The following is a 72089-nucleotide window of genomic DNA, read 5'->3' on the forward strand; positions in this document are numbered from 1 at the left end:
AAAATGAGTTAGGAATATTTAATATACGTTTTCATTACCCCCCTCTGCTTACTCTGACATAATAGTTATCATGCTCAGCTTTAAATTTTTTGTGCAGTTTGTTCTTTGAAATCAGGAATTGTGTCATTTTCAAAGATAAATTCCTGACCAAAAAAAAAAAGAAAGCAAAGACCAAAATACAACCCTATGACTGACAAGCAGTAGGTTCATTCATATAATAAATTACATCTAGTATGTGCTCAAAAAATATTCCTTAATGTTGTTGAATTACCAAAATGCACAGGTAATAGGAAGTATTATGATTTCATAAAAATAGAACAATTTAAAAGGAATGTTGGAGAGGATCTAAGATGGCAGCATAGAGAAAAGTGGAAGCTAAGTAGTTCCCCTGGAACAACAAAAAGAAAACCAGAAACAACTAGTAAATAATCCAGAATAACTGTGGGGGGACAAATGTAACCATCCACTCATCGTACACCAACCTGAATCAGGAGGAATGCCCCGGATCAAAGCATAAAATCTGTAAGTAAAAACTGCAGATCAAAGTCGGGAGCCCCCTCCCCCCACAACCGGAGCTGCAAAGCCTCATGGTGCCAGAGAGATGCTCTCTCCCAGCAAGCGAATATAGCTCAGCTGAACTCCAACTGGGGCTTTAATTAGCAAGTGTGAAGCGCTCTCTACAAGCTATGAATCCCCAACAAGCAGACAGAAGCTTTGGGTGACGACTGACCTTGGAGAGCTGGAGGGTCGCCTCGGACTAGTTCTGAAGGGGACTTTCTGTTCCTCTTTTGGCTCAGTGGAGAAAGCCTCAGCCATTTTCAGTTCCCAGTGCTGTGATTCAGCTGAGGGTGGAGATAGCACAGACAGAGAGAGACCATTGAAATGCTAATGACCTCCACATAGGGGGTCTATCTTCCCTAAGAGGAAAGGGGTGGGGTCCAACTCTACTACCTGGCTTTCATTCAGAACCAGACCCCAGAGCCTGGGGGAAAACAGCCATGCCAGTCAAGAACTACAGGCTAACAGGCGCCACCTGCTGGGCAGAAAAGCACAGTGACCTGAGACATCACAGGGTGTACCAATTTTCTAAGAGACACCCTCAGGGAAACCAGATACTGAATATTTCTTTCTTCTGGGACCTGAGCCCATTCTGGTCTGGGAAAACTTGATTGCGGTAACCAAGGAAACCATGCCTAGACAACAGAAAACTATAATCTACACTAAGAAAAGTAAAGTTATGGCCCAGTCAAAGGAACAAACTTACACTTCAACTGTGATACAGGAATTGAAACAACTAATAATAATTCAATTCAAAAAGTTTAGGGAAGATATGGCAAAAGAGCTGTATTATATAATGAACACAGGATGTATATAAGGTAGAAATTGGAAGCTCAAAAAACCAACTGGCAGAATCTATGGAAATGAAAGGTATGACACAAGAGATGAAAGACACAATGGAAGCATATAACAGCAGATCTCAAGAGGCAGAAGAAAACACTCAGGAACTGGAGAACAAGGCACCTGAAAGCCTACACACAAAAGAACAGATAGAGAAAAGAATGGAAAAATATGAGCAATGTCTCCAGGAACTTAAAGACAAAATGAAAAACAAGAATGTACGTGTCATTGGTATCCCAGAAGGAGAAGAGAAGGGAAAAGAGGCAGAAGCAATAATAGAGGAAATAATCAATGAAAATTTCCCATCTCTTCTGAAAGACATAAAATTATGGATCCAAGAAGTGCAGAGTACCCCAAACAGAATAGATCTGAATAGGCCGACGCCAAGACACTTAATAATCAGATTATCAGACATCAAAGATAAAGAGAGAATCCTGAAAGCAGCAAGAGAGAAATGATGTATCACATACAAAGGAAGCTTGATAAGACTATGTGTGGATTTCTCAATAGAAACCATGGAGACAAGGAAGTGGGGTGATATATTTAAGATACTGAAGGAGAAAAACCACCAACCGAGAATCCTATATCCGGCAAAACTATCCTTCAAATATGAGGGAGAGCTTAAAATATTCTCTGACAAACAGACAATGACAGAGTTTGTGGACAAGTTACCTGCTCTACAGGAAACACTAAAGGAAGCACTGCAGACAGAAAGAAAAAGACAGGAGTGAGAAGTTTGGAAAACAGTATTGGGAGATGGTGGCACAGCAATGCAAGTACACTGAACAAAAATGACTGTGAGTATGGTTGAAAGAGGAAGGCTGGGCCCAGGTCAGACACCAGAACAAAAGACAAACAACAAAGATTGGGACTGTGTAATTCAGGGTAACCTAGGTTGCTCAACGATTGTAACAAAAGGTACAAATATGTTTTTACATGAGATAGAACAAATGAATGTCAACATTACAAGGTGTTAAAAATAGGGTAGGATTGGGGGGAAAATATAATCAATGCAAACTAGAGACTAGAATTAGTGGGGACATTGTATTATGCTTCCTTAATGTAGCAATGGCAATATAGCAAAGCTAAATGCATATAGCGGGGTGAGGAATAGGGGAAGGGTATGGGACTCCAGGCATTGGTGATGTTGTCTGACTCTTTATTATACTTTAGGTTAATGCTATCTTTCCTTTTGTCGCTTTCTAGCTGTCAAGTTTTTTGTTTGTTTGTTTGTTGTTCTTTCTCTTTTCTTTTTCTTTTGCCTCTCTGCCTTCTTTGACTCCTCCTCCATCTTTGAGGAGGAAATGGAGATGCCCTTATATAGAGAGTGGCAATGGTGGTCAATACATAAATATGTGACTATACAGAAAACCAATGGTTGTTTACTTAGGATGGAATGTATAGTGTGTGAACGCTTTCATCCTCAAAGAAATGGGTCGATGAAGAAACCTTGAGGGCAATATATTGAGTGAAATAAGACAGATATATAAAGGCAAATATTGCAGGGTCTCACTGATATGAACTAATTATAATATATAAACTCATAGACATGAAATACAAGTTACCAGGATATAGAAATGAGGCTAAAGAATGGGGAGCAGTTGCTTATTATGAACAGAATGTTCAACTAGGGTGAACTTAAATGTTTGGAAATAGACAGGAGTGATGGTAGCATGTTATGAGAATAACTAACAGTGCTGAAAGGTATGTGAGGGTGGTGGAAAGGGTAAGTTCAGAGTCATGCATGCCACCAGAAGGAAAGTTGGAGGTTAAAAGATGGGAATGTATAAAACAGTGAATCTTGTGGTTGACAATGTCTATGATTAGCTATATAAATATTAGAAATCTTTCTCATGAACTAGAACAAATGTATGTCACTATAACTAGAAGTTAATAATAGAGAGGCATATAGGGGAAAAATATATACCATTGCACACTATATACTACAGTTAGTAGTATTTTAACATTCTTTCATCAATAGTAACAAATGCACTATACCAAAACTATGAATCAATAATGGAGAGGGGCGTGGTTAGGGTTATGGGAGGATCTGAGTTTCCTTTTTTTTTTTTTTTTTTTTTTTATTTATTTCTTTTCTGGAGTAGTGAAAATGTTCTAAAACTTGAAAAAAATTGTGTTGATGGATGCACAGCTGTATGGTGATGCCATGGGCAATCGATTGTACATTTCAGATCTTTGGATAGTTGTATGGTATCTGAACAATCTCAATTAAAAAAAAAGGAATGTAAGGGAAGAAATCATCTCTACTTTGTAGCCATATCTCTTTAACTATTTTTATTATTTACTTTGAACTCCACATTTTCAACAAACTTGACACCAGTTGACATTTGGAGCTCTCCAAACTCAAATCCACACAAATAAGATCAGAAATTTTTTCACTTTTTCACTAGTCCAAAGATAGTACCTTGACTACCAAATTCAAAAATAATATGTTTATAGATTACAATTTATTAGGAAAAATTTCATCACTGGTGTTTTCTGGTTTCTTATGTATGGTATATAAAGGCACCTGTGGATTTTTTTCAGAGAATCAATAAAGAAGGCAAAAATTTCTAATTGATTTCTAATGCAGAGATCCCCAAATGCTCAATTGTGAAGTACTACTGAGAGCTATGTCAAATCTTTAAATTCAACAATGAAATGCTTGAAAGAGGTAGTGATCAGGTAACACAATAAATTTAATAAATTCATATGTACTTTAATATATTCATACAATCAATCAACACATACATATTGAGCACTTACTATGTGCGAAGTACCATTTGAACACAAAGAGGAGGAAAAAACAAAGATATGGTCCAGTCCTGATGAAGCTCAAGCTCACAGTCTATCCAGTGGGGAGAGACGGATGCTAATCACACTATTACAAACATGATTGTGAGGTTACAGTGTAGTTTATATTACACAAAGACATGTGCTAAGAAAGCAGACTTTGTCAAGGTCAGAGAAGATTTTTCTAAAAAACTCAAAGTGTAACCTAAATCTGAAGAATAAAGAGTAACAAGTTGGGTCAGGGGGAGATGCAGAGGAAGCAGCATATACAAATGACCCGTTAGAGGAAGGCCCTGAGAGCATGTGAGGGACTGAAAAGCCAATGATGTAGTGATTCAGAAAACAAATAATGTCCTGCAGATGTGCTAGTGAGATAAAAGTGAGCCAGCCCATGCCAAGCCTTACAGATCTCCACTGCAGTTTTTCTATTTATGCAAAGAGCAATGAGAAGCCATTGAACTTTTCCAAGCAGAGTGAAAACAAGTTATGTACCTTAAGCCAATCACTGACTGCAGAGTGGAGAATGGATTGGAGTAGGGGTGGTACATGACTGTGAGGAGACCATTTAGGAGGCTTTTAGAGCGCTCCAGCAAGAAACTGTGGCACTTTGAAGTATAGTGACTAGAAAGGAAAGAGGAGAAAGCCACTTAAGTGTAAATTTCTATAGGACTCAATGATGGATTGAATTTACATATGTTGAGTGAGTGAGTAAGTGAGAACAAAGATTTATGGATAAGTTCTAGCTTCATCTTACTCCTTGTGCCTTAGAGATTGTTGCGTTTCCTAGGCTGCTCAAGTGAATACCATGAAAGGGGTCAGGTTAAACAATGGGAATTTATTCAGTCATGGTTTGAGGCTGGGAACAAGTCCAGATCAAGTTGATACTTTCTTCCTGAAGACTGGCATTCTGGGATTAGCTGCTGATGATCCTTGGTCCTTTGTCACATGGCAAGGCATGTGGCAGCATCTTCCAGTCTTTCCCTTCTCTTCCAGTTTCCATTGATGTTCAGCTCCTTGCTTCCTGTGGCTTTCTCTATGTCTTAATTTCACTCTGAGTATAAAGGACTCCAGTAATAGGACTAAGACCCATCCTGATTGAGGTGGGACACAACTTAACCGATGTAACATCATCAAAAGATCCTACTAACAATGAGCTCATACCCACAGGAACTGATTAAATTTAAGAACATGTTTTTCTGGGGGTACATACGACTCCAGTCCACCAGAGAAATAGAGATTTTGTTCTTTTTTTTTGGTGGAAAGCTTCATTTTTCAGCCCGTTACTCCCAGCATGGAACCCTCCCTGTTATAACACTCCCAGGACATCTAGACATCTGGTGAGCTCCCTCCCTCTCTCTCTCTCTCTCTCTCTCTCTCTCTCTCTCTCTCTCTCTCTCTCTCTCTCTCTCACACACACACACACATCTAACGGATTCTATGTAAAAAACAAAATGCATGGTATTTAGTCAAATTAATCAAAATATGATATCAAAATAATCAAGGATTCTTGGCAGATGAACACAAGATCTGACAAAGCAAAAATGTTGTGTCCCTTGCCCTCCTTTCCAGCTATGGTTGCTGCTGCCTGAATCCTGGAGGCAGAGCACAGCAGCTTCTCAGAACCAGGCAATGAGGTGCCAGCGGAGCAGAGGCCAGTGCACAAGGACTGAAAGAAATCCGAGGTCACAGGGGTGGTTGTTGAGCCTCTGATCAACTCTGGGGCCATCCACCTTGAGATCACTTATTATGTGAAATAATTAAATATTATTATTTTTACAGCAATTGTTAACTTCCAGCAGACAAGGCACAAGTCATCACCTGAGACTGAGTGCAAGGAATATGTGATTCAAATCATGCAAATGAAAAGAAAACGCCCCTATTGGAAATGGCTCCTGTTGTATGACGCATCTGAAATTCTAGATTATAAGTGTTGGGAGTGCTCAGTTAAAATTTTTCAAAGGCTTATCTCACATTTTTATGAAAATGAGCACAGAATATGATTTCCATATATAATCAGCTCTCCTGGAAGTTTCTGGAATGTCTTTGCTAATATTGTAAAGAAAACACCTGAAAGCTATAGGATCTTTGTGAAACCTTCCTTGACGCTTTTAAGAAGACATAAGCAGCTTTCTTTTGTTTAGAGACCGTTTCTTAGGACACATTTCCATTATTGCACTTTGCAGTTATGTGTACGCCAATTCTATTAAACTATAAGTTCCTTAAAAGGATAAGAGTGTTATTCCTTTTTGTTTTTTTTTTTTGAAACCGCTTTCCAACACTATTAGAAATTATTGATTGAATGAGAAAACAAAGCACAGTGGAAACACCATTACATTAGGATCCCAGATATCTGGATTCTGAAATTTGTTGACCACGAAGCAGGTCTTGAGCCAAGCACATAGCTTTACTAGAGCCAAGTTTCCTCGTCTGAAATAGACGGGGCTTGTTAGCAACAGAATCCATTTACATATCACAAAATCCCCCAACATTTCTCTAGTCTAGCAGAAGTGAGAGGCCCAGAGATGTATTTGCTTAACTTCACCCTCATTCCTACCACCCCTTCATTAGTCATCCCTAAACCTCATCCTCTGAGGAAAAAAGGAGAATCATTGAATGTGACCATCTTTAATGCACCTTCCAGATTTTTAAACGAAAATAGAAACAAGGAGGGTGCATATCTCCAATTAGATTCATTTTGAGATTATAGACCATCCAAAAAAAACAAGGTAAACTATTAATTTCCTTATGTCACGTGGAAACTTTGTGATTATTAGACCACTACTGTTCTCCACCTTTACACTCCAGGAGAACACAAATATAAGTTACTTCCTAGGTTTCAAGATAAGAAACACAGACCTCTCTGCATTTAGAGAAGTTCTAATCCGTGAATGAATCTAGAATAACAGATTTTATAGGTATCAGAGACATGAGCACCAAGAAAAGCATACAAAAATAATAAAATTCTTGTCTGATTTAGATATTTGAATAAGCCTAAATAGCCAAATATACCTCTGAGATACAGTGGGAAAGGTAGAAAAAATAATTTGCAGACATGTGCAAATACCATTTTTGTTTCCAACTCTTAAAATTTGGTCTGAATGTCATTGCTAATTACGATTCTGCTCAAATAGAGTAATATGAGTGTCAGAGGCCTTGGTGAAATGCCCCTGAAATGCATCATTCCAAGCAATTGTAATTACTCTGGTTAATCCTCACTTCAGCAAAATTACTTGGTAGTCACTGTTCCATTTACTTGGAAATATTCACCACAGGAACCTAAACCTTTCAGATAGTGCCAGAAAGCCTCAGAGGCGTAAAGAGTTAAGCATTCCAGCTACAGCACACACAAAAGAAAATGATAAACAAATGAAAAGATAAATGTTACAAGTAACTTTTTAAAACTGTATTCCAAATCTGTAAGTGATATGCTATATTATGCTGCCAAAGATGAATATTTCTTTCAAAGACTTTTTTTTTTTTGCCTGCTGAAGTGTCATCAGCAACATTTTTCTCAGGCAAGCAGAATAGCTCCAAAGTCATTGCTTAGTTACCTGGATTTTGTACACTCCATTGAACAACTTATACAACCTTTACTGTGGTTTTAAGGCTGTTGCCCATTCACTAGGTTGACAAACTTGTCAAAAGCCTCCAGGACTATGTCAGTTATGTCAGAAACACTTACAGGAGTCACAATACATGTCAGGGCTCAGCCAAGTCCTGTCAACCATTGCCAAAATGACACGAGACCCTTCAGGGGACAAAGGGCTGTAGAGACAGGAATCCTCCCACTCATATTCCGTGGACTCTCACCAACTCAGTTACACTCATTCAGTTCGGGGCAATTCTGTTTCTGCTTCTTGAATGCCTTCGTCTTTCTGGATGCATTTTATGGTGCATTTTAAGAATTTCAAATTCTTCTGAACGCTTTGGCAGTCAAGAAGAAAGTTGATTGACCGTAGTTTTTGATGTAAGAGCTAAGTACGTAAACCAATATTTTGACACAGGGCAACAGAAAACAAACGTGTATTTACGCAAATCTGGAAACAAAAACAAAAACCAAATCCAAATATATAAAACCAGTAAAATGTTCAGATATAAGAATTAAATTATTTCTACCCCTCCAAGTAAACTTGGAATTTAGGTGGATAAAAATAATGGAAAGGTATTTTAAATATTTTCCTTCATCAAAAAACTTTAACTTAAGGACTGGTGAAAGCCATATAACTGGCAATAAAATCATCTAAAATACCTCTAGTTAGAAATGTTATTATATAAGTCAAGTGTTTTAAAATTACAATATTTGCATCACATAAAAAAATGGAGGAACAAAATGGCTCTGATTAATAGAAAGGCTGAGGATACAAATATATGCAGTAAAGTGTGTTTTTCTATATTCTTCTCCGGATTAATGGGAGCAGACATCTGAAAACTGCACTTCCCAGAATCCCTTGCCAGCCATGTTCCAGCTAAGTTTTGCCAATGGTAGTTGCTTGCATGAGTTTAGAAGAAGGGAAAAAGGAAGGCAATAAAACCATCAATGAGTGGAAAAATCTTGGATTCTACTAAAACCAGTGATACCAGCAATATTGGTGTTGAGAGAGATTCATAAGGTTTTGGGTAATGCTATTTACCCCTTTTGCTTCTCCAGTCTATCCAACATTTTGGTAACCAAGTCCCCATAATAAATCCCAATGGAATGGTTTCTATTTGCCTGATTAAAAATAGTTGATAAGATCCTAAATTTTGTCTCATTTGTTTACCACCAAATAGAGAATGCGGGGAAATAAACCCCTGTCATTCTACTAACTCAGAGTGGATTATTATAAAATTTTCTCATACTCATTGTATTATATAATTAGAGCAAATTTCTCCAGGCACTGTAATTCAGTTTCTTTGGTACTAAACTTTAAGAGATTGATCATGTTGAAATAGGATTTATTTAATTGGTGAAATAATCTACTCTACCCTAGATATATAGGGTGGTTACTATCACTATTGTCTCATACCGCAAATTTAAATATACAAATAATTGCCTTTGGTGACCTGAAAAAGGTAAAGTGGGCACAGGACACTCTGATATTTGGTTTAAAGACAAACTAAAAATCAATTTGCAGCAATGCAATACATTTGAAGACACCTGGGAAATAACATGACTGCAGAAACTTGCTGGAGAACTACTACTGAACATGACTGGATCAGTTTATCCCTAAAGCTAAAAGAAAGCTGAAAATAAATGGAAGCTCAGATTGTCTACAGAAAAGCAAACTTTACATGAAATTCATGATGGAAAATAATTAATTTTACTGGTTATAGTTTTCCATTTAGGAGAGTTCACATATGTTTGTTTGTTTATGGTTTATTTTTATTTTTAGGGCCTGTGTGTTTTCAAAAGGAAATTAAGGTGACTTACAAAGGGGTACATAACACAGCAAAATAAAAATAATTGAGAGTAATTTAGAATTACACAGAGGAAAATGAGGGTAGGAAAATAAGATGGAAGCAGAATAAAATGTATATGGTAATATATTTACCAGCTAGATGCCTCGAGTTTGACATAAGGCGTTCCAGCAGCCAATAAGAAGATGCAAATGTGATTCATTACATGTTTTAGATTCTTCGTAAAATAGAAAAATGTAAAAACAGATGCACCTATCCCTAATTCTAAAACAAGAAGTAATAATAGTAGTAGAATCACTTATCAAATGTTTGTCTATGCTGTGCTGTCCTAAATAGTTTACATAAATTTATGCATTTAATCTTCACCATAATTTTAAATAATTGGTACTATTGCTATATTCATTTTACAGATGAGCAAACTGAATCACGGCAAGATTAAATGCAGTGCCACAGGCGATTCACCTAGGAAAGGAAGGAATTGGGATTGGATTCCAGGAAGTCTGGCTCCAGAGCCCATCCTCTTAGCCACTATATTCATAAATGTCCAATAATGAACAAAATAATACTAGGGTAAAGTTGGAGAAGAATTCTATAGGGCCATTTCCTTTTGTCACAGGCCTATGACATTGGGCCAAAGCACAAATCCAGACTATGAATTCCAAAGAGCAAAATTATGTGGCCCAGGTACTCATTTCTTTGTTCTTTTGGCTTAGAGTTCGGCTGTTACCCAGAGGTTGTAAATACCAGTGTCCGCAGAGAGTGGACAGCTAATCTAGACCAGTGAAGTGAGCCAGGGGAAGGCACAAGGGACAAAAAAGCAATCCAGATGGTGATCAAAGAGAAAACTGTTTCTCACTTCCGGGCATTTGCTTATCATGCAGGGATATATAACTAGCATTGTCAGATTTTTAATTTTTTCCAGGAAAATACAGATTTTATGTAAATTTTATGCTCCTTATTTAAATGTATACATGCACGTATACATACATATATTTACACACATACATGTACAAACAAACATATACTAGGCAGAAATAATGTCCAGAGACTGGATTTGGCCACAGGATACCCAGTTTGTCACCCCTGCTTTAGCATATCTCAAGCAAGTGGTTCTCAAATTTTATCCACATCCAAATTTGAGTGAGCAGTGGATATCAGTAACTTGAGTTACTAGAAATGGTCCTCACCTTGGGAACCAGGCTGTCCTAGAGAGAAACATCTGACTTCCCTCTTTCTTCCTTCTCACTTCTTCTGCCACTTCACCACATTCCATTGAGAATCACAGATTCACAGAAATGAATTTACTGCTTTTCCCTCAAGAAACCCTCCATATGCATTTGTTTGTCTCTGCCAAGCTTTTGAAAATTATTGAGAGGCTGGGAGTTTGGCATTATACTCCCTGTTGAGTACCTAAAATGCAGCTATTTTAGGTTGCCATGTAAACGCAGATCCAATCTGAGTTAAGTAAGCATCTCTTCATATACTCTAGTGAAAAGTGAGTTGCCTAACCAACTTCTCTTTGCTCAGAGGCAAACCAAGGGGTTATAAACTCATTGGCAAAGCCAAGATTTTCTATAGAATGTAATTCCAGGTCCATTAAAACAGCGATGAATGTGTAAGAGGGAGAGAGATGAAAGAGAGAGAGACAGAGAATATGAGAATCTGTGATTTTATGTCAAAAGTCTGAAAATATTTCCTCCTTAAAGTCCCTCCATGTTACTTTTCTAGGCCACTATTTTTCCTACACTGTGTGGTCATTAGACTCCAGGGAAACTGTAATAAAATTAAAAGCAATGGAAGGAATTGGGGGGAGGGAGCATAATTTTTACCACATACAGAAAATCCAGACAAACACTGAAGGAACCAGAAAGTTGTCATGATAAGAATTTGCTTAAAATATGTTTCAGATATATTCTTAGTGCTATCAGTTAACACCCCAGTTTCCAATCATAAATAAGTGGCAAAGGTTTATTCATTTAGTGTTCAAGAGACCATGTCAAAGATGTTTCTAAGTACCAGGACAACATCTCGCATCACATTGCTTTATACTGCAGGCCCAACATGGTATATTTCAAGGAAAACAATCTGGTGAACATCAGAGGGCAGTGAGATTTGGTAAATTCAAGCAGAAAACTCAAGTCTTCACTAGGAAAGCTCTGTTATTCCAACCAAGCAATGGATTCCAGAAATTAAAATTTTACTTCTAGAATCAGGGTGTGGGTCTATAAGGGACAAAAATATCCCCCTTCCTGATCCTGGGCATCACAACACCATGCAGTCAAACTGCACTAGCTGTTTTACCAGATAATAATCCTTGCAAGAAATAAGGACAGTAATACATATTGAAGCAAAATGGAAAATGCACTTTCTCTTTCCGTGGTTTCTTTACATGTTGTCTGCTTTGCAAAAAAAAAAAAACAGTTTTCATTATAGCATTCTTTATAATGTTAAAAACCTAGAAATGATATGCAAACAATAGGGCAAGGATGAAATAAATTATATTACAGCAAACATTATGCAGCCTTTTAAATATTATGCTTCCAAAGGGTTTTAAATGATGTGAAGGAAATGTTTATGCCACAGCAGTAGGTAAAAGTGACAAAAGATAAAACTGATAACACAGACAGAAAGATCTCAAATATGTCACCCTGGATGTAGATAAAATGTTAACAGCAATTGCCACCAGTTGATGGAGTAAAAGGTGTATTTTTTCTTCTTCTTACTTTTTTTCTATTTATTCCAAATGCTTTACAGTAAACACACAACTACTTTTAAAATTTGAATCCCAAAACTCAAACTTCTTAAAGAGTAATTGGCCTTGAAAATATGGATGACGAATGGACTGAGGTTCTTCCTACCAAGAAATTCTCCCTTCTACTGTTCAAAGGATAATAACGTCAAACTCCTCAGGCTCTGCCCACACTGGTCTGATTAAGTCACACATAGCGCTGTCTATAAAGGCCCAGCCCAGCAGCACCAAAACCCCATAACCCACAAATATCATGAAGGGGTAGCCTTCATTTCCACTGGCTGGATTTTCTCACTTCACTATCAGACAAGAATATCACCTTCTCAACTCATCAAAATGATTTCGTGATAATTAACCTCAAAAGCTTAAAGTCATTAGCATTTTTTAAGAAATATAATAAATGTAAGTCAGACATTTTTCTACTCTGAGCCAAATCAAGATCATGCTTGAAGTATAAAGGGGATATGACAAAATTCACAAGAGAATTGTGTTTCTTTTGAATCGACGCTGCAAGAAATGAATTGCAACACTTTGTCTCTTTTTCTCTATAATATTAAAAAGAGAAAAATCTAATACTGAAAAAAAAAAACTTAGGTTGGCAATCCACACTTATTAGTCATTGATTTTGTGCAAGCACTGGCTATGCAGAATGCTGCTGTGGAGATAAGATATATTTAAATATCGGGACTGAAGTTGGCTAAACCTACACTTCTCTGATTAGATAATACATCAATTTCATCCATGCTTTCTAGTCCCTGCAACCAGGAGGCGTTGTTCACTAAAGCCACAATGGTACTGAAAATATTCTTTTTAAGTCATCTAAGAGAAAAATAATAGACCAATTTATGGTTAAGGCTAGCTTTAATGTGAAGTGCTTCCTATGATGAGCTATAGAATAACAGCTGCCAGCTTTCTGTGCTTGACCCATTTAAGTTGGCACCATTGGACTCATTTCACAGAACAGGGAACTGTGGCTCATAGGTTTAAGTAACTTGTTCAAGATCGCACAGGTAGCAAGTGATGCAAGCCATCAACAGTGGCAACCCTGCACTGAAATCCAAAGAACTTTAGAAAGTGAAGAATTAGACATTTTTTAAAACTTATTTTCTAATTACGTCTTCACAGCTCTCTCTATCACTTATCTCTAGTCACTCTTGTCTATGTGTGTTGGCTTCATTCTCTCCCATCACAGACTATTTTCCTGTACATGGCCCTTACATCTCCAAGTGTCTGCCACTTTAAAAAAAGAAAAATCTTTCTTTTTAAAAAAAGGTAAACATATTGCAGTAAAGGTGCTGTTTGGCTCCTACTAAATATGATATTCCAGGTAGATCAATCAAATGGAGTCAGTGGGTGAGGTCTCATAAGAGAATGGGAGCTACATTTGAATCCATATTGCTGGAGTGGAGAAAGAAATTGTCCTCAGAGGAGGGAAGGTGTTCCCAGTAACAAAGCAATGGGGGTCCATAAAGTGTACTACACAATAATATAAGAACATAGTAATGTTTGCAATTTAAACAATGATTTTTTTTGTAATTCCTTTATCCTTACCTTCTCTTTTACACTTCACAGCACAGGCTTTCTACCATTGTATGGATAGGAATAATAAAGAAGGAACAAGAGATGAATTTTTGGATTTTGACAAAGTAAGTAGATTTTGGCAAATACATAACAGAGATTACAGTCTTGACACCATGGTTTTTGATTGCAAGAGCTACAGTAGTGAAGAAGAAAAAAATGGTTTCTTCTTATTTTTTTATTTTTTTTAATTCCAAAGGCTTGGCTTTAAATATCAAGAGCCAAAGCTCAGAGGAAACAGATCACAAAGATAATGCCATAAGACAAAATATGGAAGAATAATGACAATCTCCTTACAGACACACATGCCCACAAAGACTAACAGTGGGGAGGTATGAAAGGAGAGACTTCAGTAGACTCACTGAGGATCAGAAGCTGGAGGTCCCCAGTGCCTACCATTGGGAGGGGGAACAGGATCACAGAAATCTTGACAGAATACGTCAGGGGTAGTAATCCCTGAACAGAAGGAACTGTTGTTTGGCTTTCCTGGGTTGAATCCAGGGACAGCAAAGCTTTTAGGGAAGCCTGGCATCTAATATAACCGACTCTTCACTGTTACAGCATCAGTGCCTGATGGATGTGTCTCGGTGGATGCTGGCAAATGCAGCAGCCACGGGGAGCCTCTTCCACCACAGGGTAGAGATAGCTGAGCCTGCTGAGGTAGACGGAGAAGGCTGGTAAACTAGGAGACACCTCTGAAGAGAGGACAGAAGTTTCATGGAGCTGACAGCTGGAGGATAAGGTGTGTGCAACAACCTTCATAGCAGACGTAGCTGGGATACAAAAGTTATGTCCCAAAGCATGAGAAACCAGTCACAGGCTCTGCCAGTAAGGACCAAAAGCCATCATGGTGCAGAGATGAATCTTTCACCCCGCCCTCAACACTAAGAATTTAGGGACACCTCCCCAAATTCAGCTGCTACCAAGGAAAAAATTGAGAAAATGGGTAGTGGTGGGGTAAATGCTGACTTGAAAGGGTAGTTATCCTGAAATGATTGAATTTAAAATCAGATGTGTTGGGGTTACCTTTAAACAGCTAGAATAAGGCTTCTAAAATCAAGCAGAAATGAAATCCTATGAGTTGAGCTTGATTTTAAAGAAATAAGCACATTACATTTTTATACACCCCAGATTGTGCAAAATTAATAACCAATATAAATGTATAAGTTATTCATACGCTTGCCTACATATATTTTATTTGCATTTATGTGCATATATAAATATTGAATGTGGGGTGTTTGACTTAGAAGTCTAAATTAATATAATTTTAATTATGAAAATACTTGAATGGATTGAATTGTTTCTTTCTTAAACTAAGCATTGCCTATCCATGACATTTTTTAAAAATTATGTGGTAATTAGCTGAATAATCTCCTTTACTTTTGCTGAACAAAGATGGGATTCGGCATGTTACTGAGATAATGGATGTAGGACTATGTAAAACGGAGAGCACAGCAACAGTCAAATGAAAAAGAAAAGTATTTTGGCAAATTGGTGATACCAGTTATTTGGTCAGACTGAATTTTTAACTGCATTTGCCAGTAGTTTTAGTACCATCTAGACAACTCTTTTGTGGGTTCTCTCTGGACTGTTTTTAAAACCATTTACTTTTTTCTTCCCAATTTTTTGACTGCCTCTCCCACTGCCTGCCATCACCATTCAAGGAGCTCCCTCAGACACAGTGATCCTTGCGGTCCCTGTAGGTGGACGATACGATAATGTGTACATTATATTGTTTCTTTTACAAGCAAACCAAATTCACAGTTCATACAGATTTCATGTGTTCTTCAATTGACTGATTATTAATAATAATATAATAGATTACATTTACACAACACATTATATACTTGTAAAACTCCACTCATATAATTGGAAATATATAATTGGAAATGTATGGCATTCTTATTTTTCTATGTATGATTTAGGCAAACACAGCTAGTAACATACTGATAGAACACAAACAAGAGTAAAAGAGCTATTAGTACATAATATATACCAACACCCAGGCACTTCAAAAATTAAAAAAAATATGTCAAAATGTCAGGGGGAACTGCCTTGCTGATTTTATAAGATATATGACCTTGATTCCTTTGTAATATGAAACACAATTTGTCATTATATGATAAATTGATTAAAACAATTATACTATAGACACTAATCATATTTATAATATCAGCTATTACAACAATATTATGACAAAAATCTGTATGATGTAAAAAATAAAACTCAATTGAGCACTTGCTTTTTTAAAACAGTGATTAATACAGCAAAAGGTCAGAACCTTAAAAAAAATGGAAAAAACCACCCATGCTCATTAATTTTAATAACTTCTCTGCTGTATATATTTTTTTCTGTGTTCAAGCTGCCATATTCAGGGAATAAAGAAGAGAGAGAAAGAGAAAGCAAGCCATCAGGAAAGAAAAGTGGATATATTTATACAGGAGTTTGAATCCTTTCATTTAGAGCCTGTAATGTCCTTCTTTATCCCCTACAGATGGACTTACATCCAAAATAGTAGTGAGGACATCCCTGTAGCTTTGTCCTGCTGTCCAGTGATAAAGAAATCATTCCAGAGAAACTTCCCTTCCAACTGATCCATGCAATTTATATACCCAGTCGCATCATCAACAGATAACCAGAAATATGGTCATTTCAAAACACACCCTACAGGGAATACAAGCCATGCTGCTTGCTTAAATAAAAGTTACACTTAGAATTTTGGTTGGGTTTTGTCCTATTACCATGCAAACAGAGTCAGACTTTAAATAGGACTTTATTTTCACAAGTTAATTCCTTATAAAGAGCCCCACCATATTACTTTATTTCTCTTCAAAGCTGAAACTTCTGAACAATGAATTAGAGGCACTAGGCACTTTACAGAAATGGGTAATTGAAGAACGGAGTGCATCATTAAAAGCAGAGTATACTACATAACGTCCCCCTTTCCCTTAAGGACCACTGCAATTCCTACCTACTCTAAATTTCTATGATTCTATGATCTTCAGTAAGTAGAAACAGTTAATATTTTAGGAGAATGGAATGAATTTGTATTTATTTGCCACTCAATGTTTTAAATACTTCCTTTTACAGATATGATCTTCTCTAATCCTCATAATAACAAATAAGATAGACACTATTAAGATCTCATTTAAAAGGTGAGGAAACTGAGGCTCAGAGTGGTTAAGTGTCTTGCTCAAGGACACACAGCTAATAGGAGCCATAGGTAGTGTTTACACCTGTGCAGTCTGAATCCAGAGTCTGTGCCCTTAGACATTGTGCCATGCAGCCATGGAAATGTGGACACTTCCACTCTCCTCTGACAGAGCTGCCCTTCAATTAAAACTTGTACTCTTTAAAATGCACTCATGGTTTCCAGAAGAATTTTTTTAAGGGTCATAGCTAGCTAGAAAAATTAGTGAAAGGAGTTGTAAATATATTTTTTCCAGATATTTCCAGAATAATGCATTCTATTTTCCTACAACCTTAGTAATTGCCCCTGCCCCCAAAAAAGAGTAAAGGAAAATGAATTCCTATGCAAAAAGACATGCTATATACTTGACCCTTTATATGACAGTCTGATACCCACAAGAAAATATTTTATTGCTCTAAAATTACTTTGCAAGTCATGTCTTCATACATTTCAGACATGTGTCTCGGGGTGAAGTATCTCAGAAAAAAGTTTTGTATATTTCCACAGCAAAGTGCTTTTGATATAGAGATTTTCAAAGGACTTACAGCATGTTTCTGTCTGAGGGAGTGTGGCTTACATGCATCACACTGACTTACATTATTGACAACACTGTCAATAGCAAGAGCCGTAATTTGGAAAGGAACTCATGGACTTCCCCATGTGTTAACTGGACTCAAAATTTTGTATTCCTTTGGAGGCTAAAAATGTTTCCTGTTTCTGCTATGATGATTCATTCTGTTTTGTTTCCTGTTCTCCATGTCACACATCAGCTGCAGTAAACTGCAGACCTTAGAGATGGTGCTTTGTTTGCTTTGAATGGAAGGAGCACTATATTTGGAGTCATGAAGGAGCACTGTATTTGGAGTCAGAGACACTGGAATTGGATCCTGATTCCATCACAGAGTGCCTTTGAGGTCTTGGGACAATTGCTCACCAGTTCTTGACCCCCAGGGACCTCATCTATGAGAAGGGAGGGTTTCTAACATCTCACTCACAGGACTGTTCAGATAATTACATGAGCTCTTGTATGAAGGAGGGAAATTTAAAATTAATTGTTAGAATTTAATATTAATTTTAAGAGCAACTAGAAGAAACATGACCAACAGCTAAAAACTGAAAGATCTGAAATTTAAAACCTAGTTGCCCAATATGGGAATAGATAAGGATTTATTGAAAATCGGAATATACAAATAAGCTCTGTGTTTATGATATGTGCTGTTACCAGTGGCTTTCTACCAACACTATTTTCTTCAAAGGAATCTAAGCAAAGACCTTTGGATATTCCAAAAGATTTAGACAACTAGTTCACAGAATGCTATAAAAAAGGCTTTTCTTACGATCTTTTGAGACTGTTACACTCAAGAAATATGTAGTGGAAATGTCATGATTACCAACCCAATTTCTTTAGCTCAGAGATTTAGGGGAGCAACTAAACAGAATACTTTCTGAAAATTCATACTGTATTAGATACATTTGAGGATCACATTCATAAGACCAAATTGTGCTCTTCCACAATGCAAGGGAAGAATTTAGCCTTCATGAACTTTCCATAAACCTGAGAGAAGAGAAATAAATTGTCACATTTTTAGGCAATACAGACATGTTACTTACACAAGCAGGTCAAGAAGTTCTGTTCAAATGAACTTAGCTGAAAACAGACTTACAGAAATGAAGACCCTTTGATATGCAGTTTGGAAAGTCTGTTTATAGCACTTCCACATGAAAAAGCACAGTGTCAAACGTGTCTCCCCAGACAAGCTTTTGGTCATATACAAAGTGGAGAAGCAGGCGAACTTCTTTCTAATGATCCCTAGCTCCACTTTCTGGGGACTTTGCCCACTCTTTAAGAAATCTTCCCACCCCTATCCAGCCACACTATCCTCTTAGCTCTCTTGCTCTCTGCCCTGTTAATGAGGATTCATTTCTGATAAATTGATTTCTAAAAAGGTATAGACAGTGACAATATTTTGCCCCCTCCAGGGTATTTACATTTAAATAATGGAGGCAGCACCTATTTCAGAGTAAGATAGTTTTAACATAAGACACTGTTCTTTTTACCAAATTAAGTTCCCTAGCAATATCTCAAAAACATGTAAGAACAGATCACATTTAAATATCCCTTCTTTTCCCTAATAAATGATTGCTGGGGGAAAATATTTAGTTCCTTGTCAAATTACATGGTTATTGGGCCCGGATTTTAGAGAATTTTTTTTTTTTTATTTCACTTAAAGGTTGTTTGGTTTGATATTGAGGCAGAATATGATTAATAATGCATAACTAAATTTTCCTGGGTATATTCATAAGCAACCCCCACCGGCATATCTAAATACCTTGCTTTTAACATTGAATGAGATACTTTTAAAAATTGACAGTTTTCAGGGGATTTTTTTTTTCCCTTATCCTCTGTATTGCAATTAGATGTTTGAGAATTGCATTTCTTCCCAAATGTCACTGAGACATTCTAGTAAGAAGTCTTATTGTAAGAAAAGCATCCTCTCCTAGGGGGAAAAAATAAAAGTTGAAATGAACCAATTACACCACACAAGAATCTAAAATCCTTCACCTTCTATTGAATTTTACCCAATAGCTATTTCATCCACTATTCCCTTTGTCCTTATTTGCTTTATTATTGTTGTAGTTGAAAACAATTTAATTTGATTTGATCATTAATATATGATTGGATAAATGTAGCTAAGGAATATATAGATGTATATGTTTTATGTTCACAAATATACATTTTAAAAACAAAGTCCAATATCATCTAAAAACCCCCTTTTCTTAAATGAGAATGAATTTCTGTGCAAAGAAGCATGGTAATTTGTAGAAAGCTCTCATACAAAAAGGAACATCCATTGCAAATGCCATGTTAAACAAATGAAATACAGTAAATTAAATGAAACTACTTGCTGAAACACTTTATGCCTCTATCTGTTAATTTTGAAGGAGGCACCATAGTGAGGCTCATTTCAGTACAGTCATATTATGCAGATGTACTACATTTATTTATTTTTCTTTATGAAAAAAAATATATAAACTTTTATAGCCTGCACCAGTTCCACATTAGGAATAGCATGAAAAGCCTTTCCACATCTTCACCAACCCTCTAAAACTCTTCACATTTCCTCCCCCTCATTCTACCCAGTGATTCAAATCTGTCTCCAAGTGCTACAAACAAGGGTCAGGGGAGGAAATGCTCTTTCTTTTGCCTTCCCATGTACTTTTGACCCATCTCCTCCAACATCCTCTAAGATATTACTCCCTCAATTTTACCCTCTCATATCTTCAGGGCTATTTCTCCTGAGCCTTTATACACAAACAAAATGACGATAAATCTCTTTTCTCTCTTAAGAAAAAAAGCAACTTCTCTAATCTTTTTCTTCCCTGGTAACTGATCTCTGCATTTCTCTCTCGCCACTGATTTCCTCAAAGTGTTGCCTTCCTTAAGGTGTCCCACTCACTACCTCTACTCCCTCCCCTTCTATTCAATTCACTCCTCACCCTTTGCCCTGGCTTTTCTGCCACTACCACTCTGCTAACACTGCACAGAACAAGCTTCTATAGGCCAGACTCAGGGCGCCTTTCATCCTTGCATAACCTGACCCCTCACAGCCTGATGTATTACAGACCAAACTACCCTTTTCTTTTCACAACTGTCTTTTCCTGGCTCCTGAAACATGTTCTTCAGACTCTCCTTCGAAATTTCTAACCACTGCTTACAGATCTCCTGCTGGACTCCTATCCATGCCCGCCCCTGCAAATGCTGCTGCTCCTTACGGTTCTGTGCTTGGTCCTTTTTTACTTTCCAGAGATTCTCTTTCTCACTCTGTCTGTTCCATTTCCATTTCTGTCTTATTCACTCTTCTTATACCCACCTTGGAAAAAAAAAATCTGTTGCTTCTCAGGATTCCTTCCATGAACTTCTTTGTTTCCTCATCCATAAAATGGGATTGCCAATAGCAGCTACTAACAGAGTTCTAATATAATTACATGTAAGGCACTTAGCATGGTGCATGGTACAATATCAATAATTATTGGCTATTTTTATAATCCTGTAATATACACTTACCTCTATATAATCCCATCTGCAATAAATAAATATTCCTGTAAATCCCAAATCTCTCCAATAGGGTCTGAGATCCCTCTATTCACTGCGGAGCTAAGAGCTATTATGCCTTCATTGACCCAGCAAACCTCCTTTATCAATAGCATGCTGGGTGTGAAGCACTCTGTTTAGAACAGACAATGCAAAGTTAGATAAGGTTTAAAAAAGTCTTTGAGATTAACTTATTCACAGTCTTTTGGGGAAGTAGTCTAGAAAATAGTTATTAAGTAATGTGGCAAATGGGAGTGTGTATAGGTGCAAGATCAAGGCATAGCCATTCTTTACCTCAAGCTAAAAACCTAGGCCTCATCCTCTAGTCTTCCCTATCATGGATTTAAGAAAAGAAGTCAGTGAACAGAACAGAAGAGAAATCAAGTCCTGAGAATCTACTTCTTCAATAGCTCTTGAAATCTATCCACTCCTTGCCATTGTCTCTTTTATTGTTTTATGCCAGTAACCCTTCTTCTTCACTATTAGCACTTGATGCCATCTTTCTAACATATAAACCTGATCCATTTTCTTCCTTACTTCAAGTCTTTCAGTGGTTCCCTACGACCCATGTAAAAAAAAATGATAATAAATCTATAGATGGTGGAGAGGATGAATTTTATGTTTCCAGTCTCATCTGACCCTCACATGCTCGTTGCTCCAGATGAAAGGCCTTGCAGTCCCAGAAACCAATGATTCATCGCTTCTCTGTGCCTTTGCTTAGACCTTTTCTTCTGCCTATGAATCTCTCTCATCCCAGGGAGATCAGAGACCTCCTGGCCTTGATACCAGCCAACTAGTTACTGGCAGGGATTAGGTATTTAAGGAATCAAAGGAGGACCTCATGAGAACAGCAAGCCAGGATGGTGTCCACATCGGCAGCATTGAGTCCAAACCACAAAGTCAGGGTCAAGGCCCCACAGCCAAGATATTGTATCCAGCAGTGATAAGGTTCAGAAGTGGAGATGGAGTCCAGGGTAACCACCAAAATCCTCAAAGGTGTTTAGAACCCATTTTTGTAAAGTTAGCTAGTATCTAGCATGTGGCTGTTTGGTGGTCCTATAAAAATAGAGACAAAGCATTCAGTTACACACCTCTTCTGTCCAAGGAAGCATTGCTCATCTTTAAAATATCTTCTCATCCCCCACCCCTTTTTTGTGAATGCTTCCCTAAATCCTCCCCATTCTCCTGGGCAGGTAAACACTTTAATCTCAAATCCATAAGTTCTTTTAGTTCTTAACAAATTGTATGATTTGATAGTTTCCTGTCCATCTTCGCAACTTGACTGTAGGTCCCAAGAGTCAGACTCCATTTTGTTCAAAATAGGAATCCCAGACATCTTTGCTGAAGGGATAAGTAAGTAATAAATGCCTTCCTCCTCCCTTGAAAAGAGTTAATATTAAGCAGATTGTTGAGATAGGTCTTCTCCCAAGAAAATCTCCTCTGCAATTGAAAGAACTGAGATAAGTGCCTCTTTTAGGGGATTGAATTGTACCTCCATCATTTGTGTTACCCACTTTATCTCTAGAGTGCATGTGTTCCTTTTCAGGGTGCCCACAAAGGTAAAGGATATTTGAGGTGTGCCATTCTCTTGGTTAAAAATGAAAAACATCTATATTTCATCATCCTGAATAAAAATATAAAGAAAATATAGGTTCAAGTGCAGTCGAAGGTAAAATGCCCAATATTAACTAACTCTTGTCTGCAGACCTGAAGATTTTGATTTTTTGGTTGTGTGTGGTTTTTTGTTTTTGTTTTTTTTTTTGTTTTTTGTTTTTTTGGTGGGGGGACAGTGTATATGTTTTCTTTTCCTCTTCTCTCAAATTTGTGAACCTCCAAAGAATAGTCAGTTCTAGGTTGCAAAACTGCAATCATTTCTCATCCTTTCACACATGCTTTGGGTACTCATTTACTGATCCTGACCATATCATGTGAAACAACTGTGCTAACTTAGACTCAACTCTTCCAAAAGAACTTGGGGAATTGTTATGCATCTGCATAATATGAGTTGGGACTGAACTGGGCCATCCTGTGGTAACTTTTCTAAAATTAAAAACAACAGGAACAAACTGTTAGGAAGATGTCCTCTCTATTCCCTCAACTGTGCATTTAGCAGATTTCCACTATATGGCTTTATGTTCGGTAACATTCATGCCATTGTTTGTAACCTCATTTGTTTCATTGTTTGCTTTGGATTTGCCTTGCTGAAATATTTGTCTTTATTCTTTTTCTTCAGGAGCTTTGTTCCTTTTGGTTTCAGCAGAATATTCTAGAAGGATAATTACTAAAAACTTATTGATAGACACAGTTTACAGGTAACTCTTTTTTAAAAAGAATTACACACATTTAACTGATCAGGGAAATTTGTGAAAGATATGTCTATTGAATATAATGCCTTCCCCAATCTCCCAGTTTTGTTTCAAAGGTGGAGAAACAATAGTCAATATCTACATTTTCTAATGAATTGTTACTTTCCTAATGAAAAGCCTTCTCTCTGGGTCTAACTATATAATCTTAGTGATATTTCATTAGGATGTAGGCTTTAAGTTGGTTTATATTTTGTCTATTAAAGATGATAGGTTTGCACAGAAATATCCACACTTTCTTATTTGGTTCCTCTTGTGATTAAATTGGAGAAATTGTTGAGAGCTCACACATACTGGATTTGGGGATGCAATACAAAAGTGTGGTTGTCTTTGAGCAAATTTGGCTGACCCATATAAGTACATAATTAATGTTCTTGGTTTCACCAATTGTAATGTTCTAAACAGATGAATTAAGATACTACGTAGTATATAGACCTTCTAAGGCATTTTTATTCTATTTTGATATTTTGTCTTTATCTTTATAATCTATACACATTGCCTAACATGTAGTAGATGCACAATTATTTTGGTTTAAAGGGCAAAGAAAAAAAGGAAGAAAGGAACTTAAATGAAGTTAGAAAAGGAAGAACGAAAGAATATCTGGTTTCCTTTCCAAACTATGTCCTAACTATTCCTGAAAGTTCCTGAGGAATGCTTCACAATTACCTCCAATAAAAAAATCCCAAATTTCTTTAAGGCTTTCCCACATTATGACAAATGAAGAAACCTTGCCATGACCATAGCTTCCAGGATCCTGTGGCTCTTGGTGCTTCCTGTTAATAGTTGAAAATTTACAGAGTCAGAGCCACTCTAACTGAAATGGGTGTGATGATGGGGAAGGATCTATTCCCTTATGTTCTAGTTTGCTAATTGTTCTAGTTTGCTAATGCTGCCAGAAATGGATTGGCTTTTATAAAAGGGAGTTTATTTGGTTACACAGCTACAGCCTTAAGGCCATAAAGTGTCCAAGGTAATGCATCAACAATTGGGTACCTTCACTGGAGGGTGGCTGATGGCGTCCAGAAAACCTCTGTTAGCTGGGAAGGCACGTGGCTGGTGTCTGCTCTGGAGTTCTGGTTTCAAAATGGCTTTCTCCCAGGACGTTCCTCTCTAGGCTTCAGCTTCTCTCCAAAATGTCACTCTCAGTTGCTCTTGGGGCATTTATGCTCTCTTAGCTTCTCCAGAGCAAAAGTTTGCTTTCAAAGGCCATCTCCAAAATGTCTCTGTAAGCTGAAGCTCCTCTCTCAGCTTCTGTGCATTCTTCGAAGTGTCCCTCTAGGCTGTAGCAAGCTTGCTCCTTCTGTCTGAGCTTATATAGTGCTCCAGTAAACCAGTCAAGGCCCATGCTGAATGGGCAGGGCCACTCCTTCACAGAAAGTATCCAATGAAAAATCTCACCCACAGTTGAGTGATCACATCTCTACAGAAACATCCAATCAAAAGTCTCCAACCCAATCAACACCAATATGTTTCCTGCCCACACAAGACTACATCAAAGATAATGGCATTTTGGGGGACATAATACATCCAAACCAGCACACTAATGCTGCCAGAATGCAAAACACCAGAAATGGATTGGCTTTTATAAAAGGGGGTTTATTTGGTTACACAGTTACAGTCTTAAGGCCATAAAGTGTCCATCAACAAAGGGTACCTTCACTGAAGAAAGGCCATTGGCATCTGGAAAACCTGTTAGCTGGGAAGGCACCTGACTGGCATCTGCTTACTCCCATGTGGTATTTCAAAATGGCATTCTCCAAAATGTCTGCATCAGCTTCCAACAGCAGTCTTCAAAGTGTTTATCTCAGCTCCAGCTAGCTATGAGCTCCTTCTGTCTGAGCTTATATAGTGCTCCAGTAAACTAAACAAGGCCCACGCTGAATGGGTGGGGCCACACCTCCATGGAAATTATCCAATCAGAGTTATCACCTACAGTTGAGTGGGTCACATCTCCATGGACACTGAACCAATAGGTTCCCACCCAATCATGCTAATACATCTGCCCCCACAAGAATGCATTAAAGAATATGGTTTTTTCTGGGGGACGTAACTATACAAACTGGCACACCTTATATCATGGTTTTTCAGCAGGAGACCAAAGAATTCTTTGTTGGGATGGAGGGGTGGTAAGGAGAGCAGTTCTGTGCATTGTCAGAAGTTTAGCAGCATTCCTAGCCTCTACGCACTAGACACTAGTAGCACACTCCCTCTCCCCTAGTCATGGCAATGGAAAACATCTCCAGACATTGCCAAATGTCCTAGGGATAATAATTGCCACCAGCTGAGAAACAGCCAGAATAGCTCAAAGACTTTCTGGTGGGCTAGAGCACCACTCTTTAGATTTCTCCCTAAGGGTCAAATGAGAGATCTCTGTGGGCTTGCTGAGGGATCAAACTCAAGACAGATTCTGTAATGTAGCCCAATTCCCCAAATCCCTCCACATATATAACTCTGGGCTGCTCTCTCATCTTCTGGTGATCCATCTCCTACATAGAAAATGCTAATCAACCCATCCCATACATAGTATGAATTTAATTTTGAAAGTGTCTATATATGGGTAAAGCACATTAGTCAGGTATGTACTACTTCCCTGATAATAGAGTTATATTCCAGACCTTATCATGGATGATTTTGCTTGAGTAAGTTCATAGGCTAACTGGCTTTCAAAAGGTTATAATGAAATTTCCATGTGCCAGCAAAGCAGTTTATATTGACGTTGAGTTTGGAATGCTGATTCTGCAATTGATCAGCTCTCCATAACTTTGGGCAAGTAAGTTGTCATCTGTGACATGGAATAATAATAGTATCTATTTCTTGGAACTGTTATGAAACTTAAATAAGAGACTACCTAGAAAATCATTTAGAAGAGTGTTTAATAGATGTCAGCTATTTTTCTTGTATTGATGATAATAGCATATAACAGTACCCCCATACATATATATACACACAACCCAACATGGATGCACACACACACAAAAGACAACCAAAACTGTCAACATATGTTAACATAGTCATTAAGTTTGTTATTAAACAGAATGCCATATTCCATATTGTTTCATCATGTCATACCACACTAGCATGCTTGATTTGCTTTTATTTCCATGTTAATTAATAAATGTTTACACAACATGCTAATTTGCCTTTCAAATCTGTGCTAAAGAAGAAAATATTTAATTATTTATTGATCTACAGGACTGTGAACTGACTTTAAACTGTGTTATCAATGGTCAATTCAATGCTACTCAATAGCCTCTCCCCCACTGACAACACATCTCTTCATATTCATTCAAGGAGTTTGATAAGAAGGTGTATGAACAAGGACAGATATAATTAATATGAGAGAGAATAAACCAATAGTTATGGATGATTTGTAGATTATGCTGGGGAAGATGAAGACGACGAGAGAAAGAAGTGATGGGAAGAATTTCATGATAACTCCAAGTTTCCATTGCATATAAACAGTAGGGTCTATGAAACAGAAAACTCAGAAGAAGGAATTATTTTTGGAGGAAAGTTGGTAAGTTCATCTTAAACTTGTTGACAGTAAGATGGAAAAGAGGAGTTGAGTAGGAACCCAGCACTATCTTGAAGTTGGCTGAAGGTAAAATTTAAGAGCATTCACTATATAATCATTGGAGTAGATTTTCAAGACAATCTGCAAAGAAATCAAAGCTTAACTAAAAATTTTGGAAGCCCCAAGAAAATATTTGGATAGCTTGGTTACAGTACAGTAAGTTCTTTTTAACAGTCTGAATATCCTAGAGTACATAGCTAATTTACCTCAGTGCCATTTAAATTTTAAAAATTAAGGGCATTATTGCCCATGCAAAACTAAAAGTTGTCATCACCCTTTTAATTATTTTCATTTCTAAATATCACCAACGTATCTACACAAATCAATAAGACAAGTGGCACATATGGATTTTAAAGGCAGAAGAGCTATTAGTAATTTGTATTTTAATAGATGAGGAAACCAAATCTCAATACTGTATCTAAGGAGTGTGACCCATAAATGGTAAAGAAGGACCTAAAACCTAGGTTTAAAAAGTCTACTTCAATATCCACCTATATTATTTCCTCTCCATTCATTTTGTGTAGATATTTAATAAATATCTGTGTAATAAATAGAGAAATAAACCTCTTTGCCCATTACCTGAAAGCAGATATAATCTCAAGGGGCAGCCTGCTATACTCAGAAAAGTGTTAAAATACTGCTTTTATCAAAAGCTTTTGTAATAGGATGTTTGACACAACCACAGCAGGAATTCTTGTCCATCAAAATCACAACACTCCATTTAGTCAAGAACAGCAGATAATATTGCAAGTAGTCTAATATAAGGTCAAAAGAGAAAAGAAAAGAAAAGAAAAGAAAAGAAAAGGAAGCACACAGCTATGCCTCTCATCCTTATGGACAATAGCTGTTTTGAGTTTTTATTATATCACTAGGTAGGTAGCAAGTATAAATGGCATTATTCTTGTTTTACAGAAAAGAAAACAAAAATCAGAAAAAGATAAAGAGAGTCCTTTAGGGAACAAATAGAGCTTAATTGTTTTTGGCTATCTTTTCCAATAGATTATGCTATCACCTATTATATAAAAGTGAACAATTAAATTGTAGAGTGGCTCAAAAGCAAATGAAATCTCCTTTAATTTTCTGCTCTGCCTATAAAATGAACCTACGTTGGAGCTTCGTTATAATGTGACTCACTGTAGAGCAGAATTTAATATACTGTGTTCGTCTTGACAATTAACTTCAGGAGCTTGTTCACTACAATTCTTGAAGAAGCTGCTCATAATATACCATGGGCAGGGCAAAACCAGTTTGTGGGATTGTCCTCTGTTCCTGTAACCTTTTCTTCTGAGCTTGTTTTACAGACGGCCAAGCTTAACTGCAGGTCATATAAACTGATCATGCACAGAAATACAGACTCCTGTCCTTTAGATGACTTTTGAGACACCAGGAACAAAGGTCACCTTCCTCGCAACCAAGATTACAAGGACAAGGAGACATCAGGAACAAATCAAATCAAATCAGAGAGGTCCTTCAAAAAGGAAGATCCACTCTACCACATATGGAGAACTATAATTAACCAATTGGATTAGGTCAAGTCAAACCTCCTCACTTCTGTCCCCACCTTGTTCCTCTCATTCCCATAAAATATCCCTTAACTATCAGATCAGAAAGAGAGATTTGAGCCTTGCTTATTTTCGCTTTGCCAATCAACCTTGCAATAAAACTCTTTCTTTTCTCAAAATCCCAATATCGTGATATTGGCCTCTGTGTGCATTGGACAGTGAGCCCTTCCTCAGTAACAATATGAATTTTCCTCACCATTGAAGTTAAGCAAGAAAAAAACAAAACAAAACAAAATATAGAATTAACAACTCTTTAAAGAGGCTAGTAATCAACAGGTTACTTCCTCTACTATTTTTCTAAACCTGTATACAAAACTCAAAATTTTCCCTTGGCCAACTGAATGATATCTAGTCACATCTGTAAAATAGGATTAAAATAGTATTCTGCTTCATACGTTTGTTAGAAGAATTAAATGAGTTAATATTTTTAAAGTACTTAAAATATACACTTCTTAAATTAAAAAAATAAATAGTTCTCTTCTTACATGTTGTGCTTTTATTGTATCTAATTACAGAATTTGCTTTTTATCTTACCTAGGCTTTATTTAATGACTGAAAGACGAAGGAATATATAGAAAAACTATTTTATGACAAAAGTCAATTAAGGAACTAATTATATGAAAAAGGAAATCTTTGCTTCTGGAGCATTCAGGGGTTGTTTTTGTTTGTTTGTTTGTTTGTTTGTTTTGGAGGTGGAGGGGGAGCTAGTGTTTTAGTTTCCAAGGCTGCTGAAAGCATATGCCAGAAAACTGGTTGGCTTAAATAATGAGGATTTATTAGCTTACAGTTTGAGGCTGAGAAAATGTCCAAATCAAGTCATCATCAAGGAGTGCTTTCTTCCTGAAGACTGGCTGCTGGTGATCCTGGGCTCCTCTGTCACATGGCAAGGCACATGGTGGCATCTGCTTATCTCTCCCTCCTCTTCCAGGTTTCATTGATTTCAGCAACTTGCTTCTGTGGCTTTCTCTCTCTCTCTCAGTATACATTCCATTTATAAAGGATTCCAGTAAAAGGACTAAGACTCACCCTAAATGAGGTGGGTCACACCTTAACTGAAGTAACCTCATCAAAAGATCCAACTTATGATGGTTTCATACCCACAGGAATGGATTTGACTTAAGAATATGATTTTCTGGGTTACATACAGCTTCAACCCATCACAGGGGTATAACAAAGGAAGAACAAAGAGTTTTCTCTATAAATTTCAACAAATACAAAGGGTCAAAATGAGTAATTAACTGGAATTCCTAATTAAATGTATTCAGAGCAGCAGACACTTTTTGTTTTACCTTATCATCCACTAACATTTTCAAGAAGTGACATAGTCTTACGTGAGGATCTAAAATGCAAATTGGTTGTAATTCTGATGGCCTTGAATCTGAGCAGAAAGGGACCTGAAAATGTGACATTTCCTTGACTGTCCCTGAGGGTTTAAGGGTATAGAAGTATTGAATGTGTATAAATAGTGCACAGAGGTTGCTGCATCCCATTTTCCTTATTAGAAATTGGACAAACCCAAGAAATAGCCCTTGGTGCTAGTTGATATTCAAGGCATGTGGTGAGGTAAAGAGACATGACTCAGAGCTAAAAAATTGCTAGATATACTGAATGCATTCAGACAAAAAAATAAGAATAAAAAGCAGGCTTCCCCACTTGAAAACTTGGAAATCGCGGTCTAAAGTAAAACTATTTATAAAGTGTGGTACCAAGCTTCATTTGATTACTAAATGGCTGAACCAGGCTACATAAAGATTGTCCTAAATATAAAGGGCTGTTGCCTCACAATTACTCTACTTTGTGAACAGGAAAAAGAGTAGTATAAGGAAAAGAACATAACAATCAAGACTAAGTTACCTGAACTAAAAAGCAAGAAGACATTTCAGTATATAGTTTTGTTTCATTTCTACAACCCACAGTTATATTCATCAAGTTACCAGATCTGAAAAAGCAACTGTAAAGTTACAAATTAAAAATTGCAATTTGTATCAAAGTCCTATTGTACCTGTGATCCTCAAAGTTTTAGTATTAAGAGGTCTTGATTAATAGGAAAATGCTGAAGATGCAGCTGAAGCCCATTGCCTACTGATTTAAGAAACTCAACAGGAGAGAGTAAGATATTGCCTGACAAACATTAGAATGTTGTGGTTTGGAAAAGTTCAGATTTTGAATTCACATTGAACTGGATTCAAACACTCTCATTTAGTTGCTTGCCACTCTGGGAATATCTTTGAAGTTTAGTCACAGCTTCCTCACCTGTAAAATGTGTGTAACATCATCAGTTACATAACTTTCTGAAGCATAATTTAGAAAATGTATATGACCTAAAAAGGAAAAAATCCAGTTTCCGTTACTCATAATTACTTTCTTATCATAATGTATAAGAAATGATTAAAGCATTTCACAGATTCTGCTAAAATTAAATAAAAGTGTTTCTTCTCTTTAATTAAAGGGAGAAGATACAAAGCCCAAGATTAGGGACTGCTACCTCCAGGATGAGTGTTAATACCAGTGATGCCACTAGTAGGAATTTTTTCTGTTCCCTCCTCTGCAGAATATATTACACAGCAGTGACTATACTGGAGATTAAAAGCCCTTTTGAATTGCCTTTTTCTTACCATTTTTCTCACGTGGTATTTTGCTTCTTACTTGAGTACAAGTTTAAATTGTTTAAATTCAGAAAGCAATAATTTACCTTTAACCTTTCATCACATGTGCTGTCTAGCTAAGTTCAGGTTATCCATCCTTCCAAAACGATCATTAGAGTGGGGATGGTAGAGATCTTCCCTTTGATTAAAGTTTATTAGTCTCAGTTTATAGATTCAAATACCACCCCCCCATGGGGGAAATCACCATATATACCCAATGGCACAGAGACTCAAAGTTCACCTGGCACAATTAAGCAGCCCTTGTTTTGTTTTGTTTTGCTGTTTTTGAGGTGCGTAGGTATACTGCAGGCTTTTCTATTGGAAATTGAATTAGAGACCTAATTTCTGTGTATGATACTGGCTTAATAAGAGCACCATCCATAACAGTCTGCCATATAGAGTCAACTGAAATCGCTTCTAAAACACAACTCCACAATTTCTTCAAGTAAATGTTGAAGCTTGAATAAACTTTAAGATGCATATAATTTGTGTGACCTAACTTTTTTATTGTTATAGTCAAATTCCCCATGAATTTAGCTCTCCAAATTTCCATATATGCTAAATGTGTTGCAAATGGACAGAAAACTAAACAAGGGGCAACACATTAAAAAGTATTGTCCTTGTACCTCTGTATTTCTTTCTAATTAAAAAAGATGTTAATTGAAATTAGAGAGGCACAGAACCCTGTGCAGAAATCTCCTGAGTGTTGTAATTGGTTTGTGGAGCAGTTGCCTCAGGGTCATTCATTGGAGTGATTCCTCTCTGAGTTGGGAGTGACTGAAAATCTTTACCAAAAAGCAACCTCTAGCTTATGAAAGAGGCTTGCTAGTGGATAAGCAAATACATCCAAATCTAAATTAGATTATCTTTAAACATTTGCAAAGAAGAGTATTTGAGGGCTGAGGCTTTTACTAATCAGTTCACCTCAGTGATTCCTTCCCCATGCAATTTTCCTTTACTCAGTGTAAAGATTCACCTTCACTCTTATCTAGACCTTTCCATGGCTTCATATAGCCTGCACGGCAATGCAGAATTCTTCAAGAACCTTTGTCATCAGGCACCAAACTACCTTCCAACTCATTTCTCTTATTCTTCCCCTTGCATCCATATTACATTCCAACCAGACTAAATTCCATATATCCACACGCCCCTGTGCTTTCCCATCCAGACAGGTGTATTCACAATCTTACATTTTCAGAATGACTCTTGTTATTTCCCTCATTCTCTTCAATAGCAAATGCTTACCAGATCCAATCTAGCTATCCTTCAGGATCTAGCCCAAATATCACACCCTCTGATCAATTCTTTGTTGTTCCTCTTGGCTGAAAATAATATCAACCCCTCTGAACATCCCTGGCTTTTTATGTTTCTCCCGCTGAATTCTTCCCTCTCTACCAAGTAGATGCTAAGCTCCTTGAGGACAAACACTACATCCTGTTTAATCTCTATAGCCCCACAATGTTTACTACATTAGGCACAGAATGTGTGTTCATGAAATAAATTTTAGATTTAAAAATACAGCTATAAATTAGAAAGTATAATATGTATTAGAAATCCTAATTTGAGATACTTTTGGGAACAATGTATACAAATAGTAGTCTCTCTTTGCATTAATTTAGAGCGAGATTAAATATGGATACCTGAAGAGAAATAAAAAATAGGAATAATCAAAATATCAAAACATTTAAGACTAGAAAATAACCATTTTACACATTTCCACCTTCTAATTCAAAGGATTGGCTATACCTTATAGAAATACATAATAAATATCTGATATATTAAAACTAAGATTGGTATATTGGGTTTAATATACATTTGTTTTGGCTTAATGTTATCAAGATCTCTGAAAAAATCATTCTGTTGTCTTAAATCTAATTCAAGGCAGTAAATATCACCTTACTCCAAGCAAAGCAGAATGTTAGGAATTAAAGTGTTAAAAACATAATATTCTGACCTTCATGGATTCCATAAATAAGTTCAAACAAACTAATACACAAATTAGAATATGCAGATGCCAAGATGGTATACAAACAAAGTTATGATGGTTTAAAGTTTAGAGAAAAAAGATGCTGTGATTACTTCTGGCACCATCTACAATGCAATTCTGACTACAACTACCTGGAGTTGGGTGATACTCTGAAGGCTAAGGACACAATCCTTAACAAGATTGCCCTCACTTCAGACACCAGACACAAGTTCAGTGGTTCCCAAGTCACATGCATTTCTGACCAACTGGCTACAATTTGGGGCTTTCCACCACCCACCCAGGTTCAGTAATTCATTAGAACAACTCACAGAACTCAGGAACGCACTATAACTTTCGACTGTAGTTTTATTACAGCAAAAAAGATAAGAATAAGGAGGAGTCAGAAGAGATGCATAGCATGAGGTCTGTAGTTTTATTATAGCAAAAAAGATATGAATAAGGAGTCAGAAGAGATGCACAGCATGAGATCTGGGAAGATCTCAATTGATAAATTTCTGTATCCTCTCCCCATGAAGCCAGGACAGGTCACTCTCCCAGCACACTGATGGATATTATCAATCAGGGAAGGTTACCCGAGCTTCAGTGTCCAAAGTTTTTATTGAGATTTCATTACATAAAGCAAGAATGATTATGAATTCATTACATTAATTCATAAATGAATACATGAATGATCATGAATTCATTACATGAGCATGAATGATCATGAATCATTTGTGATCAATGCCCATGTGGTTGAACTCAACTTCCAGCCCCCATGCTTCCCCAGAGGTCAGGCTGTTAAGATGTGGCTCCAAGCCCTACCACTAACCACATGGTTGGTCTTTCTGGTGTGGCCAGCTCCCTACCCTAAGACTATACATCTCAGCACAAGCTATCAGAAGTGGTGCTGGGCTCACCATGAATAAAACAGACATTCAGATAAAGGAAATCCCAAAGGTTTACAGGGTACCACCCAGGAGCAAGGACAAAGGCCAGACCTCTTTGGGAGGTCAAATTCTTTACTATACAGATGTTATCTTTGAAGAATTTATGGAATCTAAAATAGACTTGAGGGAATGGGATGATGGGTATAACTAGAGTATGGGGTGAAGAATTCCATGGCGGACAGTACATAAGCAGAGATACTGAGGCAAGACATTTCTCACAATTTTTCCAGTTTGCCAGAAATATAAGGTGAAACTGGTTAATAATAATAACAACAATAATAATATCTAACATCTGTTAAGCTCTTACCATGTGTTGGGTATTGTTATAAGCACTTTACATGCCTTAAGTTCACTTAATTTTCAGAGCAACCCTATGAGTTTTGGACTATAGGTCCATTTAACAGATGGAGGAAATGAGGCATAGAGAGTAGAAATGAGAATTATAGTTCAGAAGTGAGGTTGAAACCATATTGTAAACTTGGTGGAGGAGGTAATGCCTGAAACCATTCTTATATAAGTGTTAAGGCATTAGCTAGAGGAAAGTGAAAATGGTGGAGAAAATTGAGGCAGAGGAGATACCCCTGGAAAAGGCCTAGAGATCAGAAACAACATGGTATTTATAGATGTGTGATAGGGGTAGGGGCAAGAGACAACCAAAAGAAGCTTATTTTTGTTGGATAGTGCCATGTAAATAGGTTGGGAAGAGTGCAGACAGCTCATGAAGGGCTTGTATACCAGGCTGAGGGGCTTTCTTCTACAGGGAGCCTTGAAGGGTTTGACACAGTGGAATGGTGGACAAATTTCATTTTAAATAGGTCTCTATGATGGTTCATTTTATGTGTCAACTTGGCTAGGCTACGGTGCCCAGTTATTTGGGCAAATACTGGCCTAGATATTGCCATGGAGAATTTTTGTAGGTGGGATTATTATCTAATTTAAGTGAAGGAGATTATCCTCGAAAATGTGGATGGGCCTCACCCAATCAGTTTGACATTTAAAAGCAAAAAAATGATGGTTCCAGAGAGAAGAAGAAATTCTGCCTCAAGACTACACCCTTTACTGCTTTCTGAGTTTCCAACTGACTGTCCTCCCTATAGATTTCAGATTCAAGACTTCAACATCAACTCTTACTGGAATTTCCAGGCTGCCATCTTTCCCTAAGAAATTTTAATTCAAAACTTCAACATCACTCTTACAAGAATTTCCAGTCTCCAGACTGCCCTACAAAATTCAGACATTATCAGACCTCACAATAGCATGAGCCAAGTCCTTAAATCTCTTATACACACACACACACACACACACACACACACACACACACACACATCCTGTTGCCCAAAGGGAAAATCTAAGAACTTGGATTCATTTCATTTCCAAATTGAAGAAATTCTGTTCCAAAATATTCATGTATTTACTAATAAATCCATTCTAATCTAAGCAAGTACCTTACATATTCAATAGCACCATTATGGAAATTTTCATTGCAGGTAGGTAACAGAATTTTTTCCTTGGAAAACATTACAAGTATTTGAAAATACTTAGAATTCAATTTGGGACATTTGAAGGAAGATTGTCTCTTGCTTTGTTTTCCTCATTTTTCACAACTTATATTTATTATACAGAAATAGATGTCATGTTTCTAATAAGCTGCCCAAGTTTTCTGTAGCCAGACTTTTATGATATATGACTCAGTAGCAATATGGCTGGATACCTGGCAGATTTTGAAAATCCATTCCTCAGGATGGAAAGTTTAAACAAATGGGCCAAACAGGGATAAAACTGGAAAACAAAGAAACATCTTTAAAATAAGTGATTTCATAAATCTTGATTTACTCCCAATATGTTTGGTTTTTACCTGGCATGAGACAGAAGGGATCAGCTCTGCTAGATGATTTCTCTTTTTGCATCCAAAGATAATATCTAATTGCTTTTCTTTGAGAGAATAAGAGAACTGAAAGATTACTTTCTCCTTGACGCCAAACTACTTTCACATGATAGTGAGTGCAATGACAAGCATCTTACTGAATAAGCACTCAGAATGTTCCATGTACAATTAATCTAATTTAAGCTAAATGTAAAAAGAAACATGGCAGGCAGTTTATCATACAGATCCATGATACACCATTTGTATAGCATTCTCTGATTCTTACATGTCTTCTCTTCCTGATTCCTTAAAGTATGGCTTATGTGGTTGATTGGCAAAGCTTCAGTTAGTAATCAGAAATCACCAACAACTATTGAGTGACAAAATGAATACATACTTAGCAAAACACAGAAATCATTACACCTGTTCACTTTAGTAAGCCCCCTGAGAATCTGACACTGAACAATAAGAAGGAATTACAGAAAACAAAATGTCTCTCTATCGGACATCTCAGATTTAGAGTATCATCATCAGTCTCCCTATCTCTCTCTCTTACACTTCTCCCATGCCTAAACTTTCTCTAAACAAATTCACCAGTGTGACTTGGGAGTAAGTTGATGAGTTATAGTCAAAGAGATGGATTCATGAAAATTAGCTGGTAGACCCATGTAAAAACAGTAAGGTCAATAAACACCATATAGAAAATAAGACCTGTCTTAATCACACACATTTTGTTGTAGGAAGTCAAATATATACAAGCTGTGTGTGAGTGTGTTTGTTGTGTCAAGAGCCATCTTCTAATTTTTAAAAATATATTACTAAGGTGTGGGATATTACAGTTTCTATCTGCATGCTTATGCAAAACCTTCAGCAGCATACACTTTAAAGTAATTGATGGTCAATATTGTATAATGTAACAGGAAGCAATCCTTTGTTGCTAAGCTAAATGGACAATTTGGGTCATACAAATTCATAAAGCTTTGGAATTGTTCCAATAGATGCTGCATCTTGTAATAAGAAAAATGGGCTTGCATTAAGAATGTCTGGGTAATTGGTAATGCAGCCTTCCAGGTCCCCTAAGTGTGCAACTCTTAAGAGATCATCTTCCAAACCATGAAGATTTCACAACCTCTAATGCACTGGCTTTGAATAATTAAATTTAAAGTAAATTAAATTAATTGCTCAAGAATTTCAGAAAATAGGTGTTATTACTGCAAACAGGATAGCAAAAAATTAATGTTTATGTATTTCTTCTATTATTATTCTTATACCTGGATTTGATGTGTAGGTAAAAGGCAACCACATAATGTGACCTCCCTATTAAAAGAAAAAAAAGAAATAGCAAGAGAAAAACAGAAGGAAAGGTTAAATATCTTTCAAGAAAAAATAAAATTTATCAGCATCCTAAAACACGGTTGTAAGCACAGCTTACTTTGTAGGCTTTTACAACATAAATTAATGTAATCTGGTATTCCTTCTTTCCTTCTGGAAGAGAAAAGAATTGGAGCAGTAGTTTAAATTGTTCTGAATTAGCTAGAAGTTCAAGTGTTTGCCTGCCAATTCAATCAAATTAATGTTAAATGAAAAAGGGTTTGAAGAATTTCATGCTAAAAGTCTGAGCCAAGACCTGCATTTTTATTGCATTCATTCACTCTACATTGTGCAAGGCAATGGGTTACAAAAACAATTATGAATATGTGCATATAATAAAATAGTGTTTTGAGGGAATGTAAATAAGTAGACTTTTATTCCTTCCCTTGAAGAGAGTTCTTTGATAAGTTCAAATATGGCTCATTGGTCAGTGGTGGTCCTTTTAGTGCTTCCATTGGCCATGGCATTAGCTAATGAGTCACTGAGACAAAGAGATGGTATCAAATCTTGTACAAAGTTTTCAAAATAAAGCAAATCAAATGTCCTTGAGTATGGGCTAGGCTTAGTGACTTACTTCCACAGAAGAGAGTATCGGAAATGAAGTACAGTAACTTTACAGTGGAGAAAGCTGGCAAACACAACTTTAACCAAATGATCAAGCTTAGCATCACCAGTGCTAGGTAACATCGTGTTGTCATCATGTTCTCCCTGATGTGCTGTGCAGACGAGCATTTCACCCTTGTGGTCTTCTTCCCCAAGAATATCAAAGAAAATGCATGTTAGTACCTTCTAAATAGTGGAGGCTAGCAATTTTAATCCTTATTTGTAGAGGAGAAAAGGAAGAAAAAATTATTTTAACACTGGAAAGTTGGTAACAATTTTTTTAACCTTTCACTTCAATGTTGATGGTGCAGAGGCAATGACAGTCAAGAGGGAAGTAACTAGACACCTTCCTTCCGAGTGACAACAATTGGGCCACTAATAACCTTTGCAAACAATTACATATCCATCTGGCATCCTCTCAGATAAGATGTTTCTATTTTGTCCATAAGATTATCATGAGAACTATTATACGATGCATTTTTGAAGTACAGATACAGTGTCTAATGCCCCTACAAAAGGGGAAAATGGAGTGAATTACTTTGTGTGAACAGCAGTAGTTTCCAGTGTATAATGTTACTTTTCATAGTTCCTCACAAACTATTTCTTCAATGATCTTTTCTAATATTTTTCTTAGGATGGATATCAAAAATTGGATAAGCTATGGAATGAGAATGGAAATCATTTCACTTATTCCTATTGTTAATAACTATAGCTTGAACTGTATTAAAAACATGAGAATGTCGAAACCAAGCCAATTATGCACTTAGTTAATATAAAGATGAGCCTTCAAAGAATTTGACGAGTGAGGCAGAGAGGCTGGAGAGCTGGAGTGGAGATCATAAAGCCATTCTGAAATTTATGTTTTCAACTGTAAAATTGATGAGGTGAGACTTGCCCTACCTTTTTCATAGAATTATCCTAAGCACCAAATGACATGAAGTTCTCACATACTCTTCTATAACCTTACTTTTCCTGAGACCCCTGAGCAAAAAGGCCTTCACTCTTAACTTCTGTAGGCATTTAATTGACACCGTATCATTCCTCAAAGCACCAGCTTGGGCATTTCATCATCCAGGATGCTGTCTTAGTTTTCTGGAACTGCTTTCACAAATACCACACAGTGGGTTGGCTTAAACAGCAGGCACTTATTGGCTCATAGTTTTGAAGCCAGAAGTCCAAAATTTAGATATCAGCAGGCTTGCTTTATCCAAAGTTTGTAGCACTATGGAGCTGGCTGCAGGCAATTCTTGGGGTTCCTTGGTTTTCCTGTTGCATGCAATGTCTTCTCCTTTTCTTTTCTGGATTCCACCTGACTTCCTGTGTCTCGTTATAGCCTGCTCCTTATAAAGCCTCCAGTTATCCAAAGACCCACCCTGGATCAGTATGTCACAGTTTAACTAAAAGCACCACCTTCAAAAGGTCCTATTCACAATGGGTTCACACATACAAGGATGTGAATTAAGATAAAGAACGTGTCTAAATTGGGGGATATAAGTCAATCTACCACAGATGCCCAACCAGGCAACACTCTGCCCAGATGCAAACTGACAACTGTGAACTCTTAGCAGATGGTGGCTATTTTATTCACCTTTAAAGCCTTAGGGTCTCACCTTAGGATATAGCAGGCAATATATTCATCTTGGCCAATCTAAATTGAAAACTCATGAAGCACTGGTAAAACACCAATCACTGATTCTTGATTATTGGAGAATTTTATTCTATCTTTCTAATATTTATTTTTGGATTTTATTTTTCCTCTGGTGTAACCCTTTGCTCTCTATTCCTTCTTTCAAGCATTATACCTAATCTTGTCCCAAAAGTAGAATATGTAAGATATCTACTCCCTCTGAATAAAATTGGTGTCCAGTTTAAGTGCATTCTATCTGTTTATTGCTCATCTGTTATGACAAAGTGAATTTAACCAAAGTAGTTCTTTGCTATTTTTAGTCTTTTCTGTCTCCCACAATTATTTCATCAACTTATGTTTAACCACTCATTTCAATCTTCTAATGCATGTGCAATGAAACATCTGTAGTGAAAATGTACAGGCACATTTAGTTTGGGGAACTACCTTCAAAATGCACAGGAGCCTATGATCTCTTGACAGAAAGACTCTCCAAAGAACTAAAAGAGGAATGAGAAGAACCAGAGCAAGAGCAGGTTTTTAATGAATCTGATGGGTCATGGATGTGCCGGCCTTCCTGGAATGATATATTCTTAGTTTGAAAGGGGATATGAGCTGTAGGTAATTTGCAAATGAAATCATCTGAAAGTGAATGAATGCATCAAACATAATGAAAACACTGTGTCCAAGAGTATACCATATTGCTCATTCCAGCAACTTCCACAAAATTTGTTTCTCCACCATGTGCATCAGTTCTGTTTCACTATCAGTCATGAGGCCTTCAAAAATGCAAATCACTAAAGGATACCTTATGAAAGGGTTCTGTGTGAATAGTTATTATTCTTGTGTTACTTCTTTAATGCCTTTTTTAATGAAAAAGAAACCTCTATCAGAAGCAGTACTTATAATTCAGTTTGGAGAGGCTTTTGGCCTCTACCAAGCTTTTTCCCCTAACTTTTTCTTTTTTTCTTTGCTGTGTAATAATGTGTTCAGGATAAGGGAAAGCTAAATTTCCACACCCACTTCTGGGGAGAAAAAGATTACTTTTAAGGGAGTAAATGGATAACTACTTCATCTAGATTTTACAAGCATGAACTAGCAATGCCACATTAATATTGACATATATTATCCAAAATATACTTTTTTTTTTCACTCCACCAAATTACTCCCCTTCTTAAAACTTTCTGGCTTATGAGCAATACAATTCCACTTGTACTGTGTTAAATAATTGTATTTTTAATTAAACATGTCTAATTTGACAATTGTATGACAAAATTAGCACTATTAAAGCCAAATAAAAATATCTAAGAAAGACAGAATCTAAATCTAACCATTTTGCATGGTCAGGCCCAGCTGGACTACCTAAGCAAAAATGGGGGAAAACACCATTAGATGCCATCGTGCTTCTCATTTTCAGAGCTTCTCATGTTTGTTTGCTACAGAACAACAGATTTTACTTCAACAGAGTCCTGGGCTTCACATCCTGGATTTATGTCTTGGGCCCTGCAGGTAAATTTTTGATGACATCTGTGTACTTCTGTAATTAGATCCATAGCATCTGCAACACGTACCTTCCCCTTTGAAATGTGTGTTCAGAAGAATAAATAATATATTGAAGATGAAAGAAAGTGCACAAGCATGACTTGCCACTGCTTTGATAAAATTCCTTCAGGATTCTGAGAAATGGGCCTGACCAGTTTATCACACTAGCTAAAACTGTCCATGGGAAAGGCTGAATTTCCAGCAAATCTTTAAACTTTCCAAGAGATTTGGAGATTTCTGATTATTGTTCCAAGTATTTCTCAGCATCATTCATCCATTTATTATTTGATGCTTTTAGAAGAATAGTATACACACAGCATTCAAGCCAATACAAAATTGTAAGTGGTTATCACACTCTAAATAGTGCGATCAGAGAGCACTCCAAGGAGAGAAAACTCTTCTGAAAAATCCATGCCCCGGAATTCAAGTCCCCTTTCTGAACAACATGTGTTTTCTTTTCTGTGGACAAGTATATTTTCAACAATTTAGTAAATTATTTATAATCTATATCATCAGTTTGGGTACAGGACATTTCTCTAAAATTTTCCCAATTTTCTGAAAGTTAGATGGCTTAGGCAAGAAATACTAACAAAAATAGTAAACATAGGTAAACACCAATCTTTTCCACATTAATCTCAGTAAAGAATTTTCCCTTCAATTCCAGTTTGAAGTAGATACCATTTGTAAATTTCACCAACTCCGTAAGAGTTCTAACTACACTGAGGCAAAACAACCTAACAAAAATGCAATATATCTTTGCTAAATTGCCAGTGTGACATGGCATTACTTTGTCTGAATAAAGCAATTATGACATAATAGCTGAAGAATGCTACAATGAAAAAGTCATCTATTCCTGCTGTTTTGTAAATATAGTAACACTTTTAAATGCACCCAATATACAATGTTCTAAATCTGTCAAGAACAACAATTGACAAAATTATGAATTAATATACAAAGAGTTTTATATGCCCTACAAGAATCAGGAGCTTACAGAGGTAAATATATCATTGGACAGTCAGCTAACTTAGTTCAATTGAATAAATCATACTTTCACTGCTTTTTTTTCTTAGATGCAACTTATAATTACTGTATTTTATACCACAATTAATCAACCCTGTCTTAAAATGACTCAATTTTCACCATTTATTGGTGAAAGGAATCAAATAAACTTTACTTAAGAAATCAGGAGTCATGTTAAAAATTGTATTATTTTTAAAACAGAAAACGTGATGAGTTTATAACAGAGAATAATGGGGGAAAGGGGAGAAATCTTCAATATAATTGTAATACTGGTTTCTTACCTATTCTGTCCATGTATCTAATTTAAAAAAAAAAAAAGATATGAAAATGTTAAAACCTTCTTCTGAAGCCTTAGAAATGACTTTTTAAAAGGTATTAAATGCTTATGTTTTAAGGTAAAATTCCTTATCTCTTAATGTTTATTCTTTTATTGACTTTTGCAAAAGGAAATGAAATGTTTAGTACACAAATATCAAAAAGTAAAATATGCTCTGGATTGTGAAAATCTGTATCTCTAACAGCTGCTCTGTTGACTCTTGAGAGGCAGTGAGCCCCGCGTCACCATTTGATCACCCTCACGCGGGGAAATCTGATAATTTAGTAGAGCTGCTTCGGGACTGCACAGCCAAGAAGTGAAGACAGAGCCCGCATACGCGGAGACGGCAGTGTCTCCTCCCCACATGGGATTTTAACGCCATACTGGATCTTTGGTTGTCCATTGCCCAAACCAAAGCCAAGTGGTCCATCTCTACCACTGACTCTTAGCCGGGAGATAAGCTTAATGTTGGGAGTACACATGCATCCATTTGGTTTTTACCTACTAAATTAAAAATTGTATTGTAACTTGCCCTCCTTTTATATTAGCTCATACATTTTTAGAAAGTTGCCCCATCCTAATTTTTCACAACCTGCCTTGAATTTAACTCTCAGATCCTACTTTCTCATCTCATTATCATTTCTTATTCACTATAAAGCTTTCTATTTTAAGGTAAAGGGAATACTTAATTATTCCTAATCCTTATTCCAAATGTCATTTTGTTTTCTCTCTGATTTTATTTTTATGTTACTTACTCTATGGCCAGCAGAAAAGGAGGATACATCAGATTCAGCTGCAAAGGAATCTCGGGCAGTGGTTCTCAATCAATCTGTGGTGAAGGTCCAGGTTTTCCCCCACTCTATGCAGGCTCATTCCTTTGTGAAACACAATAAAAATGAATTTTTGGAAAAGTGAAATGGACAAGGAGGCATACAAAATGCAAGCTTGAACTTCATTATTAGAGTTTATGGATAGAAAATTACTGTTTTGAATTGTTTTAAAACATTTCTGGACATTTACTCTAAGTTTCTTATCTTATCTCATCAAGCCATGCTTTCCTCAGTAAAGTCTTCCTTCTCCTGCAGATTATGTCCACATTCCCCATTGTATCCTCTCCTAGTTCTTTATACTTCTCCTTCCCATAAAATAATTGAATAATGAATTATATGATCACATCTTAAATTTGTGAACAGCCTTGCATAGGGGACAAGCTGGCTGATCGTTCCACAGAGGTAAACAGGTGGATTTATTTTGAACCTAATGAAATATCAGGCCCAGCTCCCATTTGCTTGCAGATGCCCCTGTGAGTGGAGGAGGAACGAGGTTGCAATCAGTAAGCATGGCTATGTAAACATTTTTGGCAAATTGCCTAAAGAGATCTTAGAAAAAAAGGGCCTGAGGCTTGAATAATATGTTGGGATAGCATATTATTTCCATTATACATAAATAATCACTTTGGTATCTAATTTTATATTTGTAATTTTGCAATCTTTTTCTTAGCACAGGTTCCCAAGATTATTTCAGTTTTAAACCCCACAAACTCTGGATCTGTCCCTGTATTAAACATTTTATCCTCAACAACTGGCCCAGTGCCTTGCCTGGAGATAGTCAGTAAATACCCACTGACAGAATGGGAAATTAGTAAATTATCAACTGCTTAGAACTCCTCAACAAGATTCTGGTGAGAAGGTACCACAAGGGCCCTTAATTGTTCTCCTAGAAACTCTTAGACACTAGCCTACTTTCAATAAAGATAATACCAATAGAACTTACCTTTAATCTACACAAGGTTTCAGGAGGAATTTCTGAGCAAAGTTTTTCAAATTGTGGATTCTGAACACTTAAGAGTTTGCAAAATTAATTCAAATGGTCACTGAGTCATAATTTATATTTTTACAATGGAATGGAAGGAATGGAATGGAATGGAATGGAATGGAATGGAATGAAAAATATCGAGGGCATCATAAGAAGGATGAATGTTAGTTAATAAAATTTTGCTTCGGTGGTGTGTGCGTGTGCTAGAAGGTTATATAAAAATGTACTTATAAACATACATGTATCTTACATATATACTCCTTTGTTGAATCATCCATATAAATATAAATGAGAAAATCTGTTTTTTAAGATCCCTGAGAAAGGACAATAGACTTATTCCATGAATTTAAGCATGAGTCTTCCATACAGAGTTCTTTGAATATTTTGAGAAAAGCCCTTGTACCCCATTTCCTCATTTCCTAAAGAATAAACTAATTTGCCACTGAAGCAATTGAGTCCTTTCTCTTTTTATTCTCTCACTGTATATAATTTGCCTGTGATTCGACATCAGTTGTCTCCTCAACCATCGATCATTTAAAATCCAAATCCAATGATGGCTCTGAACCCTCAGCTCTAAACTTAGCTTCTCTCCTGAGTTCCAGACCCTTTTGACAACTGCCTGTCACACGTATCCATCTGGCCACCATTGCCTCCAAAACAGAAGCTATTACCTCTCCCAATGATTAGTGGTTCCACCATGTGCCCTGCAGTAAGAACTAGACACATGGGAGCCATTCTAACATCCTCCTCACCTCCAGTCAATAATAACAATGACAGTCCCCAAATACCTCCCTTTCTCTCAATTCCCTTAATTATTTCTGACTCGGATCTGGCCTGGAATTTTACATCATTCTCCTAACTGATCTCCCACCCTAGCTCTCACTCCTTTCCCATCTTTTTTCCCCATGGACTCCAGATTGATCTTTCTCATTTATATACAAGCCAGATCATATTACTCTCCTGCAGAAAATCTTCCATCTGATTAAGCAGATTGCCTCCAGAGGGACCAAACTCCAGCAGTGTGAGACTCTAAAATGAACCCATCTGGACCACATTATCTGGTAACCCAACAAAAAAAATAGAAGAAAGCTCATCAAATACTTCATCCATTATGGCACCGTGTGATGGAAACTTACAAAGCATAGGTTCAGTATAAATTGTCTTCTAGACTAAGTTCTCTGATAGCCTAAGTTGCCCTTAAGTAAACCGGCTTTAATGCAGTCAAGAATTTGAGAATGAGAGTAGTGGGGACATCAGGTTTTATAACTGGACATTTCAATTGTCAGCAGTTTAAGGTTTTCTCTGTTTTCATGTGGTCCTGATCAAATCTCACAGGAATAAAGATATACAGCAGAGGAATGGTGAAATCCACTGAATGCCCATGATCTCACTCCCTTTGGAGAGTCAAGTCTGAAATATCTAAATAAAAACCTTATCAGCTTTTACTCTTAATTATTCCTTTGTGCGATAAAAAGGGAAAAAACACATTTATTCTTTCAAGAAAGATTTGTTGAATGTCTATGTAATTGGCACAGTACTAGGTACTGGAAATTTTAAAAATGAGCATCACCACTCCTGCCTTCAGAAAGCTTGTACTCTAGTTGTGAAAACATACCTGTAAAAGTATCATTAAATAAAGTAAATACCTACATAGGACTTATATGTGCCAGGCACTTTCCTAAGAGCTTTACATTTTTAAACTCATTTATTCCTCAACACACCCTGTGAGACAGATCCTAGTATTAAACCTATTTTACTTATAAGGAAAATGAGGCACAGAGAGGTTATTAACTTGCTTAGGACCAAACAGCTAGTAACTAGCATATTTAAAATTTAAATCCAAACACTGTGAATCCACAGTCTCTGCTATTAACAAGGCACTGCATCATCTGTCAACGATAAGTTTAAAAACAGAAATATTCTCATGGTATTATGGAAACACATTGAAGACATTTTTAAGTATCAAACTGATTGGAGAAGGCGTAGAGAAGTTCCTTTAATAATAACAACTATTAATTCTATTATTATCATTAGTACTAGTAGTAGTAGTAGCAAAGCAGACCAGAGAGGGGCCAGTATGCCTTGCTTAGATTTTACTTTGGGGCCAAATGTCGGGGGGGGGGGGGCGGGGGTGAGGAGAGGGTGCTCTGAAAGACTTTTAAACAAGGATTGACATGACAAGTTTTAATTTTAAATAGGATGCTATAATTGGGGATCAATTGGGAGGCCACTGAAGTTGTCCAGGAGAGGGATGCAATTCTAGAGTAGGACAATGATGGTAGACAAACTAGAAAACTAGCAAGGAAGTAAAACTGGCAAGATCTCAGACAATAATATCTTTTCTTTCTGAAAGCTTGTTTTATTATTCACATCACCACCCATCTGCAGCCTTTATTTTCTCCTTCCTTTCTGTAGCATTAGAGATGTCAATCTAAGGTCTCCTATTTAAAGCTGGTCTCCTCATCTGTACTGTGTAGTTATTAATTCTTGGCTCTCAAGAACCTTGCATTCAATTACTCTTTCTCGGTCTTCCCACTGAAACATATTTTACTTACTTATTTTTATTGAAAAAGTATAACATGGTCAAAAGTTGAAACAATACAAAATAGCTGCCCTTTCCATGGACTGTGTTCTACGGTTCTCAATTCTGTTTCATATTCATGTGTAAAGAATCAAAAATTGAGCTCCTGTTGTGTCCCAGATGTGGGCTACGTAGTTTGGGTACATGGATGAAAGACCCAACTTCTGCAATTAGGGAGTTTTCATCAAAGATAGGGAATTAAAGGGTTAAATTAGAATACAAAACAATTAAACGGTTAAAATAGAATACAAAACAAAGTAAGAAAAAAAGAAATACAAAAAAACAAACAAAAATACTAAAAACAAAAATGAAAAACAACACACAATGAAAAGGTGAAGATTGGCATGAATTGTTCTGGGCTGAAAGTAAACAAAAATCTTCATGGTTTAACCAAAGAAGGATTTATTTTATTGCATAAAAAGAAACCCAGAAGGAAACAGATCGACGAAGAAGTAAAGAACCTAGGCTCCATCTAGCTCCCTGTTTTTGCCCTCCTAAGCAGGTGACGCTGATCCTCCTGGTCACAAGCTGTCTTATCTACCTTCAGGCACCATCTGCCTGCTTAACATTCTTAGTATTTACCCTGCCCAGTAAAGTCAGGGTTCTATTGGTAAAGAAGAAGGGAAGACTGTGTATTCCATAGGTTATTAGCAGGCTGCCACCATGAGAAACACTGGCATTTGAGGAACTGGTGGAGTGATAGACTTTCTGGAGTAGAAAGGAGCATTACAAGAAGCATGTGAAGGAACAAGAGAGGGGGTGTCACAGAAACATCAAATGCAGACTTACATTCCAGTAATAGGATGATAGGAAAACACCCTCTCTGCATTTGGCAATCAGGACATCACTAGAGATATTTGAACATAAATGGAACTATATTTTTAAAGGAAGAACTGGAAAAAATTAGTGTACCTAAAACTGTGGGCACTAAAATAAGCAGCATTAATATATCTGGTTCAAAGTGATCATTTATCCTAGAGGAGACTGGCAAAAAATAACCGTATGGTCCAGCCAGAGAGAGCCTTATGGATGCTCCCTGGCCTACTCACCTAAGTTTATGGAAATGGTCCTTGCTTCAAAGGTCTGATAGGAGGAAATAAAGGGGACTCAGTATCCTTTAAAATTTCTTGTCCCTTAAGCAGTATTACCCTCTTCTGCAATGACAGAATGGGAAGGGGGGCTCCCTCTTTCACATAAATGTCCAATAGCCGTATTCCCTCCCTTTTGCCTCTGGAATAAAGACATATTAGCAGGTGTTCAACAGATCAGATAGGCTGTTTTTACAAAGTGCACACTATTTTTTTTTTCATTTTCATTGGAGAACTTGAAGGTTTAGTGAAAATTCAGACATATTGAGTTCCCATATACTACCCTATTATTAACACTTTGTATGAGTGTAGAACATTTGCTACAATTAATGAAAGAATGTTTTTATAATTGCACTGCTAACCATAATCCATGATTTACACTAGGGTTCACTGTGTTATAGAATTCTATGGATTTTTTTTTTTTTTACTTTTATTCTGGTAACATATATAAAAACTAAATCTTCCCTTTTTAACCACATTGAAATATGTAATTCATTCCTATTAAGTACATTTACAATATTATGGTACCATCACCACCATCCATTACCAATACTTTTCCATCATCCCAAATAGAAATTCTGTACAAATTAAATATTAATTACCCATCCCCTAACCTGACCCCAGTCCCTGGGAACCTATATATTCTAGTTTCTGAACATATGAATTTTCTTATTCTAATTTTCATATCAATAAGATCATACAATATTTGTCCTTTTGTAACTAGCTTATTTCATTCAACAATGATGTCTTCAAGATTTATCCATGTTGTCACATCAGAACTTCATTGCTTTTTTATGGTGGAGTAGTAGTCCATTGTTTGTATATGCCACATTTTGTTTATCCATTCTTCAGTTTATGGACACTTTGGGTGGCTTCTACCTTTTGGCAATTGTGTATAATGCTGCTATGAACATTGGTGTGCAAATATCTGTTCAAGTCCCTGCTTTCAATTCTTTTGGTTATTACTTGAAAGTGGGATTGCCAGGTCATATGGTAATTCTATACTTAACTTTCTGAGGGACAACAAATTTTCATCCACAGCAGCTATGCCATTTTACATTCTCACCAAAACTAAATGAGTACCCTTTTTCTCTACATCATATCCCACTTTTGTAATTTTCCATTTTTTTTAAAGTAGCCCTTCTAGTGGGTATGAAATTGGTATATTGTTTTGATTTTGAATTGCATTTCCAAAATGGCTAATGATGTTGAACATCTTTCCATGTGCTTTTGGCCACTTGTATATATTCTTTGGAGAAATGTCTATTCAAGACTTTTGCCCATTTTTAAATTAGGTTGTTCTCCTTTTTGTAGTTGAGTTTTGGGATTTTTTAATTTTTTCTGGATATTAAATGTTTATCAGATATGTGGTTTCCAAATATTTTCTACCATTGTGGAGGTCGTCTTCTTACTTTCATGATAAAGTCCTTTGATACGCAAAAGTTTTTTGTTTTTCATTTTTTGATCAGTCTCATTTATCTATTGTTTCTTTTGTTGCTTGTGCTTTGGGTATAAAGTATAAGAAAACATTGCCTAACACAAGGACCTAAGATGCTTCCCTATGTTTTCTTCTAGGAATATTATACTTTTGGTTCTTATATTTAAGTCTTTGATCCAGTTTGAGTTGATTTTTGTATATGGTGAGAGGTAGGGGTCAACCATCATTCTTTGCATAAGGACATTCAGTTTCCCAGCACCATTTGTTGAAGACACTATTCTTTCTCAATTGAGTGGACTTGGCATCCTTGTCAAAAATCAATTGGACATAGATGTGAGGATTTATTTCTGTTCTCTCAATTTGATTACATTTTTCTCTGTGTCTGACTTTGTGCCAGTACCATACTGCTGTGATTACTTTGGCTTTGTAAGATTTAAGACTGGGATGTCTTAAATTCATTCAAATTCATTCTTTTTTTTTCAAGATGCCATTAGCTATTTTGGGGCCTTTTAACCTTCCATATAAATTTGAAGATAGGTTTTCCCATTTCTTCAAAGAAGGCAGTTGGAATTTTGATTGGGATTGTGGTGAATCTGTAGATCACTTTGGGGAGAACTGGCATCTTAACAATATTTAGTCTTCCAATCCATGAACACGGAATGTCCTACCATTTTGTAGGTTCTTGTGGATTTCTTTTAGCATTGTTTTGTAGTTTACTGGGTACAAGTCCTTTACATCCTTGGTTACAGTTATTCCTAGATATTTGACTCTTTTAGTTGCTATTGTAAATGGAATTTTTTCTTGATTTCTCCTTCAGATTGTTCATTACTAGTGAATAGAAACATTACTGAGTTTTGGATGTTGGTCTTGTATAACCTGCCACTTCCCTGAGTTGATTATTAGCTGTAGAAGCTTTACTGTGGGTTTTTCATGATTTTCTCTATTTAGGATCATGACATCTGCAAAAAGGGAAAGCTTACTTCTTCATTTCCTTATTGGGTGCCCTTTATTTATTTTTCTTGTCTAATTTCTCTGGTTAGAAATTCCAGTACAAGTGGGAAAATAGTGGTGACAGTGGATATCCTTGTCTTGTTCTTGATCTTAGAGGGAAAGTTTTCAGTCTTTCCCCATTATGTATTATGTTAGCTGTGGGTTTTGTATATATGCTGTTATAGTTTGCTAATGCTGCCAAAATGCAAAACACCAGAAGTGGAGTGGCTTTTATAAAAGGGGATTTATTGGTTACTCAGTTACAGTCTTAAGGCCATAAAGTGTCCAAGGTAACACATCAGCAATCAGGTACCTTCACTGGAGGATGGCCAATGGTGTCCGGAAAACCTCTGTTAGCTGGGAAGGCACATGGCTGGTGTATGCTCCAAAGTTCTAGTTTCAAAATGGCTTACTCCCAGGATGTTCCTCTCTAGGCTGCAGTTCCTCAAAAATGTCACTCTTCGTTGCTCTTGGGGTGTTTGTCCTCTCTTAGCTTCTCTGGAGCAAGAGTCTACTTTCAATGGCTATCTTCAAACTGTCTCTCATCTGCAGCTACTCTCTCAGCTTCTGTGCATTCTTCAAAGTGTCCCTCTTGATTGTACCAAGCTCACTCCCTCTGTCTGAGCTTTTATAGGGCCCCAGTGAACTAATCAAGGCCCATGCCGAATGGGTGGGGCCACATTTCCATGGAAACTATCCAATCAGAGTCATCACCCACAGTTGAGTGGGGCACATTTCCACAGAAACATTCAAAGAATCACAATCTAATTGACACTGATATATCTGCCCACACAAGATTACATCAAAGATAATGGCATTTTGGGGGACATAATACATTTAAACCAGCACATATGCCCTTTATCATGCTGAGAAAATTTCCTTCTAGTCTTAGTTTTCTGAGTGTTTGATCAAGATGGGGTTCTTGATTTTGTTAAATGACTTTTCTGCTTCAATCGAGATACTCATGTGTGGTTTTTCCCATTCTTTCTTGTTAATGTGGTATATTTCACTAACTGGTTTTCTTATGTTGAACCACCCTTGCATACCTGAAATAAATCCCACTTGATTATGGTGCATAATTTTTAATGTGTTGTTGGAATCAGGGTGCTAGTATTTTATGGAGTATTTTTACATGTTCCTAAAAGATATTGGTCTGCAATTTTCTTTTCTTGTGATCTCTTTACCTGGCTTTAGTATTGGGGTGATGTTGGCCTCATAGAATGAGTTAGGGGGTGGTCTCTCCGCTTCAATTTTTTGGAAGAGTTTGCACAGGATTGTCATTAGTTCTCCTCACAATATTTAGTAGCATTCATCAGTGAAGACTTCTCGTCCTGGGTTATAATTTGTTGGAAGGTGTGTTGTTGCTGATCCAATCTTTATACTTGTTATTAGGCTACTGAGATCTTTTATTTCTTTTTGAGTCAGTGTAAGTAGTTTGTGTGTTTCTATAAATTCGTCTGCTTCATCTAAGTTATCTAATTTTTTGGCATACAGTTGTTCATCATATCTTCCTATAGCTCTTTTTATGTCTGGGGGTCTGTAGTAATGTTCCCCTTTTCATTTCTGATTTTAGTTGTGTCCTCTCTCTTTTGTTCATTGTCAGTCTAGCTCCAGGTCTATAATTTTACTGATCTTTTCAAAGAACCAGATTTTAGTTTTGTTGATTCTCTCTATTGTTTTTTATTTATTCTTTATTTCATTTATATCCAATCTAATCTTTGTTCTGCTCACTTTGGGTTTAGTTTACTCTTCTTTTTCTAGATTCTCCAGTTTTGAGGTTAGGACTCTGATGTTAGATCTTTCTTCATTCCTAACATAAGCATTTAGAGATATAAATTTCCCTCTCAGCACTGTCCTTGCTGCATCCCATGAGTTTTGGTATGTTGTATTTTCATTTATACTAGCCTCAAGATATTTACCAGTTTCCTTTGTGATTTCTTTTTTGACCCATTGGTTCTTTAAGAGTATGTTTAATATCAAGACATTTTGTATATTTTCCATTTCTCCCTCTGTTACTGATTTGTAGTTTCATTCCCTTGTGGATACTTTGAATGACTTCAATATTTTTTAATTTACTGAGACTTTTTTTGTGACCTAACAAAAAAAATGTCCACTAGAGAAGAATGTGTATACTGCTACTGTTTGGCAAAGTGTTCTATATATGTCTGTTAGGTCTAGCTGGTTTAGAGTATCATTCAAGTCTTTATTTCCTTATTGATATTCAGTATCAATGTTTTATCCATTGTTGATAGTGGTGATGTCTCCTACTATTAATGTAGAAACACTTATTTCTTCTTTCAAATATGTTGATATTTGCCTCTTATATTTTGGGGCTTTGCTTTTAGTTGCATAAATATTTATGATTTGTATGGTTTCTTGATTAATTCACCCCTTTATCAGAATATATTGCCCTTCTTTGTTCCTTGCGGCAGTTTTTGACTTAGAGTCTATATTACCTGATATTGGTGTAGCTACCCCAGCTTTCATTTTACCGCTACTTGCAGAGTGCTTTTTTCCCACCCTTTCACTTTCAACATGCTTATGGTTTTGGATTTAAGGCAAGTCTCTTATAAACAGCATATACCTGTGTCATAGTTTTTTATCCATTCTTCCAATCTCTGCCTCTTCATTGGAGAGTTTTATCCATTTACATTTATAATAACTACTGATAATGCAGAACCTTCTTCTGCCGTTTTGTTATTTTGTTTTTACATGTACATACCTTTTTTAGACCCTCAACTCTTCCATTAAAGCTTACCTTCAAATTTATTTGATTATTTGTATTGTACTATATTGAGCTCCTTCTCATTTCTACCTGGATGTATTTTTCATGTATTTCCTTTGTGGTTACTATGGGGTTAAAATTTGACATCCTAAGTATACAAAAATCATATTTGATTTGATATCAATTGAACTTCAATAGCATATACATACACTGTTCTTATACCCCATGGTCTCCCAACCTTTCTTTTTTTTTTTTGTACTTGTTACAAATTGTATCTTTTTACATTATATACCCAAATCCATAGATTTGTCATTACTTTTTATGCATTTGTATTTTAGCACTTGTGAGAAGTAAGAAGCAGAGTTACACACCAAAAGATACAATAGTACTGGCATGTATAATTACCCAAAATTACCCAAATAGGTACCTTTAGGAGGTCTTTGTTTCTTTATGCTGCTTTGCCCTACTGTCTAGTGTCTTTTTCTTTCAGTATGAAGAACTCCACTTAGCCTTCCTTGTAGGGCATATGTAGTAGTAATAAACTCCCTCAGCTTTTGTTTATCTGGGAATGTTTGAAATTCTCCCTAATTTTTGAAAGGAAGTCTCACCTGACATAAAATTATTGGTTGGCAATTGTGTTCTCTCAGCACTTTATTTCAACCCACTGCATTCCTGGTCTCTGATGAGAAATTGGCACTTACTTTAATTGAGTCTCCTTTGTACATAACCTGTTGCCTTTCTCTAGCAGCTTTTGAAACACTCTCCTTGTTCTTTGCATTCTATAATATGACCACCATATGTCTTGGTGTATTTGTCTTCAAATTTGTCCTTTGGGTGTTTGATAGGCTTCTTGGATGTGCATATTCACAGCTTTTGCCAAGTTTGGGATGTTTTCTGTCATTATTTCTTTGAATATTCCTTCTGCTCCTTTTTATCCTTCTTCTCCCTCTGGTACTCTCATAATGCATATATTGGTATCCTTGATTGTGTCCCATAGGTCTCTTAGGCTATTTCACTTTTTCTAATTCTTGTTTACTTTTTGGTCTTCAGCCTTACTCATTTCATTTGTCTTGTCTTTAAGTTCCCTGATTCTTTCTTCTTCCATCTCCAATCTGCTGTTGAAAGCTTCCTGGGAATTTTCATTTCAGTTATTGTGATCTTCACCTCCAGTAGTTCTGTTTGGTGTTTTTGTAGCATTTCTGGCCCTTTATTGTGATACTCATATTATTCATTCATTGTTTTCCTGATGCACTTTAGTCCTTCCTCTGTATTTTCCTTTATCTCCCTAGGCATACTGTAGATTTTTTTTTTTAAGTCTTTTTCTGGTATGACCACAATCTGATCTTCTTTGCTGATGTTTTCTGAAAATGTACCCTCTTCCTTTTGAAGGGCCATCATTTCCTGTTTGTTTGTCTTGTAATCTTTTGTTGTACACAGTATATTTTAATATTTTAAAATGTTGACTCTGGGCTATAGCTCCTGAGATGTCTGTGTCTTGAGTTTGTATCCAGCTAGTGATAAGCCAGAGATTTTCTTGAGTGGCAGGAACTAACAAAACCAAACAAACCAATGCAAAAAGATCTTTCACAGTCTTTGCATATTAACTTTGTATTGGCTGATGCTCGCCTTCAGCATTCAGCCCTCCTATCAAGAAGGTCAGCCCAAGGCAAATACAAAGCTCAGGACCCTCCCTGTCTTTTCTGGGTTTGTGTCTTGTCCTGGGTTAGTAATTGCTAGTAGCCTTAGGAGTTTCCTTGGTTACAGAAATTTGATTGCCTCCTTTAATCTCCAGAAAACAGAGTTTCTCCATCTCCCTTTCTTGCTTTTGAGTATTTTAATGTCTCTTGGTAGAAGATGAGCAATATTTTAATAAAGTGAAAAACTGGAGAACTATGATATTGATTTTCTTAACACTATATTGCATAAAGTGTCATAACTTTCAAGGCACAGAATACGTGCTACATTAACAAATTATTCAAAATCCAATTTGTCACTTCAAGTATATTTTTCATATAAAAATCTTAATTAAGCTTCATGATAGAGATCAAAGTAAACAATTTTTTAGATTTCACTTCAGTACAGAGACTAAAATATCTCCCCCAATTTTGCATGTGTTAAAATTTATTAAGTGTAGATCATTGGTTTCTTTAGCCTTATATGGTAACTAAAATGGGAACTTTCCCAACTAATTGTTTGAAAGGTACACTCTGTTGGCTTTGGGCTCAAAAAAATACCTTTCTACCCAGATAGCGTTTTTCCCTTTTACCACATTTAGTAACAAACATCTTGAAAACCATTTTATAAAACCATATTCATCTGATTTTAGTAATCCATTAGGTAAAACTAAATCCAGTTATGAGAAAACAAAATTATTTTTTAAACTTATTACATTAAAATTTCTAGAAATACATGCCACATTTAGATCTGTGCCTGCTCAAATGCACATGTTCCTTTGAAGAAGTCTAGATACCCTATCACATGAGAAATGGAGAAAAGATTAAAATAACTGATGATACTCAGATGGTAGCAGGCATTACCATTTGTCCAAATAGTTAGATTACTAAATGGAAGAAGTAATAAGAACTAAAAGATAGGGTGAATTTCAGCCCACTGCAGGAAGAATTTACTATCATTAGAAATGTCCAATCTTAAAATTAAACTGTGAATTAATTTTCATTTGAAAGGTTCAAACATTTGAACATCAACTTAGTGGCACTTCACACATCCCAACAGGTGCTATTCACATTTTTGTCTATGTGAATGACATTCCACTAGCCCAGCTCTATAAAATAATTTTGAAAACATGCTTTCACTGGGTAGGAATATGACTATAATGTGAGTCACAGGAATGCAAATGATGGGTTAAAAAGAAAGTCAGCTTTAAGGAGAAAGAGATTCCAACAAGATTCAAGATATAAAAGAGGTTAGCCTAATAGAACTCCAAGATTTCAAAACTGCCTAACCATAGGTATAGTGGAACTCCCACAGAGCAGAGATTTGGAACAGAGAATCAGTTCTTGGAAGAAGTCAAGAATACATAAAGCTATTGGATGAGGGCATGAACTCCTCATGGAAACTTGTATAAGTTTTATCACTCCTAATAAGACTGCAGCATTATTGAAAGTCCTGACTCTCTCATACCTTTTATTCTTCCCCCTGACAGGGCCAAAAAGAAGAGCTTTCACAGAGTAGAATTCAAAACACACTGCTGAATTGAGCTAATCATGTTCTGTATGATGCATTGGTGCACTGGTTTCTCTCAGTGTACATTTAGCCAGATTCTTGGTGTGTAAATTGTACCATTGGCATGTGAAAAACACTGAAAACCTGCATTAACTTTTGCCAGCCACTAGGATACCATTCAGAAAATTACAGCTTCTGTAGCTGAAATCAGTTAATAGCCTGCCAAATAGAAAGAAATGTGTTCTCTCCATATTGCCAAGAAATCAACCTGAATGCTTATGGCAAAGACCACTGAGCACATTCAGTCAAGATTATATTTGACCAAAGTTGCAATTTCATCAAAGTATATTGTAAACAAGAGCAGAAACAAGATTCCTATTAGGCATAATTAAAGGTATGCAGAGAAATGAAAATTAGAAGAAAGAAAAAAGAAACAAGAGAGAAAAAATGTTATAGAATGTAAAACTTGAGCTGAATGTGTAATAATCGATACATCAAATTTTAACAATGGAATTGCCAACATTGTAAATGCTTGATAGATATATTAAATATTAACATATTAATTAAGACAAATTTGATTTTAATATGTGCCATGGTATTCAAGAAATGTTTATTGATTTGACTGTATTCATTCATTCATTTGTTCCACAAATTCATATTGCAAATCATGAAACTTACTTTCAAGTGAGAAAGAGAAAAACAAAACAAAAATACATAAATATGAATATTTAAAAATTATGAAAGTGTTAAAGGGGAAAGTATTGGAAGCCAAGACAGTGTATACCAGGTTTCTGTTCTAGACTAGAAGAGTAAGAGAGTAGGGTCCTGTTTTTTGAATGACTCTTGTATTTCAGCACATAGCACAGTGCCAGGCACATAGTATATGGAATTTTTGAAATTTGAAGAGTCAGTCAGAATCAACCTGATAAAGTCTAGAGCTGGGAGCATGTGCAGTTGAAGAATCTTCAAAGTCAAGGGAACATATGAAAGATTCCAAGATGCAAGGGAGGACAATGTATTTGAGAAACAGAGAGAACAGGTTAATTAGAAAAAAGAGTAAGAAGAAAAGCAGTAGGAGATGAAGCAGATCATGCATGGATTTATATCTCATGTTAAAGATTTTGATCATTATCTTGAGAACAATGGAGAAGTCTTACCTTTTTTTAAGGAGGAAAGAAGCATTATCAGATTTACTTCCATCTCTAGTTGCAAGATAGAGAGTATTTGGATCATGGGTAACTAAATGGATGTTATTAGGGTGCTATTGTAGGCATGAGATGATAGTAGCTTGGACTGGATAGTGGCCATGAAGATAGAGAGAGATGAATGAGTTTGAAACTAATAAGAAGTAAAATTGATGACCGATAATGAATTTGGAAGGAGAGTGTTCCGGTTTGCTAATGCTTCCATGACGCAAAATACCAGAAATGGATTGGCTGTTATAAAGGGGGTTTATTTGTTACAAATTTACAGTCCTAAGGTCATGAAAATGTCCAAATTAAGGTATCAACACGAATGATGGAAGGCCAATGGCTTCCAGAAAACCTCTGTTAGCTGGGAAGGCATGTGGCTGGCATCTGCCAATCTGGGTTGTGTTCCAGCTCCTCTCTCAGCTCCTGTGCTTTCTTCAAAATGTTGCTCTTGGGGCATTTTGTCATCTCTTAGTTTCTCCAGAGCTAACACTTGGACTAGCCTCTCCAAAGTCTCAGCAAAGTCTGCTTTCAGCAGCCATTTCCAAAATGTCACTCTCAGCTACTCTGAGATCCTTCTTTTTGTGAGCTCTTTTATAGGACTCCAGGATTAAATCAAGACCTACCATGAATGGGCAGGGTCTGTATCTCCATGGAAATAATTCAATCAAACATTTCACCCACAGTTGATTGAGTCACATCTCCATGGAGACACTCAATCAAAGGATTCCAACCCAATCAACACTAATATGTTTGCCCCCACAAAATTACATTAAAGAATATAGCTTTCAGTAGGACATAATATATCCAAACTAGCACAAAGAGGTTGGGAGGAGTCAATCCTGGGTTTCTGGCTTGTAACTGTGGATTCATTTGGTCATTTATCAAATATCTATTCATTTGCTAGTATGTGGCAGATACTGTTTTTGCAGTTACGAACAACATTAAAAAAACACAACTTCCCTTTAGAGCTTAGGTTCTAGTTGGGGGAAAATAAAATAACCATATAAACAATAACATCATAATAGATATAAGTACCAGAAAGAAAAATAATAAATGTGATATGATGGAGAAAAATAGGGATGGGTGAGCCACTCCTTTAAATAGGGTGCTCAAGAGAAAGTTACTTTGAGGAGGAGATATTTGAGGTGAGAAATAATAATGAGAAGGAGACAGTCATGGAAAGATTCAGGGGCAGGACATTCCAGGTAGAAGGAAGAGTAAGTGTAGCAATCTTCTGGTAGAAATTATATTGGTTTATTCAAAAAATGGCAGGCAGGCCAGTATGACTAGTACACAGTGCATAAGAAGATTGAATGAGATGTGGATGGAGGTGGAGTGTTCGCCACAATAGAAAACACAGCAGGAAGACCAGGTTTTAGATAGAAGACCATGGGTGCAGTTTTAGACACATTAAGTTTAAAGCACCTTTGAAACATCTAAAAGGAATTTTTCAGTTGGCACAATCTGGATACGCAGGATTGGAGTAAGAGAAGTCTGAGATAAAAATATCAATTTGAGAGTCCTTATCATACAGATGGTAAGTGAAGCCAGGAATGTGAATGAGATGCTCTAGGGAGAATATAGAGAAAACAGGAGAGAACAAAGGATAGAGTCTGGGGGAATTTCAACACTTAATGGCAAGGTCCAGGGAAATGAGCCTGCAAAGAAAAGGAGCAGCCTGAAAGGTAAAAGGGAAATCAACATAGTATTTCTAGAAGTCAAAGGAATAGTCTTCAAGGAGAGAGGCCAAGAGTGTCAGTTGCTGCTGGGAAGCAAAATAAGATAGAAATGGATTTAGAGGTAACAATTTCCCCAGTGGTCATAAAGGGTACCATTCATCTGAAGGAAAGGAAGAAAAAGCCAGAATAGAGTGAACAGAGGAGCAAGGAGTGAGTGGGAAATGATGTAATGTTGCCATTTGTGTAGACAAGTCTTCTGATTATTTTGGATCAGAGGATAACAGAGAAAAGGTAGAAGCTAAAAAAGGAATTCAATTTTTTTGTTTTGTTTTGTTTTATGTTTTATTTTGTCTTTGACAAGGAAGAGATTTAAACATGTTTAGATGCTGAGAAAAGACATCAGAATTTATGGCCAGAGAAATTAAGGCAAAGGACTTACTGATATGGAAGTAGGTATATATTCTTAGTCTTGTCATTTATTGATAGTTTCAGCAATTGCTTGTCCTACATGTATACAAAATCTAGGCAAAACAATATTTCACTTATCACAAATTCCTATTTGTTTTCATCACTGTCATAATTTAGTTTCTTCATCTTGTCAGAATATTCTAACAAGAAGAATTGGGAGGTGTTCATATTCAATATGCATTGTAGATATATATACACACATACACATATGATCTTATTTCTTAGATTTGGTTGTTCTTTACTAATTAATTTCATCTAGACACTTAATATTATGCATTCATTTTATCTGGTGAAAAATTTATTTAAAGTTACAATCATTTTGACTTTTTCTTTCCTTTTCAACAATTAAAAATTATAGGGAAAAAACACAGGAAAAAAAACTTTAAATATATTTCAACCAGCACTTTTCACAAAAGAAATTTGGATTAAAAGCATATCAATTCATAGATATATTGACTTCAAAATGGTTTTATGGTTAATGACTAAAAGTGAATGAATAGGAAAATCAATGAGAAGGAAAATCTCATCCCAGATGGCTCTTAATAATGAATGTTGTTGCCTGAAAAGAGAGAATGTTCGAATACCTAATATATGCTTTTCAAATACCTAACTCATCATTTTAAAAAGAGAAACTGACAACAAATGTGCTATACATATATTATTTCTATATTAAAAAGTATATGGCTTAGTATTAGCATTAATGATTTTTTTTAAATTTCCTCTCTTGCAAGGATATAAAGCAAGGTAAGATTGAAAATATATATAAATACAAACTATTTTAAGCCTTAACAGACAAGATAAGGAGTTTGAATTTCATACTGTATGTGAAAAACCTCTGAAATGTTTGATCAGCAAATGGAAAACACATGATGAGGCGTGAAGATTAATTCAATGCCCATTTGTTCACTTAAGAAATATTTATCAAGTGTCTCCTACATACCAGACAAGGTTTATAAAGGTGAATCATGGGTCAAATGCCTGAAACACCTTCAAATCATGCAAGTCAAGTCAGTCCTCCGCATCATGATTTCTCTATCCAGAAAAGAATGCAGTGGGTATTTCTTGAAAACATTCTAGAGGCAGAACTAGCAGGGAGTAAATATGGTGTTGTGGGTTGAATTTTGTCCCCCCAAAAGATATGTTGAAGTCCTAACCCCCAGTGCTTCAGACTGTGACTTAATTTGGAAATAGAGTCATTGCAGGTGGAATTAGAAAAATTAAGATGAGGTCATACTGGAGTGGGACAGGCTCCTAATCCAATATGATTTCCTTATAAGAAGAGGAGAAGAGACAGGTATGAGAGAAGACAACCTTGTGATGATGGTGGCAGAGACTGAAATGAAGCAGCTACAAGCCAAGGAACCCCAGGGATTGCCAGCTAATCACCAGAAGCTCGGGAAAGGCAAGGATGGCTCCTCTCCTAAAGATTTCAGAAGGAGCATGTCCCTGCCAACACCTTGACTGCAGACTTTTAGCCTCCCAAACTGTGAGACAATAAATTTCTGTTGATTAAGCCACCCACTTTGTGACACTTTGTTATTGCAACTCTAGGAAATTAAGACATATTTTATACTCAAAGATAAAGAAATTAGTAAGGCACTGGGGATTCAAGAGGCAAATATATAACTCAAGGACAGCAGAGAATATGTTTGTCAAGGATACTTGTCTGTGATACTCAGCGATCATGTGCACACACATCCATTCACATATACACTGCTATGGCTTTGTTTGAGATAGTCAAGATGATCAATGCAGAATGTTTTTTATTGAGTGTTCTCCCCACTAACTGACCAATGCCAAGCACTAGAGGTGCAATTGGGTTATTAACTGGAGACATAATGATTGCCAGGAGGGATGGCTTGTGTGGCTCACATTCTAGCAGCTAACAGGTAAAGGGAATTGTTCTTGCAGAGACCAATCAAGTTGTATAGAGTCATAGAAGGGAACAAGCCTCAAAGTCACCAGATCAGAAGGTGATTTAGCAAGTCTGCCTGCTGTGATCACTCTCAGGGTGGTGACAGGCCTCAAGACCAGAGCAAACCCAAAACAGTTTCATCTGGCACTGGAAAGTATAGGGTGAATTTACCCCTTTCAGTTTAAGAATTTCCCTGAAATGTAACAGAGATAAATTTAAACTTGAAGGAGAACAGTTAGGCTTAGAGATGGAATCTAAATAATTTTTCAACTATGTGAAGATGTAGTTAGGGAAAAACTTATCCAGGACCCTGAAATACTCACACATAAGACACCCGTTTGTTGGAGGGATGTACTCTTCCAAGTTTGAACATATGACTATACACACAGATATAGAGACTATTTTCCATTACATGAAGCAGTGAAAATATGAATGGCTTCAAAATTTTTTATGAATATTCCTGAAGAATTGAACTATTTGCCACAGTGTTTACATGAAGTCATCTGAATGTTCTTCTACAATAGCGAATACTGCCAAAAGTTAAACACAATCAATGAACTGACAGCATCAATATTTCTCCATATGCTTTCTGTTAATCATTACTTACCAATTATATTTTCTTTTTTTGTAACTCACCAGCCAAAAAAAAAGGCAAGCACACCCACAGATTCAGGTGATTAATGGTAAGTTCAGATGTGTGTAAGGTTAGAGAGTGAATGAGTAACCACTTTGTCATTGCCCCACCGATTTTGAGAACCAAGTCAACAGTGAGGCTTTTCTGCAAAAAAAAAGAAAAAGAAAAAGAGAACAGACAAATATCATCAATTGGTTTCAGACAAGCTATGTTCATTCCAATGCTGTGGCCTTGATTATTGATTTTTTAAAAGGTATCTGGTCTAATGAGTGACCTCAGAGGACTCAATTACTGTGAGCTGCAGTCTAATTCCCTGATCCAACTCAGGGAAATGTTTAAACTCTGGGTAATCTCCAGTGAGAATATTTGGTTCTAAAGAGTTGATGCAAAGTGCCTGACCTCAGACTGTATATACTATTAAGTAATGTAGACGTGACAGCTTTTGATGTTGATGTGTAAGCAAAAAAGAAAATGGAGCTTATTTAAAATGTACTAAGATCAAAGAAAAAAACCAGCACTTTTTACGTTTGTGGAATTCTAATAGTCCAATTGCACTCTATAAGACATTCATAATTTTTCCACATCAAATATGCATCTGTTTTTGAAATGGTTCCACTATTCATGATGCCGTCACAAATATAACACTTCTGTGTTATATATCCAGTGTATTCTTTTTTCAATTGATTTCCAATTCATAGCTTTATGTATTGAATATTAAGACAAATTTTTAAAATAATTCCTAGAGTCACCAACCCTGGATATTTTCATCACAGGTATTAATATTTACTGAAAACTAGCAGTCAGCCTTACTCTGGCTCAGATTCTAATCTAAGATTTAAAAACATTCTAAATTAAAGAATGGCTAGTTATTTAGATGAAGTTAATAATTTTCTATATGGCTAGATAGTAATAAAAAAAATTTCCCCAAATATATGATATATAATTTTTCACTTTTTTCCCAAGACTCTGTCTACATGATCATTTCTCATATATTTCTTTGTTGTTTTATAAAGTTTAAAGCTCTATATCTTACAAATATTTCACGAACAGGTTGACATAGTCCAAGATTGAAGGATTTTACAGAATGTTACACAAAATACTTCTGAAATACTTGGGATTAGCAATGATTGCTTCAGACAATGTGCAGAATTAAGAGGTGTAGGAGCAATTTTATTTATGTTTTTATTTCTATATGTATTGCCACCTGGGAACGCTGACAAAAAGGTGTCACAGAGTTATAATTTATTAACAGTAATTTGTTTCAAAACTGTTTGCTGTGAAAATAGAAGAGGAAAGGATTTGTGAAAAGCCATAAAATTCCCTGAGAAAGTGGTTCCCTGATGGTGTTGAGTATTTACAACAAGAATAAAGGATACCTGTTATAATTGTTTTTAAGACCAAGAAACTGCATTAGTAATGAACAGCCAGGGTTGGACAGTTTCTGCAGAGTAGATAATGTAACTTCCCACAGTACAATTCACTAGACAAAGTTTCTGTCTTCCCTATTAAACGATTACCCTAGGTCCTTATCTTCCTCTCTCTCCTTTTGTTTTTAATTAGAGCAGTCGTAGGTTTACAGAAAAATCATGCAGAAAATACAGAGTTCCCAAATAACCCCCTCTCATGCAGGCAGTTTTGCCTATTACTAACACTTTTCCATAAGTGTGGTACTTTTGTTACAATTGATAAAACAATATTATCACAGTTATGTGGTAACTTTAGGCTACTGTTTACAGTTGGATTCACACTTTGTGTTGTAAATTTCATATTTGCGTGTGTGCTAACTTATACAATCTTTAATATCCCTTTTTTACCCTTTTCAAATACACAATTTACTGGTGTTAATTACATTCACAAAGTTGTGTCTCCATCAACATCCATTGCTAAAACTTTTTCATTATCCCAAACAAAAACCTGTGCTGATTAAACATTAACTCCCCATTCCCTTCCCCCACCTGGTTCCTGGTAACCTATTTCTAGTTTCTAACCTTATAAATTTGCATATTCTGCTTATTTACTATCAGTGAGATCTCAAAGTATTTGTCCTTTTGTGTCTGTTTTATTTTCACTCAATGCAATGTCTTAAATGTTCATCCATGTTGTAGCAAACATCAGAACATCATTCCTTTTTGCAGCCAAGAAATCCATTGGATGTATATAACATTATTTATCCATTTATCTGTTGATCAACACTCAGGTAGCTTCTACTTATGGCAAATGTGAATAATGCCTTCATGACCATCAGTGTGCAAATATCTGTTGGAATCTCTGTTTTCAATACCTAGAGGTGGGATTGCTGGGTTATATGGTAAGTCTATCCTTAACTTTTTGAGGAATTGCCAAATTGTTTTCCACAGTGACTGTACCATTTTACATTCCCACAACAATGTATAAGTATTCCTAATACTCTCCAACATTTGTTATTGCTGTATTTTTTTTTCCAGTAATAGTAGCTATTCTAGTAGGTGTGAGATGGTAGCTCATTGTGTTTTTGACTTGTATTTTCCTGGTGGCTAATGATGTTGACCATCTTTTTCATGTATTTATTGGTCATTTGTATATCTTCTTTGGAGGAATGTCTGTTCAAGTCTTTTGCCCATTTCCTAATTGGATGCTTGTCATTTTGTTGTTGAGTTGTAGGAGTTTTTTATATATTCGGGACATTAAATCCTTATCTGATATACCATTTCCAAATATTTTCTTCCACTCCATAGGTTGTCTTTTGTCTTCAATTCAGCATTTGTGGAGTCTTTCTGCAGTCTCTATCATCCCCCAGAACCCCAAGTGAGTTGAATCTGCTCTTTTATTCACTTGTCTGTAAAGGGAGACATTCCCTGATGTCTTACACTGCCATCTGAATGACGTGCAGGTCCTTACCTCTTAAATTCCTTACTGTCCTCTTACTAATACAATTTCTTTTCAGGGGGAAAAAGCAATCTGATACTAGGAGACTTACAAATAGTAATTTGAACTTGAGTACTCATTTATTTGAATAAGTCATATAAAACCTGGAAATAGTTGTTTTACTGAATCAGAAATATCAGACTTTTGCTACTGTAGGGTGTCCAGGTTAAAAAGGATATGAGGAAGTTCTCATTAGCTCATAGATGAATGGCAAAAATGTTGAAAATATTTCCTGTGAGAAAAATTTAAGAGAATTTTGGTTGTTTTACTGAGAGAAGGAAATGTTAACAATTTGTTGAATTTAAGTACAGTAATTCTAACTTCTGGGAGAGGGAAGGAACATTGTTGACTAATTTTTCTTAACCTTTTAGTATTAAAGTAGAGCCTTGGTTCTCAACCCTAGCTGCCTATCAGATTACCTAAAGAGCTTAAAAAACACCAGTGCCTACCCAGTAGCCTTGATTCTTGAAGACAACTGTAAAACTATGTAGTTTACATGGTATGATGGTGTGATTGTGAAAACCCTGTGGCTCACACTCCCTTTATCCAGTGTATGGATGGACGAGTAGAAAAATGGGGACAAAAACTAAATGAAAAATAGGATGGGCTGGGACGGATGGAATAATTTGGGTGTTCTTTTTTACTTTTATTTTTATTCTTATTTTCATTCTTTTTGGAGTAATGAAAATGTTCAAAAATTGACTGAGGTGATGAATGCACAACTATATGATGGTACTGTGAACAGCTGATTGTACACCGTGGATGATTGTATGGTATGTGAATATATCTCAATAAAACTGAATTAAAAAAAAAAAAAACCACTAGTGCCTTAAGCCCATTCATAAGCCTCCCACAATAAGTCTGGAGAAGTGAGAGGTGCCCAGGCATAGTAGATTTTAGAAGCTCTCCAGATGCTTCCAATGTGTAGCCAGGGGTGGGAACCAATGGATTAGAGAAATTATACATTGTTGAAACCACTCAGATTTTCAGGGAATTAAGGAAGACATTTCAGGCCAGGTTTTCTCAAACCAGGCCATCTATCAGCATCAACATCATCTGGAGAGCTATTTCAAAATACACATGCCAATTTTCCCTCACTTCTCACCCAAACCAAAGCTCTTCCTGACATTCTGAGACAATGATAGTAAGCCATCCTCCTACAATCTCTTAGTTTCCTAGGGCTGCCATAAAAAAGTAGTTCAAAACCACAGAAATTTATTGTCTCATAGTTCTGGAGGCTAAAATCTGAAATCAAGGTGTCCACAGGACCACAGTCCCTCTAAAAGAATCCTTCTTAGCCTCTTCCTTGTAATCTTTGGTGTTCCTTGGCTTATAGTTGCATCACTCCAATCTCAGCCTCCAACACCACATGGTCCTCTTGACTCTGTCTTCCCATAGCATTTTCCTCTCAGTGTCTGTTTGTCAAAATTTCTCACTTTTATAAAGACACCAGTTATATTGGATTAAGAGCCCACCCTATTCCAGTATGGCCTCATTTTAACTTAATTAATTCCATCTGAAATGACCTTGTTTCCAAATAAGCTCACATTCTGAGGTATTAGAGGTTAGAATTTCAACAAATCTTTTTTATTATTTTTGGGGGGGGCTGGTGAGGAGGGACACAACCCGTAACCTGTAACAAACAATGCCCACACTGGGTACCACTCCAGCTGATACAACACCAGAATGTGCTTCCACTCAAGTATTATGAACTTCAGTGCCATCTGAGTCCCAGAGGAATATAGTGCAGTAGCAAACTGTATATATACAGGATATGTGATTTTTCCCTCAAAAGATAAGATGAATTAATGTGACCCAGCAGCAAATATTGTGAGAATAAAATCCCTTTGGGATAACAGAAAAGCAGAACTGTAAAAATGTGTAAAGGGTTTGATTGATGGTTTTGTTAGCAACAAAGTATGTATTAAAGAGAGAGGATAAAGAAGGCAAGAAAACAGGAAAACAGGAAAAAGAAATACAAGCCACCACTTTCAAAGCAATATGATCTCAGAAAGGGATGAGAAATTTAAAGCTCAGTTCCAAACCCTGAATGGAATGTGTGGAGGAGGCCAGTTGACAGATTCTTGAATCAGGACCAGCAAGTACTAACAGCTTTAATAAAAGTGGATTACCTTACTTTAAATATGTTAACGACTGACCTTGGGTTTTAAGATGCTACTAAGCTGCAGCTGGTAAATGCATTCACCTCTATAGCAGACATTAGCTAGCATTATGTGTTCACATATGATGTATTTTTGCAATATGTGGAAATGACTTTGTAATGTGTTTTCATGTAAAATTCTTAAAAATAACATTAAAACATATTAAACATATAAAGATTTTCAAGAATAAAATAGAAAAGGAGACCTGCTGTCCTTAAGAAACTCATGTGCCTGGAAGCAGAAGACTTAACCAAGTAACCCTGTAAGTTCCCTTCCATTTCTAAGCCTATCTTTCTTTAGGTCATCAGCAAGTTTATGAAGAATCTATTTCTAGACTTATTTTATAGATGAGAAATAGAGGAAGTAATGGTAAAAAGACTTCCCAAGGTGTCAGAGAGGATGTCTATCTGAGTTAAAATTATAATTTATGGTCCTTTAATTGTCCAACTAATTACCGAGCCTGCTGTTAAAAGCACTAAGTTATACTTTATGAATATAAAGTTTGATGCACATTTCCTCCGATATCAAGAGACGTACATCAAATAGAAAGCCTGCTCTATTTTTTATGGGTATTTAGAATTGAAGACTGCATCAGTTACATGTGGTTTTGAGAAATGTGCTGCCCACAATCTGTAGGATAACTTGTACAGGATTAATGGATATAGTTGTGAATTCTTTGATCTTTGACTTTTCTGTGCTGTTCAAATTCTCTTCAGGATGGTTTAAAGGTATTACACATACTCTCACAAGGAAAAACCAAGAGTTTGGAAAATCAAATCACATCCCGCTTACAAAAACCATATGGTTATTATACAGATGATACAGAAAAAAGCAGAGAGGGCTACATTTTATTAAACATTTGTTCTATACAAATTTAAAGTTTTGAAAGCACATTTAGAAGTGTACATTCAATTTTAGCAATATGAGTTGAGTGCTTCCTACGCCTGGCACTGCTGAAGGCAAGGGATAGGAATGTGGAAGGAGGTAAGTGTGAGCAGAAGAGTGATCCTATCTGACTTCCATTCAGCAAGGGCCACTCTGGTTGCTGGCTTGTGACTAGACGGTAGTAGTCAACCTAATGAAGCCACAGAAAAAGCGAATCTGCCCAGGTACCATTTTAATAATTCTGAAACTGAAATGGTAGGTTTAAACCCAGAAAATGACTCTCCAGTATTTTCTTTAGCTAAAATTCTCTAAAGTAAATACAGTGATTATACTGCAGAGATACAGTACTGCATATTGTCTAATTATACAAAAGAACAGCAAACAACTTTGCCATGATTATTTCCTTGTTTTTAACATATTTTGTACATGAAATTAAAGGTTTTTCTATATAATAAACATTCAATAAATACTTTGAATAAAATGTTAAAACCAGTAGAAGAAAATGAATGAAAAAATATTCTTAGGACAAAGACCTGGAAAGAATTTCAAAGAAAAAGTCTAGACACATACTTTCTGAGTAGGCCTGTAAAATATCACATCTCAAACACCATACAATTGTACCTGATAATGTTAGATTATTATTACTCTCCACTTACTACTTCTGAATCTACCATATATACATACATATATATATATATATCTACCCTACCATTTATTTCATTAATTTAAGCAGTCAGTGGGCTGCTCCAAAGAAGAATGACTATCTTAGCAGTTAACACGGCTCACAATTTTCTCTTTCATCTTGAATTTGGCTTAGCTTTTATCCATGGTCTTCTGAACTAGGGTTTAAGAAAAATTGGGGGTTATGAGGGGCAGGATTATGAAAGTGGGTCCTGGAATGACTCTCCACTTTGAAGGGCCAACAACCCATTTGTGTTTCCCTTCTCATCATTCACGTTGCTCCCAAATCAACTAACTAAAGAAGGAAAAAAGCAGGGCAGGGAGGGAGGACATCTCCCACAGAGCTGGTTACATATTGATAAATAAGTCCAATTTTTTTCGCATGCCAGAATGTGACCACTGGGAAGCTTCCCAGTAAACCATTAACCAACTCTGTCCTTATTGAAACAAAGCAATGAATAATGAGGGAGGACGTTAGCTCTAATCTGAAGCCATAAAACCAAGTGTATGAGGCATGATAATTCAACAGGAAGGAGATGACTGACACTTTATAGACTGGCAGCTCTTTAAATTAAGATGGTTCCTAAGAGAAAAGGTAAGGTTCTTTCAGGTCAGGCAGCAGGCTGTCTCACTGAAATTAAATTTAGGTGGTAGTCCACTGAATTTAAAAGGAAATCAAAGCAAAAATAAATAAGGAAGATGAGAATTCTAAGACTGGTACAGTGGAGAATCACAAAATCAGACAGACTTATATATGAAGCTGAGCTCTACCACTCTGAAATTGTTGGACTTAAGAAAATTAACATTTTTTGAGCCTCAGTTCCCTCTTATATAAAGGGGATACTAAAACCCATCTTCCAGAAATATTATGAAGATAATATAATCTATGTAGAGCACTTGAGATATACCTGCACAATGAACGTACAGCACACTTACATTTTTATTTCTTCCTTTCTGCCTTTAACATGAATCAGTTTATAGCACTGTCTGAACCCTCAACTAATATTTACCAAAGAATACAAAAGCCAGGCACTCTTGTAGACTTGTCGAACTATTCTCCAACTCTGTCTTAGAAAGCCAGAGTGACCTGGCAGAGACTTTTTCTAAAGGGGGTAATTCTAGTGGCTGGGTGAGAAATTATAGAAGAAAAAAATATATATTTATAGTTATATTTGAAACATTTTAATTTCATATGAAATATGCCTAGCAGTCAACTGAACATCAAAGTGAAAAATAAAACAGGTGAAAATTACTTGCAGCTTATAAGCAAATATGCATTACTCTTTTAATTCAAACACATGAAAGTTTCCTTCCTGAAAAATTCTAAGAGAATTACATTTTTAATTTGCCAGCCCTGGTACTGGGCCTTTAGTTGATGGGCACTCAGAACATATTTCAAGTGAAACCTAAATTAAGATCAGCAAGAATATGGTACACTTAAAGCACAAATATAATCCCAAATTTCAGGGGATCTATATTCTGATTTAGGCAAAAATCAAAATTATCAAAAATTTGTCAAAACAAGATCAAAGAACAAGTAACGACATCTAGCAAAATGCTATTTTCAAAATGAAAAATGGCTTGGGAAAGAATACATACTAGTAAGAACATAATACTCTACCTAGTTTTAGGATTTGTAGGAGATAAGATTGGATTTTACCTTTGAATTGGGAATGAAGAAGAAAAGACTATGAGAGTTTGAAGAATAAAATAATGGAACAAGGAGAAAAGCAGAAGGGCAAAACACAAGAAGCAAATATCTCAAATGGATTTAGGTGAAAAAGTTTCCGCAGAATGATTTGGAATTGGAACTGGCAACAAAGATAAGTGGGAGAGTTTCTGAAGTTTGCAAGAGAACAGACACTATTGTGAGAGAAGAAAACATTACTGAGAATGAGAAGAAGGCAACGAACTCAGGAAGTGGCTATAGTTGTGCTTGGGGGATGCTAACATGAAGATCAATTAGAACTCCTGGCACTCCATCGTCACCTAGTATGTTGGTTTGTGCATATTCTGTCCCCCAGAAAAAGCCATATTCTTTAATGCAATCTTGTGGGGGCAGATGTATTAGTGTGGATTAGGTTGGAAACTGTTGGTTCAGTATTTCCATGGTGGGGTGGCCCTGCCCATTCAGCCTTGATTAGTTCACCGAAGCTCTATAGAAGCTCAGACAGAAGGAGCTCATAGCTAGCTGTAGCTGAGACAGACATTTTGAAGATGGCCATTGGAAGCTGATGCAGACATTTTGGAGAACACCATTTTGAAATGCAACCTGGGAGCAAGCAGATGCCAGCCATGTGCCTTCCCAGCTAACAAAGGTTTTCCGGATGCCATTGGCCATCCTCCAGTGAAGGTACCAGATTGTCATTGCATTGCTTGGATACTTTATAGCCTTAAGACTGTAACTGTGTAACCAAATAAACCCTCTTGTATAAAAGCCAATCCATTTCTGGCATTTTACATTCTGGCAGCATTAGCAAACTGAAACATTGGGCAGTAAGGAGAAAGATAAATGACCCCAATAAATACAGCAGGATAATACTCAAGGATGTCTCAGACATTGCTATAAGGAACAGTTCTATTATTTTCAGTGCCTAGTACAAAATTAAAATGTGGGGCCTTGGCTAGGGGGAGGGAAGTCAATCTTTCCTTGCCACCTGCCTGCCACTCGAAGCCCTGGAGGACAGGTATCCCCCAAGGGATTGCATCCTCCAAGCCAAGACATGCTTGGTACATGAATGGTGGTGGGAGAGAGTCCCAACCAAGTTGCCCACAGAATACACTGTAGCACTGCCAGCCTGGGAGGAGATGGCCACAGTCTACCCCACCCTGCGACCCTGTTGGGTGCTTCCCAACCCTGACCTTCCTTGTGCCCAAGCCCAGGTCCCCACCTGGGGTAGAGGGCATTGCAGGATGCAGACATTCCCCTCCACACAATCCAGAGAGCCTCAGCCATTCGGAGGCACGAAGGAGGAGGGCAAGCAGGTGCTAGGACATCAGAAGGTGGGGAACAGATGGCTGAGAACCCATCCCAAGACCAGGAGGTGGCAAAAGATAGGTGGGTCCACACCTCAGCCAAGGCTCTAAGCCCCCAGAATATGTTACATTGTCCTACTGGACTACACCTTCAAGGCACAGATTCAAAGATAAAAT

This window comes from Choloepus didactylus, chromosome 11 (assembly GCF_015220235.1).
Source record: "Choloepus didactylus isolate mChoDid1 chromosome 11, mChoDid1.pri, whole genome shotgun sequence".
In the NCBI taxonomy this organism is placed as follows: domain Eukaryota; kingdom Metazoa; phylum Chordata; class Mammalia; order Pilosa; family Megalonychidae; genus Choloepus; species Choloepus didactylus.